Source organism: Thalia democratica, chromosome 6, assembly GCF_965202585.1.
Source record: "Thalia democratica chromosome 6, ktThaDemo2.hap1.1, whole genome shotgun sequence".
Taxonomy (NCBI): Eukaryota; Metazoa; Chordata; class Thaliacea; order Salpida; family Salpidae; genus Thalia; species Thalia democratica.
The window spans coordinates 28302623-28374711 of record NC_139170.1 but is presented as its reverse complement, the minus strand read 5'-3'; the positions used below and the strand labels follow the sequence as shown (position 1 = coordinate 28374711).

General features: G+C 25.8%; 2 protein-coding genes across 3 annotated transcripts; both read right to left on the bottom strand.

The window, feature by feature from the left end:
- Positions 1–19683: 19683 nt before the first annotated feature.
- LOC145838555 (uncharacterized) lies at positions 19684–21143 on the bottom strand. Of its 2 annotated transcripts, none has more exons than XM_082946170.1 (6): positions 21022–21143; positions 20634–20742; positions 20514–20564; positions 20402–20451; positions 20273–20338; positions 19684–20207 (listed from the first exon to the last, which is right to left on the bottom strand). In XM_082946170.1, exons 1-6 carry the CDS (start codon positions 21128–21130, stop codon positions 19792–19794), a joined length of 801 nt encoding a protein of 266 aa, XP_082802296.1. In that variant the 5' UTR covers positions 21131–21143; the 3' UTR covers positions 19684–19791. The 2 variants fall into 2 exon arrangements, with proteins under 2 accessions (XP_082802296.1, XP_082802298.1); XM_082946172.1 differs by having other exon boundaries at positions 20282–20338.
- Positions 21144–21537: 394 nt separating this feature from the next.
- Positions 21538–36679, bottom strand: LOC145838925 (tenascin-N-like). The gene is made up of 15 exons (XM_082946544.1): positions 36601–36679; positions 35973–36120; positions 35530–35678; positions 35162–35302; positions 34746–34955; positions 34216–34506; positions 33904–34094; positions 31969–32083; positions 31576–31705; positions 30183–30376; positions 28341–28502; positions 23851–23991; positions 22810–22989; positions 21968–22216; positions 21538–21866 (listed from the first exon to the last, which is right to left on the bottom strand). Exons 1-15 carry the CDS (start codon positions 36677–36679, stop codon positions 21538–21540), a joined length of 2709 nt encoding a protein of 902 aa, XP_082802670.1.
- Positions 36680–72089: the final 35410 nt, after the last annotated feature.

Sequence of the window (72089 nt, the reverse complement as noted above, 5' to 3'; positions counted from 1 at the left end):
ATATTCCAATAAAATTTTTTCACTAGGATCTCATTAGCAAACAATTAACTTTTAATTTTGAATACTTATAACTGTTTTATAAACTTTGAAGTTGCTAGATTTTGACATGATGTTTTTAAATTAAAATTTTTATAATCATAACCCTGGTTATAACCCATGGTTTGTATTTTAGTCAGAGATTTTTGTATTTAGTACCGGTATAAATGCGTATTTACTAAAAGTCTATTATTCTTAGAAACTAACAAAAATAATTCACACATAAAACATAACAAATATATAATCACCGTTATTTAGAACAACTTTTTTTTTACTTCTCATTTATATTCCAATTGTTGACAAGGTTAATTACATTTTATTCTATATAAAAAATTTTTTTTTATTTTAATAATATGAATTGGAATGTTTGATATTTCTTTATATTAAAAAAAACACACAAAATAGTTTATCACAAGTTTAATAAAACAACACAAAATAACCGCAAATAAGCATTTTATTGATTTTCAAACACCTAAGCTACTTTCCTGTGTTTAAAAGAAAAGTTTAATCCATTTTATCATTTGTCATAACTATACTTTACTCACAACTAAGTTTTCTACTTTGTATGTAGATCATAAAGAGTTCATTTTAATGATGTTAGCTTCGTTATTGCTCGAACTCAAACTCTCGCTAACTGCATCATTGCTACTCTCGCTATCGTAATCACTTTCACTGTCTCTCTCCTCATTAAAAAATTGTAACTCATTATTGCTGTGGACTTCATCAACATAGGTTTTTTCGGCGTATCTTTAAATTTCTATTTCATGAACAGATTTTCCGTTACAGCTTTCCAATTCACTTTGTTTTTCTTGCTCAGCAATTAATTTCTTCACATAAATTAAGCTCAAATTAACTTCATATTCTTCAGCGTCAACATCTGAGGTGTTTTCTTTTTTCATTGTCACTGATATTATCTTAAACTTTGTCAACATCATTATAATCATTGATATCATTTCCTTCATCTGAGATTTTTTTTTAGTCTTCACTACTCTCTTCCTCTGAAGTTGATTAAAAACTGTCCGTTTAATTGATTGTTTTATTATTAAAGATTTAAGTTTTTAAATGATAAACAAAACTATGTGTAAAAGCCCGTAAGAAACTTTATAAGCATGTGGTGTACGACTCGATAACCGAAAGGTTCCTTTGTACACCAAGTCCTTAGACAAAACTTTTTGAGCGCTTTTTTTATCGTTCAATAAACAATATTATTAAAAGATACTAACAGCTTGAATATAAATATTCTTCATATTAAATTTTTCCTTCTTATATTTCGTAAAAAAACTTGTCATGATATTTTTTTCTATTTAGAATTTTTAGACATAGCTGTAGTAATTAAAGTTAGAAGTTAAACTTTTAAAACATTTAGATATCTTTACTTAACAATATAATTTCAACTCAAAGGTGAAGTATTATTTTAATTGATAGATTTGAAAAGTCTTTATAATAAATAATAATAACTTTTTTAGTGTTAAAATGTTTTAAAGTAATAATGCAACGTTGATTAGATTTAAGACAAGTTTAAAGTTTATTTTGAAAAACGCTTTAGTAATGTCATGGTAGAATAGCTAAAATGACATAAAAGGTTTATTGTGAAATAAAACAATGAGAACTATCTTTTTAATCATATTATGAAACAAAAATTCGCACTAAAATGTGTGCAGGAAATTGCTTTAATACAACTAGATTTTTGATTGAAAAATTTATGAAACAAGTAGGAGTTTGCTGAACGTAATTCTATTTTTTACAAGTAAAAAAGAATAGTCTGATGTTAATAACGTGGCAATAAGTACTTTTCAAGTAAAACTGTAGCTTCTAGTTGAAAGAAAAAACTTATACTAGGAATTTTTATTGAAAAACTTAAAAAATAACTGCAGGTGTTATCAGGCTCTCCCTAATAATAAAAAGGCTCTCTTTATTGTGTTGTCATAATAAATACACTACTTAAAAATAGCTGAAGCTCACTTTTTGTTCATATTACTTCCTACCAAATGTTTGTTTTCTGCAAATCAATTTGTAGATTCGAAATTTAACATTTTGAAATAGTTTAGAAAGAAGAAAATACTCTACAATCAATAAGTAAAGCATTTGATTAAAAAAATCAATTAAGTACCTATAGTTATTTTTTTCCTTTACCTTTTAGAACATTTTAATGACAGCAAAAGTTCTAAGAAACCACCATATAGTGACCCTTGGTTGTAAGTGCTAACAAATTTTTATATAAGTGATTAATAAAAGATATTTGTTTTAACTAGCGATTTTTATTTTAGCAACCCACAAATAGTAATAAAATTTGTAATACAATTTAGTTTACAAAAGTGTTTGTTTGTTTTTAAAGTTTTTTAAACGCTAGACTTAAGTAAGATAAATACCTCAAGGATCTATTTAACAATAAAGTCACATTTATAAACATTTTTATAAACTTTCTTTGGTATTAATGATAACTTTTGCTATATAAGATAAAAAGCATAGATGTAACATAAGATTGAAAAATTACATACATATATGAAACATATACTGTATAAATATTACAATTTATATTTGAGGTTCTAAATTGAACAAAAATAGTTCTCAACTTATTTAAAAATAAGGAGAAAAATAAACGAGATTAATTATTCAAAATTTTTATTTGCAAAACTAAGTTTCACCCTATAAGGGATCTTCAGTTACAAATTGTAAATTATGTTAATTAGAAAATTTATATAGTATTTTATTCACATCCTTGATTAATTTTCTAACTAACATAATTTACAATTTATAACTTACTTGTTTTGCTTTATAGTATTTTCCATGTTTTATTTATCTTATATATTTCAGATTTAATTTGTAACTGAAGATCCCTTAAATTTAAGAGTGAAACTTAGTTTTGCAAATAAAAGTCTTGAATAATTAATGTTGTATAAGTATCATAAGGTAAAATATTCAAAAAATATTAAACTGTTCTTAAAATTTTGTTTACTTAATTATTTTAATTACCACCACTGATAATAATTGCTTTAATGACATGGAAGTATTTAAAATCAAGTAAAAACATCATAATGTTATAGTAAACACGGTTTATTTTAACATTTTAAGTAATAGATTCTAAAGTTTATGTAACCAGTTTCAAAAAAAATATTAGTTTTTGTTTTAAGCTAAAATATCAAATTAAGTATAAAACAGTTTTAATAAATATTGATGTATCTTTAAAAAAGATACTAAAACTTAAAAGCATGGCTCTTGGGTCAAAATTAGTCATGGAAAACATAAATTTTATATAGTAAGGCACCAGCTGTCTTTAAATCTAATCTAAAGAATAAATTTATTTAATTTTTTTTTCTTTTCAACACCAAATATCCAATAAAGAACTTAATTTAATTATAAAGACAAAAGTTCACCATTGTTACCCAAAATGAACGTAAATTTATCATTTATGTAGTATTAAAAGCTAATATTAGCAAACTAAAAGCGTTATGTTTACATGAAGCAACCTTTTTTGAAAATAAGTTGTAGTTTCAAAATAGAACATAATAATGTTCTCATCATATAACTAGCTGAAATTTTATTTTTTGCTTTTTTAATTAAAGTAAACTACTAAAAAGAAAGTGACTTTTTGTGCTTTATTGTTTCATAAAAACAATTTAAGTGTTAGAGAAATACAAAATTTTTCTTATTTTTTTTTCATTTATAATTTTTTGTTCAGGTAAAGATAAAACCAAGTTAGTCGGGAAATGATTGAAAACTTTAATCGTGTTTATTAACTTTTTAAAGTATAATTTTTTTGTTTGCTTCTTATTAGTTATAACACTTTTTAAGTCAAGTCAATTACAACAGAACTCAAGTATGGAAAATAATTACAAATTAAGTAGACTAAGTTCATTATTAATATTTTGATTTAAAAAATAAATGAATATAAATGTCGAGTTTATACGGCAGATTCGAAAATTTTAAGAAAAACTGTATAACATTAAATGAAAGTTTATGTGAATAGGATATTAAACATGCTTTTGTTTAACTCTACTGTACTTTTGTTTAACTCTAACTGCTACTACTATTACGCTTTATTATATTTACATTATTATTATTGATGTTTAAAAACATACTTGTTTTGAAGTATTAAAAATTGATTTTAAAAACACTTGTAATAAATTACAAAACCTTTAAAACTTATTCTTACATTAAAATAATTCTATCCATACTGTTCTTCACAATTTCGTCTGCATTATAGGACGTAATTAACTTTTTGTAAACAACTAAAAATTAGAAAAAACTTTACCATTATAAAACATTTTACAAGCGAGTTTGTTTACAATTCAATAAATTTGTGTATCGGACTTTTCACGATTTGAACAACGCTATGAACTATGATGTCATATAGATGATATAACTTTTCATAAAACTTAAAATTTTCTACAACTCTCAAATACGTCAATAAGTAATTTAAGCCAGAAAATTTGTTTGTATTTAAAAGTCATCTCGCATATCAAGCAATTGCCTCAAAGTAGTTTATGTTCTAAAAAAGAAAAAAAAGTAAGATTTTTAATAAATTTGTGTAATCTATTTAAAATCAGTTATTTACTATTATGACTTTAATTTGAAACTTTTTACATTAACACTAAGTACAGCAAACAATAAAAAGCAATGGAAAGTAATTTAGAAGTTATTCTAAGTGTATAGTAAAATTTTCTTGGTTTTGAACTCAACTTAGAGTGACTTAACTTCAATTATACTATGAAATGCTATAAAGAGTTACTTTTTAAACAATATTTTATATTTTAAGGTTTATGCAACAATTTTTTCTTTAATTTAATTTACTATTGTAAATATAAACCAGAACCCAAAGATTATAAAATTTGTTTATTGAAAAACAAAAAAAAAAACGCTCAAAATACTTGGTCCTAGGACCTGGTGCACGAAAAAACCTTTCGTTTATCGACTCAAATAAAATGAAATCGAGTCAAATAATTCTTTTTATGAATAGATAAAGACTTATTTATAACAATAACAAAGTAAACATACTTAACCGAATTGTTAAACATTTTGGATTGTTTCTAATGCTACCTTTATAATTCTATAACTCCTAAACTTGTTTCTGTTAAAAATTTACCTGTACTGTTTGACTTCTTTGCAGAAAATAATGTTTACAATACTTAAAAAAGTATTAACTAGTTTTCTCAATTTACAAACAAAGTGTATTAACAACTTGTTTAAAAAGTTCACTTTTTTAGAAAACAAAATAATGACTGACGGAGCCCCTATCGACTCGGTACTTTTTGATCCACGATTGGACCCAGAAAACCCAAAAAGTCGTAAAATAATTTATGATATTACGAAAAACATGAACAAACTTACATTAGCAGGTTGCTACTACACTTATTTTTGACAAAAATAAAGATATTTTTTTGTAGTTTGTTACTGTATTTTGTTTTATGTTATAAATTTTGTCAACAAATTTAATTAAACTGTTTTAGTTCTAAAACATTTATATATTCTTTATCATTAGTTATTTTTTCCATTAACAACCCAGTTGAAGTGTGTTGATTCGTTAACACACAGAAACATATGTTGGTACAATAAAGGAAGATTATTGTACAATTTGTTTTTATTTATATTCCAGTTAAGTTATTTCACTAGGATCTTTTATTAGCAAACGATTAAACCTATAATTTTGACCAGTTATACTCTTTATCGTAATAGTTATTAGAAAAGATGTGCTTTTCTAAAGAATATCTATTTTTAAAAGTTAGCCCAATAATGTTCTCCGCTGTTTAAACTGTCATTTAGAAAAACAAATCAATAAGTACATACTACTTTCCACAAACTTATCTTTGAAGTGGCATAGCTTTACTTCTGCTTGGTTCCAATATTTTCACATAATACGACTCTGTTTGAGTATCAACACTGGGCATACACAAGCTTTATATGCATTTATTTCGCAAATATTTTGTTGTTTATTAGTTTTTATTTCAAAATAATTCTAATAGTACTTAAGGCCATAGGGAGGTAAACCTCAAATTGTTTTGTTGACACTCTATCAGTTTCTAACTTTTTATTGCTTTTTAAAACTTAACCAAAAATAGTTTCTAATAGATAAGTACTCCGCTGCTGCCAAGCTAAAAAAGAGAACCTCGCTGGAATACCACGACAAACAAATAAAAAACTCGAGACATGAAAACCACGTTCTAAACCTCAACATCGACCGAGCTAAAAATATTCCGTTGATAGAGGCCTATCGCGGCTATGAAAGCTTGTGCAACAAAGGACCAAACTGCAAACAGAGGATAAAAAAAGATGATTTAATAGTTAGCTTTTTAGAATTTAATAATAATAGTATCAATCACAGCTAAGTTATGTATGTTTAAAGACTGAGCAAAAAGTCTCGAGGAAACAAGCTAGGAAGTATGCGCTTGAGTACAATAATTTGTTACACCGAAAAAGGTCTAAAGAAAGTAAAATACAACAACTGAACTCCAAGCTCCGCCTGATCAGGAGTACATTTAGTTCCGAGAAAGAAGAAGACCAGCAAAAAGTAGTTTTCAAGCTTATTATTGTACACAGTTTTTGAAATTAAAAATAGCTTTTGAGCTTGTGCAGCTCTATTTTCTATTAAATAGTTGTTAAAATATTGTATGGTAATAAATGAGTTTTTGTTATTAAAAATAATCACTTTCATTCATTCAGAAATCATATCAAAAGTATAATAAACATTATAGTTAAAGATTTTATGAATTTAAATTAATTTATTAAAAATCAAAGCTATGTGGTGCTTTACTTTAAATAAAACTTATTATAGTTAAATTGTTTAAACGTGTTACACTTATAAACGCTTGTTTGAAAATTTTCGTAAATCAGTTTTAATTAGTTTCAATACTGTAAAGCTGTGTTACTAGTTTAGCACAGAGAAACTTCATTCAGTTCACTAAACCAAGTACTTTCCTAACTGTTGTTATTGTTATATTCCAACGAACTTGTTTCTTTCAAATCTTGATTAACAAACATTACTAGTAATTTATAGTTTTTTTTCGTTCAAACTTTTGAAAATTATTTTCACATACTTAGATTTAAATTTTTTTAAACAAATGCTAATATCAATATAACTACAACATTTTAAATAAATATTAAGACTTGTATACTTTTAAATAGACCTACCATTTATACACATATATATTTGCTGCTTCATAGTGCATTTTTATTTTACAAAGCTGAAAAAAAGTTGTGTAAAGTTTCAAAAAACAGGTGACTGACTATATTTTATTGTTTCAGCGTTCAAGACAACTGGTAAACTCTACTTGTAAGATGCAAACCAAGCTTACGACTGCAAAAACTTTATGTTTCACATACAGCAAAATTTATAATAAAATGAAGGTTTGATATTTTCGTATTAAAATGTTTAAACTGGTTACAAACGTGATTTGCTTGAGCTACTTTACTAAGTTTTCAAACGCAATATACATAAACTATATAACATTTATTATAAGTAAGTTATTTATATCGTACAAGCACAGTTGGAATAATTCAGAGCGTTTTCGTAAATAAGCATCTAATTTACATAAGCGCAAACATAAAGCTCTAAATTATTGCAACTGTGGGTTCTAGATTAAAAACACAATAGAATCGTAATTAATTACTTGTACTTTTTACTATTCAGTGATCGCTAGACTGTACGTACCACCATCAGCAATTGTTTCCGAGACAATCTACAACCGGTGTTTATATATTTAGCAAACCACCAGCTATCTAACTAAACTATAATGAAAGGGTGCACGACTATTAAAATTCCGACGACTCAAATTCTTTAAAAATGTTCAAAGGGCCACAACTCAAAATAAATACATATTGAAAAAATAAATCTACTTCGACATTTAATGAATACCTACAAACACTTTTCGTTTGCAAAATTGAAAAATTTTAGAGATATAGCTAAAATAAGTTTAAGAGTATAATGATTCTTAGTAATTTTCTTTTCTTTTTTTAAATTTCTATTATAGTCTTAACTATTAGACTTATAACTATATATTTAGTTTATTAAAAAATATTTTACTCTGTAATTGTGACCTTTAAAAGGTTTTTAAAGAATTTCAACTGTCGGAATTTGAATTTCATGTTTCAACTTACTCTAGTTTCAACATTGTCTGAAAGTGTTATAGTTATTTAGATGATTATAAACTGAAAACAACTTTCAACGTTTTGCGTGAATTTAATCTCTTTTCCTACTTTAGGTGTGTGAAAAAATTTAAAACAGCACGAGTTAAGGTACATACAACAGCAATAATAGTTAATTATTTAAATTAAACAATAGCTATAAATTTTATTAGGTTTTAGTGTAAAATTAATAACAAAGTAGCTGTATGAACGGGGTTTAAAAGTTCAATTGTTCATTTCAGGCTCAAAAGTTTTTGAAAAAGCTCATCTTTATCTTTTTCATAACTTCCTAATTTTTAGTTTTGTTTTTGTTTTAGTTTGCACATATGTAACTCGTTGTTTTTTTATTTTCAATTAAATTATAATAGTAGCTATATGAGTTTTAAGTGTAAGCTTTCTTTTATTTTTATTTTCTTTGTATGTGTATACAAAAACACTTTTTTGTGACCACTATAGTTTTTATTTTAACATAGCTATATATAACACTAATAACAATATATTTATAACTACAAAGATAAGAAAGTTAAAATTGCTTAGTAAGTGAACTAAACTAAAGATGTGTAAGGTTTTACTTTAGTTTATAAAAATAAATGTAGTTAAATTTGTTTAACTAATATTTAGTTTTTGGAACTTTTCAAAATCTGTATAGAACATGCCTGCATGAGGGAAGGTTACGAATCCAGGTGTCACATATGCACAACAGAGTGTAACTTTTGCAAGGGTAACACTTTTGCACGGGTGAACTGGTAAATGGTGGGAGTAGTCGGCTGATTGCAGTCAGCTTTGTTTCAACACTGCAAATATATTTGGGCGGACTAGAAACGTGTTCAGGCTCTAGTTTTTGGGAGCCGCTTCTTCATTTAGAAGTTTAGACTCTAACTCAGAAGTTCCAGACTGGACAAAGAAAAGGGTCAGAGGGTAAAGGTAGGAATGGGGTAAAAGCTCACAGCTTTAAAATAAGCGTTTAAGTACATAAAAAGTAACAAGTTTTTAAGAATCAATTTAAATAAATGAAATTATTTAGAGTGAAAACGTTCTATTTCCAAAAAAGATAAGAGAGATAAACGAGGAAATTTCTGATATAAAAAAAGAGATTAACACTCTTAAAGCAGCTAAAGTAGAGGCTAATGAAGAGCTCGAACATCTTCACGTATGTGAAAAATACAACACAATTATAAAAAGTTCTTAAATAATTATAAAAGTGGTAAAAAATATTTCTTTTTTATTTTTTTTCTCGACTACATCAATAAAATATTCATATAGTGTAAAAGTATGACTTTTAAAAATAACAGGTTTATTTTTGAAACTGTTTACAAACTTATTTAATTAAATTAATTAAAATTTTAAGCTTTGTTGATCCAGAATATACTTGGTATTTTTATTTTATGATAAAAGTAAGTTTGAAGAAGAATTGTAACAACAAAGGTTTTTACCCGTTTATATACTTTTAAACTTAAAGTTTTTAACTTTTCATCTACAAAGGTTTGACCTTGTTTAGACATATTGATTATACTCAATGCAAGTTGTCAAAAATAATATAAGCTTACGATACAACACACGTATATTAAATGATTCATTTAAAGTTTAGTAAAAGCAAAGTTTTAAAGACATAATAGAAAATGTAAAGATATTTACAATAAAAAGAACACACATTACATTAAATAGTTTTCGATATTTTATGTAAAATTTAATTAATGAGTTAATGAACTTTCGCAGGAAGAATGCGCAGATTTATCTCATTCAATGACTGAACGTTTTAAAGCAGAAAACAAAATTCTTTATAAACTGAAAACTAATTTAGACCCTATGTTAAGACCACACTTAATATCGTTAGATGAGGCAAAAACTGCAATGGTGAAAGGTAAATTATAGTTTTAAGGCATCAGTCAAAACCATAAAGTTTTAAAATTGATCACAAAAAAAATAAAAACTCTTGAACTTGTATTCATAATAGGACATTTTTAAACTTATTAAGTATAAACTAAAGTATGTAAAAGTAATAGAACACCTTTTAGAATTTTAGATAAAACTCAAAATTATTAGAAACACTTAGCTCAAAATAAAAATATAATAATTTGATAGGTTAAAAAAAATGTTGCTTTCGCTAGATTTGAAACAAAAGTTTTTTCCCTTAATATGTTATTACCAAAAACATCTAAAATTTGTTGTCACTTTAATGAGTCTTAAAATGTTAAGAGAAGCTATGTATACTTATTTACTGGTCAAAAAAAAGTAGCCTTTATTAAATAATTTTTTTTTCAAAGTTTGTAATTTATAATTTTTTAATTTACAAACTTTTAGAAAAATAAGTTGTTTTGATTATTTATGATATTTAGAAATTTAAATCATTCTTATTTACATGAGTAACAAAAAATATTTTATTGTGTGATCATTTGCACCTTTTAAAATATGACTGAAGCATCATTGTTTGTTAACGATAGTTTTTTTTAAGTTTTGATAAAATAACCTCGATCAGAACCTGATTAGAGCTTTTTTAAATAAAATAATTTAAATAAATAATCCTTTATAAAAAAAAAATAGTCAAATAAGCTAGAAAAATGAAAAAAAAAAGTTATAAAGCTAACAAAGCATTTCTTTGAAATTAAGATTAAGTTAAACATCAACATAGAGACTTATATATACAAATTACATATGAAATTAAATATTTATCTAAAACTTGTTTACGTTGTTAGTTTTTATTTTTTAACCTTTTATGTTCATTTTACTTATACTGTGAAAATTAAATTATTTTTTAACTCTTTTAATCTTAAATTTGTATTGTGATTCTAGCTTTTTAATTTACAACTAAGTCGATAGTTATTTCGTGAACTTGAGCAAAGTTGCAAACTAAAACTATTTTCAGCTTTTATTAAAAGTGTTAAATAAATGAAATTTATTGTTTTTCACAAAATTAAGAGTATTTTTTTTAACAGTTATTTTAAAACTACTATTTTGAGATATACTTATGAACCCGAAAAGTCTTTTTTTAAACTTTTTTATAAACAATGATATTAATTCAATATTAATATCATTATTATTTAACGCATTTTGATAATATTTTGTTAACTAAATTGTAGTTTTGAAACATCTTTAACCAAAAAGCATGTAGAAAAGGCCATTTATTTTATGTTTTAGTATATAGTAAGAATAACTTAGTAGTATCGTAAAGAAAGTTTGCGATATGCATTTGGTACTATAATACGCGAAAATTGTATCGAAGTTTCCATATCTATGAGAAATTACAATTATTTGTTATTAGAACTAATTTAAAAAAGTTGAGTTAAATATATATTATATCAAAAGTTTTGTATAAAAATTCAAGAAAAGTACTTACTGTGTTACTAATTTCTTTGTAAAGCTTTTAAAATATTGTAGTTGTTTTTAAAACATAAGATTCAGTAAAACGTTACTTTATTTCAATAAATTTCTTTTTTGCAAGTTTCACGTTAGAGTCTCTAGTGTAGGGGTAGATAACGACTTTAGTCTGGGGCATTAAATTTTATTTAATGAAAAAAAGTTACTTAATTATCCAATTTATTTTGACGAGTTTATAATTTTATGTGACACGCATTTTTTTACTATAAAAGTTTCAAGTTCCCGTAAATTGTACCTAAGACCTTTTTTGCTCTCTTTATTTGAAACCCAATAATAATATCTTGTGTTTATCAACTTAGTTTAAGATGCCCGAACTACATGCTCGCGGACAGCAGTTTTACTTTTCGCGGGCCTGAATCAATTTAAATTTTGTAAAACTGACGGGCCGGGCTATTCTAGTGTTTTCCATTTGTTGAACAAGTATAGTATATACAGTTATACATATTAGACTATAATTTCTAATTATTCTACTAAGCTATACACTAGTCATTTACATTTGGTACAATTTTTCTGTGTTAGTAGTTTTACTGTAAGACCATTTACTTAACAGACCAAAAGAAAAGATTCAACTCTCTTGTTCTTTTTGAAAACGCGATTTCAGTCGACGAACAAAAGAAAAACCTTATGAACCTGCTTGTTGAGCTTGAAAAACTGGAGAAGGACGCATCTTTAATCGCAAAACTAACAAACATATCTTTCGACGATCCAACTGTGAGTTTAAAAGTATTTTTTCTGCAAAATAATTTTCAAGCTACGTAAAAATTACTGTCAATATGAAAACTAGCATGGTGTTAAGACATCATATGGTTTGTCATTGAAATAAGGTAATTAGTTCAAGAATTTATGTAAAACTTTATTTATATAATACAATTTCTATCAAAGTGGTTATCGTGCACTGCAGTGTGCATATAAACTAATTATATGTTCCTAAATATTTTAACAAGTAACAAATTATTTCTAAAAAAGGAGTATTTTCTACCTTATGTTATATATCAAGTTAAATTGAAAGCATTTTTTTTTGATATATTCTGAAAAGTTTTAAGGTTTTACATTAAATATATACTATAGCAATACTTATTCTTAATTTTTTTACTTAATAATCAAGCGTGAACAGGATTTTTAACAGTTACCTTTTGTCTACAGTTTTTAAAAACTTAAGAGCTACTGATCAGTGATCATGCTAAGTTATACATAGAAGTTCAAAACATAATATTTGAAATATTACAATCATAGTTTTTTAACTTTTAAAAACCGAATGTTTTGAAATAATCTAGATCATGTTTCAACTTGACCATTTTTTAATAAGAGAGACAAGACCTCAAATGCCTTTAGGACAACTAGTTGCATAGAAAATATACACGATTCAATTTTTATTGCTTTTACAGAGTATATAAAAACCATTTGAATATAATAATAAATCCAAAGAGTGAATGTGTGACATATTTAAAGTTTTTTTTTAAAGTGGAAAAGTACACAAGAGTTAGCCTACTAATATAATACAATAACGTTTCGTCAGTTATCACAAAAAAAGCAAAATATTTTAGTAAATTATTTTAATTCACTTTTTTTAAATAAAGTTGCCTTCTTTATAATGACTAATTGCAAGTGTAATAAATAGTTATTATATTTTAACTTTATATAGTATTTTTTTATAAAATCATACATACAATAAAACTAAACTTTACATACTTAAGTTTTATGAAAAAAAAAACTAAGAAGACCATAGATACATTCTGATCTTCTACTTTTATCACTTTCATATTGTTGCTTTTGACGTAATAAAAAAACTAAAGTTTGTTTTCTATTGTTTTTTTACTAAAAACAATAGTTTATGTAAATATTACTTAGCTAATATTACAGTTTTTCATGGATATAATGTTTTAATAAATCAAGATTCTTATGCTTTGTAAGGACATCAAATAAGATCTTATCGGTTTTGGTTTTACTGTGCTTTTGATAAAAATATTTATAACTTGAGATAATTGATTACAATGAACAGTAGATTATAAAATAAACTGGTATCGTTTAACAAATTTTGTCCACACCTTTAATAATATAGCAAAAATTACAGAGTATAGGAAATTGGTACAAAGACATTGCAGACGCATCCCACAGAGTTCTTATGCTCAGTAAGAGACTTGAGAAAAAGCATGAAAAAAAGACTAGGCTATATAAACAAGCGAAAAGAAATCTTGAACAAGTGCAATACCAAAACAAAAACATGTAATTTTTAAAAGTTTTTAGCTAAAGCGTAAGTTTTGTTTCGGCTAGAAAATTTATAAAGGTTATTATTTTCTTTGATCGGATCTCAATAAATAAGTTAGTTGGCTAAAAAGTTCTTTAGCCGGCCGGACTTCTTAAAAAAATTTTCGGATTGCATAATAAAAAAACCTTTAAAAGTAAAGTTTAAATGTATTGATATTTTAATAAGCACAATATATACAGAAAATAAAATTAAAAGTACATCACAAAATATTATTTATAAAAAGCTATAGTTTTGGTTAAATATTTGTTTTATAATCTCTAAAATTTTTGTTAGTAATTTCTTATTTTTTGTTTATAAAAAAACTAAAATTTAAGTTTAATTTCCTCTATATATATTCCTCCTAAAATTATAGTACATAGTACTTTGTAATACATTAGGAAAATAACTTCTTGTGTTGTACATGAAAATTTCAAAAAACCGTAAATACCTTGAATAATAGGTTATTAGGATAAGTAAAAAAACAAAAAATATCTATCAATCAACTTATTTAGGAATTTAATATTTTATTTAAAATAAAATTTTAAAAAGCTTTGTAGCAATATATATATTATTATAACCACTGTTTATAACCACGGTAAATGTTTGTATTTTTCTTTAATGTATGATTAAAAAAATAACTTTATAGATATAAACTTATAACCTACAAATAAGGACAATCAAAATTGTCAAAAATTTTGTAATGTTAATGGCGATAAAAAAACAAAAAAGTTATAACAAAATAAATAAAACGCACCAGTTTAATTACTTGTTTAAAACTTTATTTTGTACAGAATGACAAAAAAAGTTAAGGAAACTAAAATAATGCTAAACGGTAAGCAAGTGCTAGTAACCAATTTAAAAGAAGTTACCAGTAAGAAAAAAATACTGGCTGAAGAAATCAGTTCTATATGTGTTAGGTGGCTAGAGAAGTTTACAAATTATCTTGATATGCCCTTATCACCGCAGATTGCTGAAAGTTTTTTTCTTAAAGGTGAAATTTTGAAGAAAATTTTACATAAGTTTATCTTTGAGATTTTCAAGATATGTGAGATACGGATTAATTTAAAAATTTTTAGAACTGTATCATTAAGTTATAACAGCGACTTGACGTAATTTTAACAACTAAAAGTATTTAAATGTATGTTGTAAAGTATAAAAAAACTTATTCTTCATATCATAAAATCATTATAAAAAATGTCTTTGCACATCGCAAAATTTTCTTTAAAAGAAGAATGCTTTAAAAAACTTTCGTCTTTAAAAAGTCTACTAGAAGAAAATAACTTGTGAACTAAAAATAAAGGAAGAATAGAATTAACGATGAAAGCGTTCATCAACTCCATAAAGATTGCAAACGAAATTGCGAGAAGAAACATCTATCAAGCAATACAAAAGTCAGACGAGCTTTTAGATCTTCCCTTAGGTAGACCAATTCATCACCTTTTGTTAAACCTGATTCCACCTCATTTTTAAACCTGAACTTTTCTACTAGCTATCACGACCCTTTCGAAGAAAGACCAGCGTCAGTTCGCCAACATCTTGCGGGAAGTGTCCGACTGCATGAGGACTGAGCAGCTGAAGGAGACGTCCCACTTGTTCCTCGACAACTACGTGCACATGCAGATCTCCTGCCTCGATTTACCGACATCCGCAGTGCTGTACAAGCTGCACGACCCGAGGGTTTGCGCCAAGTGGTTGAACGAGCTCAACGACAGCGAGAAGCTGAAGGTCATGCAGGGAATATTCACGCTCGTGACGGAGGTCTTATTTTGTGCATTGATTAATAGTTTAGAAACATGAAGGTTTTTGAGTAACGCACTGAAGTTTTATACATGCTGCTTGTATGCATACAACAACGTTTTGTCATCTGCTTTCGCTTCTATACAGCTAACTTTTAAGTTTTTTATAAATCTTTAAAATGTTTAGTGTTAATGAAAATAAATAGTTAGTTTTTAAAACAAAATAAGTAATATTATATAATGTCACTAAAAGTTTAATTATAGTAAAAATATTTGTAAATAGCAATTTATATATACTATTTTTTTGTGTTTAAATAAAAAAATCTTTTTTTTAATAAGTAACTATGAAGTATAGAAGCTCTTCAAAATTATTGTAGATTGCAGTATACAGTTTATATAAAAAACTATGGTTTATCTGATACAAATGTTAACTGGCTTTTAAAAGTAGGCTTGATCTTCAATCAGTTTATTAAAAAAAAAGCATTTGTGAAAATATACACTTTAAACAAAAGATTTACAATTCTCGACACGTTTTTAATACGTTAAACTGTATCCAAAAGGTGTGCAACTCGATAACCGAAAGGTTCTTCGTGCACCAGGTCCTAGGACCAAACACTTTGAGCGTTTTTTTGTCGTTCTATAAACTATAACTTTTATATACTTTTGAATAACCAAAATCGTTTAAAAAAAAGTGTTTAAGATAAACATTAGAAAAATACTTGAAACTGTTAAACTTATTTCTTTTTTAATTTAACGCCAGATTTACATATAGATTTGCATATCTGTAAAAGTAAAACTGTGTTTTAAGTATGTTTTTTATTTTACTCAAGCTAAAATTTTGCAGCATCATGTTTAAATTAATCTATTATCTTTTGATTCCCAAACACTTAACATTCTTTTTATTTATAACATCATTTCTTGACAAGGAATTTAATTAAAAACTTTCATATTTTTACAAAAACTTAATAATGTTGTATGTTGTAAACTTTATAAAAGAATTAATTTAAAGTTTTAAATAGTAGTCCTAATAATTGGTTTTATAACTTTCATAGTCTGAATTTATAAAATATTCTAAATACTTTTTTAAGTTTTTTGTTACGTTAACTAGTAGTTAATTTTAATTATGTCAATTTAACCAAGCTCAAAAGTTATATTTAAATTAGTTTTAAGAAGTCATGTTTTTTTTTGTATAAAAATGGAATAAAAACAACAGACCAACATGATAAAACTGAATGAGAACAATGCAAGGGTGTTTGACAACCTTTATCGAAAAGAAATAGACGGTAAGATAGTTGCAAAGTTTAAAATAAAAAATTGGTAAAACTTGTAGAGAAGCTATATCTACACAGTAAATTTATAAAGTACAAAATTTTTCAACTTTCTAAGGAAGTATGAATAACGAACGAACTCTATCTAATCAATTAAACTTTAACGAAACAATTCGTGTATTATTAGTTAGAATTTTAATTTTTCTATTTCAAATTTGTAGTTACGTATCCAAAGTAGTTTTATCAAAATAATATTTTGAGCTTATTTCTTATAGTAAAAGCATTACTTTTTTTAAGACTTTAAATGTTCAGTGTGTTTGAGTTTAAAGTATTAAAGTGATGTCTTTTTTGTTTTAATCTTTCATGATTTTACTGTACTTGTTTTTTTTTTCTACAACAAAACCTTTAAACTCATAATTACTTTTATTTTGATTAAAGTAAGTTTAATTTAAGTTCATTTAAACATTTAAAAAAATAAAATTACCTAAGTTTACAAATATTATGAATTTTCTTTCTATATATGTATCAAGCACATATTTAAATTTGTTTAAATTAAAAGATTGTATAGGTATCAGTTTGCAGAATGAAGTTACATTGTTGACGTTTTAAAAACTTTTTGTTTATTTTTCTTGTTAAAATTTTTGTTGGTGTTACCATTGCAAAGTTTTAATTTTTATAAAGTCTTACCGTAAGATGTAAATAAGTTTATTATAAAGATATTTTATTCCTAAAATTATTTTAGTGTGAAAAAAAAAAAATATCATATTTAAGTAGATTAAAAAATTAAAAATAATTTTTAAACACTAGTCTACTTTTGTACTTGATTGGAAACAAACAGGGTCTTTTTTCAACAGAAATATACTTTAACAAACTTTTATCAGTGTGATACAATTGTAACAAAATAAAGAAAACTTTAAACTTATATATACTTATAGTTGCATCAGATATTAGTTAATCAATCAGAAAACAACAAAACATAAAAATATTTAAAGTTCTAAATATGTATAATTAAATATAACTTAAGGGCACTAATCAACTAAACAAGGATAATGAACATTGAACAATCAAAATCTTTCTGCTTACATAACTTTGGTCTATTCAAATGAATGTATATGACTTCAATTTTGACCTAGTCAAAAATATTGTTACAACTTCTTAATATTTTAAGTTTCGTTTTATTATAACTTGTTCCACAAATTGGACTTTTAACTAAATATTTTGATATTGAGTATATATTCAATGCATTTGAAGTTGCTATACTAGTTTTTTTTTCGGCTGATTTTTGTTATGTTTTCTTACACTTTTTAGAATGTGCTCTTTAACTCTGGTTTCAAGGTGCCTAGAGGTTTGACCATTATAACTGTTTGAGCAACAGTGTTCAAACGTGTAAACCAGGCAACTTTTATGTTTGTTAGATATGAGACTCAAAATAGAACTTTATTTAAAAATAACTCTAGGTTTAGCAGCACGATATACTTTTTCCGTTAAATTCTTAATGTTTCTTTCAATCTGAGTGGATTTTTCACCTGCATAAGGCAAAACTAAAAGAACTGGATATTTCTCTGGACCATATATTTTATATAATCTAATCTGTTAATTACACTTTTAAAACCTCTATCAATCAAAGGATTAGGATATTCATTCTTTGTTAGCATTTCTTCTATAGCTTTAAGTTCAACCACAAAAACTTCTGGAGAACGTATTTTTTCAGCTGTGTGAAATAAGGTGTTAATTAAACCGATTTTTCTTCGCTTGCTACAAAAAGATTAGAGATTTAGATATTGACCCGCAACGAAGGTTTTCTGAATACCGACGTAATAAGTTTATTATTTTTCTTTTGATCTAAACATCTAAGAACGATATCTGATTAATTACCTCAGTTTTTTGGTGATTTTAACATAAAGTTCTGTTTTGAGTCCTACAAGTAAATACTTCACATCGAACAAACATAAAAGTTGCCTGGTTTACACGTTTGATTACTGTTACTCAAACAGTTATAATGGTCAAAACTCTAGGCACCTTGGAACTAGAATTAACGAGCATATTCTAAAAAGTGTAAGAGAACATATTTAAAATTTGTCAAAAAAATTAGTATATCAACTTTAAATGCAAAGAATGGATATTTTTTATCAGAACCTAGTTAAAATTGAAGCCATGTACATTCATTTGAATAGACCAAAGTTATGTAAGCAGAAAGATCTTGAATGTTCAATGTTCATTATCCTTGTTTAGTTAATTAGTGCTCTTATGTTATATTTGATTATGTTTATTTAAAAAATTTATTATTTTTATGTTTAGTTGGTTTCTGCCTTAGTAACTAAAATCTAATGCAATTATAAGGCTATATAAGTTTAAAATTTTCTTTATTTTGTTAAAATTGTTTCACACTAATGAAAGTTTGTTAAATTTTTTGGCGTTAAACAAAAAACCTTGTTTGATTTTAAAAAATATATTTTTTATTTTTTAAATTAAACTAGCTTGCATTAAATTAATAAAGTATATACTATTGTGTGGTCTATTTAAGTAGTTGGGAATTTTAATATAATTTTTTTTTTGATTTAGATATTGAAGAGTCGTTGTATACTGAGAATGATCCGAATTACAAAACAGCCAAAAAACTTAAGGAGCCTCACGTCAGGTCTCAGAAGGCCAAGAAATAAGTAAACTGTAAATCGTTTTTGTGTGTAATAAAAAAATAAAGTCAATGCTTACAGTATAAATAATTAAACAATAATATTTAGTGCTACTTTTAGATATTTAAAGCTTTTAAAACTTTAATTAATTTTAGAAAGTAATTTTTATATTAGCTTAGTATTCAAAAGTTTGCTTTGAGGGAATTAAAAAAAAAAATTATAATAGATTTTAATCCTCTAAACAATATATTTATATACTAAGGATTAAAATTTGTTTACAACTTTAAGTTCTGTCTTAGGCGCCAAAAGTATTTAAACTTATTAAAAAATATGTACTATAAGTGTTGTAAGTTTAAGAAAATACTAAAACAAAACAAAACTTAAGTCATACTTTTAAACATATTAAGTCGCTTTTCAAATGCTTCTTTTTGAGCTTTCGCTAATGTTTCTTTCTCAGAATTATCTGTAATCACATTTGATTTTTTACGGTCTGAAGCTATTGAAGAAGTTGAAATGAAAGACGAATTGTCGCTTGCTAATATTTTGTCGTAGTCATCCATCGAAGAAAAGGAAGAAGCAGTTGAAGTGTCGTCTATTCGAACTTCACTTTCATGAATGTCACTCACATCGTCGTCTGTGATGTCATAAACGTGGAGTTTGTTGTTCAGGGTGGTTGAGTTGACGACACTCATTGTTTGCGATACTGAGTAGACTTTTGTTTCTGATAAATCGCGTTTGCTCAGTGTTTTATCCTTTAAATCTGTTGCATTTGATCTCGAAGTATCACCTCCTACATCTGTTTAAGTTTACATCATTCATTTTAATTTAAACAAAGATAAAAACTATTGTTGATTTATGAACCAAGTTTACTTTGAGTTGAATTGTTTATACCTTCTGAACTTGTACTTGAAGTATCATCTAATACTCCTGTTAAAAATTTGCAAAACTGATTAAATATAAATATAAAACAATTATCTATACAAAGAATACCTTTATAGCTCGTTAGTTCGGTTGTAGGTTTTGTGATGTTTAAGTTCTTTCTGGAAAATGTTTTAAGTGACTGACTTGTTTTCATTAATCAATGCAAAAACTTTCAACTAACGTAACGTAGTATGTTTTGTTCTTATCTGCCACCATAGAGTTATCAGTCAGCCTTGTTTAAGTTCAAAGAATTAGACTTAAGAGTTTAATAGTTAAAACAAACCTAGCTATACGAAAATACCTTATTATGCAGATTCCTAAAGCGTAGAAAAGTAAGGTAAATACCATACCAGAAACAAAACCAATCAGTAGGTATGGATACAGCGGCTGAGAATTCTTCTTATGGAGGCCTAAGATTAAACACAATAATTGTATGAAAATGTTAATATGTAAACAAGTTTACAAAAAATATTTAAAATGTACTGAAAAAAAAGTAGTTGTAAAAATAAATACTTTAAGACAAGATAAAATCAAGTTTGTTAAAAGGTGATAGTACAACGACTGTTCAAAAATTTGATGTAAAGTTTTTAGAATACTCAAAGTGTATAAAACGAAATTCAACAAAATTTTTATTATTTCGTATTCAGCTTAAAGTTAATAAAAAAAACATCGCTATCTCAAAAACATACCGACAAGTTTTATGACGATGTATCCGTTCTTGTCATTGGTCACTTCCGCCATCTGTTCCGCTCCGGTAAACCTCACATACGACCCTCCTCCCCCCGAGTACCCGTCCATCGGGCCGCCTCCGCCCCCGCAGTACCCTCCACCTCCTCCGGCGCCTGAAAAGTATCCGGCCCCTGCTCCTCCAAACCCACCCTCCGAAATACTCCCGTCTTGCCGCTCGTATCTTAAAGAAAAACGAGTTTAAACAAACAAAAAAATACTAAAGTATTTTTTGATACCAGTGATCTAGTAGAACATACCTAAATATAAGCTGTTCATTTTGCTTAGGCAGTTTTACGATTTGTTGTTCTAATTTAAGGCAAGATTGTAAATCATTAATAATTTTATTCCATTTGTTTGTTAACTTACATGACTTTTAGAGAAGTCTTTTTAAAACAACTACTTTTTTTATTTATTTAACATACTAATTAAATCCAAAGTTTATGTCCAAACAACACAATAACAAAACACATGAAAAACTACCTTCCTCCTACTAGCGGTTGAAATTCATCTAATTGCATAGGAATTGCTCGCTTATTAAAGTTGGAAAACGGAAGATACCCAGACGCTGACCAGCTTTTGTCATTTCCATCTGGAAGCAGCGTCGTGTCCGCGTACCCGTAAAAAGCAGCGCCTCCCCCGGTCCCCTTCTGACCGTGGAGTCCTGGTTTTGGAATTTCGTTCAGCACAAAACCCCCGAACCCGTAACCGTTGCCTGTTTTAGACGCGTTCAGCCCCCGCTGAAAGATGTTGGCGTTTCCCTCGTCGAATTTCTGCCTCGTGCCTACTTTCGCTGTTCCCGCACCTCCTAAAGTTTTTTGTTTATAGTTTATAAAACTGTTCTACTGACTAAAAAAATTTAAAAGTTATAGTATCCAAAATATAACTTGAAAAAATAGTTTTTCACACCTGCTGCCAGCATCAACTCGGTTTGATCCGCGTCTCCGATTACGTCATCGCCAACAACTGGATCGCTCTCGACGACAAACGACCCGCCGGCACCGCCCACCGTCATTTTTGATCCTCGGGAAATCCCCAGCTGAGCAACCGCCAGCTTGAGGAGGCTGCCCTCCTGCAGCGAGAAAAGGGTGGAGACCACCGAGCCCTTGCCACCTGCACCCATGTAACCCCCGCCCGCCGCAATTATTTGGTACAAACCTGTGGTTGGTATATTTAATTTAGTGTTAGAAATAAAGCGAAGTATTTAATTAAAAGTTCGCAATGAATGAAAATGTACATAATAATGATAAGTAAAGTGTTTATACAAAAATAAGAATATAAATTTAAGCACTTTTTCTTTTTTTTTTGTATAGTCTTAATTAGCTTGTTCAAAACTTATAACTTGTTTTATCTTGTAAAATATAATAATTATTAGATAACACTAATTAATTCAAAATGCAGCATAGTCTACAAAAATATATTAATTTATAATTTAAGTTTTAATAAAATTCTAAAAACTTCTTTAAGTTTGATAACAAATCTGTAAATACTATAAATAAGTCATTTAACTAAACAATATACCATAGTCTTAACCCTTTATTAACTTGTACGTAGTTAAAAACAAACGTGCTTGCGATTTAAAAAAATCAAAACTCAAAATTTTTTAAATTACATAAGTAGTCTTAACTATACTTAACAAACTCATTTCTTGTACAATGAAACTACTTGTTTTAATCAAGTTAAAACAATGAATGAATTATTTTAGTAAAATTTCCTTAAATTATAAATTTTATATAAGTATTGAAATTAACCTGATACTGGAGCGCGCCAATGTTGTAAACCATCGTGCACCGTAACAAGATCTTCTAAACTTGTGTGTTTGTAAAAGTTGTCACATAACAACTGGTTTGGTCCGTACCTACCCGACCTTCCACAAGGTTCGAACTTCCATGACAGAGTTTTAAAGGGAAAGTGCTCATTAAATGGATGCCCTAGCAATTGAGTTTTAAGTAGATACTGACTGTTAATTTAAAATCTACAAATAGTGCTTATTTAAAACTAGCAGATGTATATACAAGTGTCTAATTCATAAAAAATAAATCATAACAAGTACAATGAAAATACTGCTAGACAATCTTTAACAGCTAAATGTTTTTTTACTGCTTTTAAACTTTATATAAGTATTTGAGATTTTGTTATACAAAATTAAATTACCTAGTTTAAAAAAGTAGTGTTTATTTGTACAAAATTGACTTTAAAAACTGTTTAAATGAAAGTAAATTTAAAAGTAATAACTTTATCAATGTAGTATTTTTAAAGTTACTTAACATTTCGGTGAAACATAACAGAGATTAGAATAAAAACCATAAAATTTACTAAATCATAACTCTTATAATTTTTTTTTCTATATTCAACATAAATTTTTGTCAAACACTTTAGTATATATTTACCAAGTCCTATAAAAGTAAATGTATAACCTAATTTATGAGGTTAGTAATAATAAGTATGAAATAATATGAAATTGACAGAATTACGTTTTTTGTTGATTATAAGAATAATTGCTAAACAGTTAATGTTTTATGCTCAAATTAAAATGATATACTCTATTAAATACATAGGTTGTAAGAGTTAGTAAAGTTTAGTAGATTTATAAATACGAACTTAAAACATTAACCGCATACGACCTAACTGTTTAAAAAAAGTAAGTTCTAATTTATAAAAAGTTTAGGTAAAGATCCTCTTCAAGTAAACTCTGTTTGTACTAAAAAAATGTAAAACTTGTTCTGAAATGTGATGTATGTTTTTGAAAATAACTCTACTAATACTTTAAGATTAAGAAAATAAATGCTTACATGTATGAAGTTCTATAGAGTTAACTCCTGGAATAACATTGCTAACTTTTTCATCTTCTTTTGTGTTTCCAGCAACCGAAACAATCTGAACTCTATAAGTTGATCCTTCAGATAGATCTTCCACAATATGAGTAGTTGTCTCTATGAGTGTATATAATAAAATAAATCATCAAACAGGATTCATTACTACTTTGATGTGTAGCTTTTTTATAGAGCAGTAAAAAATATATGTTATCTGCATCAAAAAATATATATTTCAGTTTAATTATTATATGAAATTAACATAAATTAATACTATGAAAACAAATTCAAAAACTATTAAGGCAGATATAAAAATTTACATCAGATTTGTATCACTTCGTATATTAAAGAAAAAAAGACGAAAAGAGTGTTGCAGTAAAAAACGCAATAAAAAAATATGCGATAGCAGAAAACCTTGTGAATAATCCAAGTTGTGGAAAGAAGTTTGCATTATCTAATTTCAGTGTAATGCGACAATGTTCAAATATATTGGAATTAATTAGAATTGAAGCCATTTTAATACATTTAAATAAACCAAATTTATGTAAAAAGAAAGAATTTGATTACACCTTAGCCTTATTTAGTTAAGACCATTTTGTGTTGATTTCTAAAGTTTTTGTTGAGTACATTTTGTTGATTACATTTTACAAATTAATCAATTAGTTAATTAATTTGTAAAACTTTTGTACATATACTTGTTGTGTTTTATCGTATTGTTTCAACTGTAATTTCCCTGAAGAGAATTAATGTGTAATGATATTAACATCTCATTTTCGTATTTTAAAGCGGATGTTGTAAACTGTTTTACGCAGATTTCGTGACGTGCTTCCAGTATTAAAAACAAACATTTTTATTATTTTAAGGAGTTAATTTCATTCCGACGAGTATATATCGGCGTTTTGTCTTTCAAATACGCGTTAAAGTTAGTTGTTTTACTTACGAAAAGACGTTTCATTAACTTGTTTCGAGAAAACGTCTACATCGCGGAGTTTATGTAAGTATTTTATATAACTTTACGATTGTTAATACTTTTTATAGATTTTATTTGTGTCGTGATTTAATAGTTTCTTTCTTCAGAACTAAGAATTATTATTGAAAATAAAGTAAATTGCATTTATTCAAAGTGTGTTTTATTCATAACTTAGGAATAAGTTTGTAACTATATTAAACTATCTCGAAAGTAAATCCAGTTGTTTAAAGTGGAAACCACGCAGTGTCTTTTAAGAACCTTGAATCTTCTGGTTACAAATCTTTAAGCAGTCAACAGAATAAATGCACACAAACAACAATGACGATATCAATCTTAATAATTCTCATCAAGCAGAGATGATGAATGATAATGCTGAATTTTATCCGTCAAACAGCATTCAACAACAATTTAGAAAATCAAGCGAAGTTAAGCAGCTAACAAATGAAGAAGAGTTAAGAGTTTTGCAAATGCAAATAAAAAAGTTAAATAATAGATTAAAGCAGTCTAGATCACCACATTACGAACGTGCGATGCTAGAAAAACGCGAACCTTTTTACGATGATTACGAAAATAGTAATCAAAATAATTTAAACATTTTTAGCGACACATTTAAGGCGCAAAGACTAAGTAAAAAGTTTAAAAGGTTAGACTTTGTAAGAAACCCTCGTGATATTATTAGTTTTTTCGAGGAGGAAATGTTAAATGAAAATATTTCTAGTAATACAGAAAAGTATAAATTTTTAACTGGTTTTTGGCCGAGAGAAGAGTTGTCAGACTATTATAAAATGACAGAACGAGGTGAAAGAAATTACAGTTCTTTAAGAAACTTTTTTATTAATAGGGACAATCAGTTAGCTGAAATTTTAGATAAAATTCCAATTTGGGATGATTGTACAAACTTTAATAAAATATTTGCTACAGCCGTGAGTTGGGCCAAATGTCCAGAGCAGGACAGAATTAAGTTTTTTCTTGCATACTTAATGCCCTTTTCGATCAAAGATAAGATTAGGGAACATTTTGATGAAAGCTTAGAACTTTTTAAAAGAAAAGGACAAGCCATATGGAATGCTTATAAAGAAAACGCATTAATACCTAAGCAAGTTAATTACAATAGACTACAGCAGTATGAGCAAAGTCAGCATAGGGCTAAAATAAATTACCATAAGCGAGTTCGTCCTAATTATCAAAAAAATTTTCATTTTAGAGATAATGGTATTAATCATAATTACAATTATCGTCAACATAACCAAGATAGAAATAGTTTTAAACCAAGAAAATCATACAATGGGAATATTAGTAATAATGTTAACATAGCACAGTGTTTGTCATGTCATCAAAACTTACCTACAAAAACATCTAATACAACCAAAGAGTTTCAAACAGTTAAAGAAAAAGCTCAGGTAATAAAAAAAACAATAGCGATTGGAGTAACTGGTCAAGTAGTATGGTTTAATGTTCGCAAAGGTTACGGTTTTATTCATCGTGATGATCAGAACAGCGATATTTTTGTTCATTATACAGCTATCATCAAAAACAACCCGAACAAATTCTTAAGGTCTCTTGCACAAGGAGAAAAAGTCCAGTTTGATATTGTTGTAGGTAAAAATAACATGTCAGAAGCAGCAAACGTGACAGGTCCTAATGGTAAAACAGTTCAAGGGTCTAAGTATGCTGTAGATAAGAATTCAAACTACAACCAAAAATTTCAACAAAATATATTTAACACAAACCATCATTCTAGTAACCTCGAACATCAGAAAAGAAAAGCTAGTAGAGCTTATAAGCAAGCTTTTGCTTTTACAGCAAAACAAGGTAAACTAAGGAAAGAAAAACATCGAAACCAACAGCAGAAAAATAGCAGTTACAATAAAAAATATGATAGCGAACCAAAAAATAAAGTGCCAAAATTGCAGCTTAAAAGTTATAAACAAGACTCAGGCTATTACAATTCTTCAAAAACAAAATCAGAAACTAGTGTATCAAGCAACATATTAGCTAAAGAAAAAAAACAATTTGGCACTACTTAATTCCTTTGACAAAAAAGAAATTAAAACACAGAACAAAAAAAGTCAGAATTATCAATAGCAGGTCTAAAACTTTTAACATTTATCATAAAGCATTTTGAAGAGAAAATATAAATATTTTCACAAAACTAACAAAATAGACTTTAATAAAGGTAAAAAATTGTAATTTTTTATTAACATGAACACCTATTTTAATATTTTTTAAACTCAGGTAATTTTTTTAAGAAGTTAAAATGAAAGAAACTATTAAGTGTATTTATTTTGTATTCTTTTCTGATACAATTTCTGAATTGTAAAGTTTATTGCTTTTTTACTTTTAATTATGTGTTATGAAGTTTTTTATATTATAAATTAAAGTTTAGCAATTGAACTAATTATTAAAAGCTATCAAATAGCATAGCTTTAAACGTTAAAATTGAAAATTTAAAAAGAAACAATGTAATGATATTAACATCTCATTTTCGTATTTTAAAGCGGATGTTGTAAAATGTTTTACGCAGATTTCGTGACGTGCTTCCAGTATTAAAAACAAACATTTTTATTATTTTAAGGAGTTAATTTCATTCCGACGAGTATATATCGGCGTTTTGTCTTTCAAATACGCGTTAAAGTTAGTTGTTTTACTTACGAAAAGACGTTTCATTAACTTGTTTCGAGAAAACGTCTACATCGCGGAGTTTATGTAAGTATTTTATATAACTTTACGATTGTTAATACTTTTTATAGATTTTATTTGTGTCGTGATTTAATAGTTTCTTTCTTCAGAACTAAGAATTATTATTGAAAATAAAGTAAATTGCATTTATTCAAAGTGTGTTTTATTCATAACTTAGGAAATAGTTTTGTAACTTATAATTGTAGCTACTTGTAACTAAAGTTGTCAGTTAGTAAGTTACTGGAGACCACGTAGTTAAGACAAAAAACATAAAAACCAATAAAATAACCCATTTGGTTAAAAATGAAATATATTGGAAAGAAAAATTTGAGTGTTCATCTATTCATTAAAAGTTATAAAAATTTACATACTTAACGTAAAAAGCTATCTATTTTGTATAGCTTAATAAAATCCAGATTATTTTATATTAGACCAAGTCTAGATATTGTCTTTTGAAAATATGCGAGAAGTTTTTAATAATTTATGTTTAGACAGTTGTTGTACACTCTTAACCTTGTATTTAAGTTATGATTCGAAAATAATTCGATAATAACTATTTAAACGGTTAAAATTTAGACAAAGTCTGGGAAAAAAACTAAGAAAAAGGATAAAAAGTAAATTAACAAAAATACAAGTGCTTTCTTATAAAAAATGTTTACAACATTTTACAATAAGATTAAAATTGTTAACTTTTTAAATTTTTTTAACGAATTTTTACAATTTTCTTTATAAATAAAACTTAGGTACGTTTTTGAAAATATCTATAATCTAGATCTTTATATACCTATAAATAGTTCACTTGTAAAATAATTCTTTTAACCTTTTTGTACGTTTATTGTTTTATCTTCATCAGCCGTGTGAACTCTTTTTAAGGTAATTCTATAAAAGTCAAACTTTTCGTTTATAGTTAAAGCCTCCCACCTTAACATAACTTTGGTAAGGGTAACCTGAGATGCGACTAAACTTCTTGGGTTATCAGGTTCTGTTAAAAAAGATTTATTAACTTACAAAGCTTGTTTAAATAAGTTAAATTAAAAGCTATTTGTTCTTTTTATAAGTTGGAACTTTCATTAAAATTAAGGAAAGCATTGTTGTATATGGCAAATTTTAAAAACTAATATTAGATAAGAATCGTAAAGTTTACACTTTTTATTTGTAAAAGTAGCAATTATTTTTTTTGTCTTCCAAAGATCAAATTTGTAATTTAATTTAGAAAGTAGTATATTAATACCCTTTTTAATAAATAAAAGTTATTTAAATTTATAAAGTTATTGAGTGTTAATGTTTGCTAATAATAGATCTGAACGAAACAAGTTAGTTAAAGTATAAAAACAATAAGTTAAAAAGTACTAGCACAAAAAACGACGTTAGCTTTAATTAAACTGAGTAATAAAAAATTATTATTATAAATATTACTTATAAATGGAAAAAAAATTTGCTTAACTTTTGAGAGAACTAGATTTTGCAAATGAATACTTTTTCATTTAGTAGTTTTTATATGTCTGAGTTTAGCAGTTTAGTCAAACTATTAAAAATTTAGAAGTTTATATAAGTTTATTTATCTATTTTGTGTTGCACAATTAAAGACTTAAATTTAGTTACTGGGTATTATTTTTTTTCTATTTCTAAATAGCATTGTAATGCGTTGGTAATGCATTCCTGATATTAAGTTTTGAATATCAAAATGAAGCTTTACACCAATCATAATCAGCACAGTGCTAATTGGCAAATCACTTATTATTATGCACAAATCTTGATTGATGATGCAATAATAACACATTTTTTATTACTAGCTTACAGCTAATTCTGTGTTGGTGGGTCACAGTTTTATATTTGGATTCGAGTGTTGGTATCAGTCCATTTACAGCTTATTCGATTTGGATTTGTTACTTGTTTGGACACAAACTCTATATTTGGTTTTGAACAATTGAATTTCAACTCAGCAGTTAGTTCAGTATAAAATAACATTTTTAACTGCCTATTTGTACAAGTTTATTAGGGGCTTATACTATTACATTGCTAGGCTCTTTATACTTGACTTATTTGATAGTTTATACAATCTTGTTAGCACTAATACTTATTTAAACTATTTTTTTATAATTGACTAAAATGCCAATTTTGTAAATTTGCATTTTTTACTAAATTTAAAGCTTAATAAATTCATTATCTTCCATTGACTCTATTTATTAAATTAAATTATCTAAGTCTCAATTATACCTAACAAGGACCCTAACTATAAACCCCTTCTAGTCTAGATGTAGCAAAGCTACCCTCTAGAAAACCTTCCCCACGATTTAGGATGGCCACTAACGTGTCCACCACCCCGGGGCACTCCCTTCATAAATCACAGCAAAAAATGTTCTGTTTGAAAAACCACATTATTAATACAAGTACTCTTATGCAGAGAATTTTTGTTATTAAAAGCGTTATTGTGATCAAGTTTGTTATATGATTAATTGTTGCTTTAAAACTCATAAACAGTTTCAAAACTTTAATGTGATACTTTAACATTTGGTTTGTCTTGTGACAACGCTACCAACGGAATTCTGTTTTGGTCATTATTTAAATATACTTTTTAAACTAAAAAACTGTTATATTCAAAATATAAACAAGACACGTCAGCAAATAATTCATTTAGTTTTAAACAATTCTAAACACTAACGTGTATAGACAACCACCGGATTAGAAAACGGACTGGACGTTTCATAACGATCACTTTCCTTTTCAGAACACGTAGAACCTGCGACTGTCCTGACGCGAAACTCGTATCCCGTTCCCGACAACAAATTGCCAAATCTCAGCTCGTATTTCTGCTGACCCAGACTGGTCAGACAGTCGGTAGTGGATGTTGTGTACCTATAGATAAACAGTTGTGTTCTATATTGTTATGCATTAAGTTGTGCATCTGGATACTGTTTTGATACTGGTAGTTATATAAACTAACTACTTTAATTTGTTTTAAAACAGTAAAAATAATCTATATTGTTTCTTATAATTTGTTTCATATAAACTAAATATTTGTACAAGTTACGATAAAAAGGATGGTTAATAGTTAGACTTGAATTCTTAATTATATAGTTAAGTTTTTAATACTACTGTAGTAAATGTATTGTAGGTTTTGAATACATAAAATTAAATTTTAAGGACTATAGGCCTTTGTAAAATTTTAAAATTTCAATGCTGTAGAAAAAATGAAAACAGTTGTTTCGAAATTACGAAATTAACAAAATTTAAAGAAATTAAATCTTAGCACTTAATTATAACTTTTTGACTTAACTTAACTTAACACTTTTTGAAATTAACAAATTAGCATACAGTTTAATTTAACGTTATTGCTAGTAAAAGCGTTATTTGAAAGTAGTTAGTTTTAAACGTAAAAGTTAAGCATTTTCTTTAAAACTAAGAACTATCAAATTTTTTACTTTTTATTTTAATTGCTGCTGTAAATAACTACTATATCAATTTCTTATAAATAACAAGATTTGTATAATAAAACTTATCTTTTACAACTTTCACCTAAACAATTTATTATTATGTATTTTTCAACTTGTCCACAGTGTGAACAAAGAGTATAAAAGCTTTGCTTTGAACGAAAGTTCAAAAATTTTAGGTTTATTTTAATTTAATTTAGTAAAAAGCGACTTAGTTGTCTTGAAGTTACTTTTTATAATTGTTGAAGATATTTTGAATACATATATATATTTTCTAAATATAAGCTTAAAAATTAATAGGTGATAACAATAAGACAACAAATGAATTAAAGTAAGTTGAAATTTCATTTAGTTTACACTGTCTGATAGTTTGTTTTAACAGAAAATCTGTTTTTAACATTAAATCTTTTTTTTTGTGCTGTAAACCTAAACACTAAACAAAACTTTTACAAGTTTTTTTTTGTTATAAGTTTTTCTTTTAACAACTTTTATTTCTAGTATTGTGCAATAAATTATTATTATCTTTAACAATTTGAAATAAAGAAACAACATTTTTTCGATTGTTTTTAATAAATTTTAAAGTTTACCAGTACTTTATATAACTTTTTTTATAGAAAAGCTAACCTTTTTTCTTTTTCATAGCGCTCCACATAGTACTTTAATTTTTGTGGTGCAATTGTGAAGGGTCTGTTCCAACTCAAAAAAACTGCACCTTGCGTTGCAAACACTTCTATCCCAGTTGGTACTAGAGGAACTGTAAAAAAACTAATACAATTGTATTTTGTAATTGTATTTTAAAAATAAAAGAAGTTAAATTTTAAGAAAAACCTTAATGTGTTAATATAAGCCTTTGAAAAAGTACCGGTTGCCTTGTTATATGCAGTCTGAAAGTACTTAAATTTTATTTATACAAAGATAAACTTTAGACTTATGTAAAATGAAAATTGAGTTATAGAGGTTGTGTTAAGTTTGCATAACTACTTCATAGATAAAGTAACTAAACAAACTTAAACTTACCCGTTCTGCTAATAATATTACTTGGATCTTCAGTAATTTCAACATAGTTCTTTCCACTTGTTAAATAGACTTCAATTCTGTACAAAAACCCAGAAAGGAGACCTTCTAGTAAAACCTAGATTTCAAAATTACTTTAGATTATGTTTACTCCTATTCACACTTGTAAAATATACAAAACTTTTACCATAAATAATGTTTTAATTTGTTAAAGCTTTTGCCATACAAAAAAAAACAATTCTGAGTTTTCAAAAAAGTGTATTGACTTATTTACCTAAATTTAAGCTATTGAAACTTGAAAATACTTAATTAAAAGCAATTTTAAGTAGTAATCACACACTCTGAGTGAAAAAAACAATTTTTGTCGTGCATAGAATCTGTTTAGTTAAGAATAAAAAAATTTCTTTCATTTAGATACAACTTATTATATATTTGTATTTAATCGTTTATAGAACAAAAACGAATAAAATAACTTTTAACTATTCAAAACAGACGAATGCGAAAAACACACTGTATGTGAAAAGTTTAGTGATTTTAATAAATAAATTACTAGTATAAGACAAGTCATCTAAATGTATCCCTGGTGTATGACTCAATTACAAAAGACTTTGTTTAGACCAGGGTTTCCCAAACTTTTTGTCAAAAAGCCCCCGTTATGCTATGTTAAGCTATGTCCCCCTCAAACAAGATTTCTCAAAAAACCACCTAAGACCTTTATTTTTTTGCTCTTCATCATTAAATCCAGAATATATAGTATAATTTTTAAACTATGGCCTTGTGGCTCCCCCTTTTACGGCTTGTGGCCCCCTAGATTTCCCCCTTTTTTCCATAAAATCTAATATAATTTTTAAAACTACGACTAAAACGCCTAAGATCCTTTTTTTCACTTCATTATTAACTCCAGAATATCTAGTAAGTTTTTATGAAATCATGGTCCCTTTGCTGCTAATGGCCCCCTAAATTTCTATAATGGCCCCAAAAAGGCCATTTGGCCCAGTTTCGGAAACTCTGGTTTAGAACATACTCTTTAGGGCTTATTTTTTTATTTGCTCAATAAACAAAAATGTATAGAATAATTTAAATCTAATTAAAAACAGAACTTTAATGAAAAAATAAATTGTTTTTTTCTATTGACACTGCCAAAAATGCTACTTAGTTTTTATTTACAACTCAGTTTAATAACACTTAAAGTAAGCTATTACACAACAAAAGTAGTTTACTTAATTTGTATAGAACATATATATCTAAACTTTTTTATTGGCAACCTACGAAAGTTTTAAATAGTTAGTTGGGTCGCTAAAAATTCATATACTTTAATTTATCGGGACTTTACAATAAAGAACAAAACCACAAAAATGCAGGTTTATCTCCTTTACTTTTAGATTTCTTAACCCTTATTTGTAGATTAATTAAAAGACATTCAAACCAAGACAAATAAAATTGGTTAAGCTAAAACAAAAGCTGAATCTAATGTTGATTAATTCACTTTTAATTAAAAGTATTTCTACTAATCTGAACTATTTATTTATCTAAGTAAATTTTTGTTCTTATATGCAATAATTATCTTTTTATTTACTTTGATATTTATTGTACAGCTAAACATTTGAAAACATTTATGTTTTCTTTAATAATTTTTTTGTGAATTTAATGTTTTAAAAATAGTTAATTTTTCAGATGTTATTTATAAAATTTTGTCTAAATAACGTTCTCTCAAAGACTATAGAAGCAAAGTAATTAATTAGTTCAGAATTTCCCTAAGGCAGTTACTGTGTTGAACTAACTTATTTATTGTTTAACTAACTATATTAGTACTAATGATGACAGTTAACTTTCTTTTTTTGAATTTAAGACCATCTATGCTGATAAATGTTTTTTTATTTTGTTTGTTGTCATAAAGCTTATAAGTTAGAGCTTATTTTCTAAATATTGTTGACTAACTATTTCCATTTTTGAAGATTTCAAATGTTTCGGTTCAGTTATAATTGGGTCTTCATTTTTATCCTGTTGCTCTAAACTCCAATATTTTAAATAAAAGTTATTTATATCCCCCTCAACCGGCGGCATAAATGATATTTTTATATGTGTTGTTCCTTTTTCAACCACATTCATGTTCATCGCTTTTCCTGGTTCTGTAGTTTAAATTAAACAAAGTTTTTCTGAAAAATAGCTTTATGATTAAATTTTTATTAGTATATAAATCACTAACTAAAATAAAAACGAAAGGTAAATTTTAATAAATAAAACAATTACTTGTTCTAAAAAAGTCAAATTTTTTTTCAGTATTTTTTTCAAATCGACTGATATTTCTTGTTCCTTGCACTTCAACTCTGTACAAAGTCCCGCTTTCTAAATTTTCACCAGAATAAGCTACTGTTACTCCTCTTGCGGTAGAAACAGCAGCTTCAGTGACCAAGGTCTTAGTATTTATCCATTTGACCCAATAACTGTCCACCCCTTCAACTTGCTTGTTGGGTTGCCAAGAAATTTCAATCGAAAAAGGCTTGCTTTTTACCTTTTCTATTTTTGAAGGTCCCGGCAGTCCTGTTGATATTAATGCAAAACTTAATGTTTTTTATAAAATATATAAATATAATTTCAACTTAATCGTTTATTAATAAAGACTCTAGCAAAACAATTTCGCTGGAATATTAAAAAACTACACAATACTTTTTCATTGTTGAACTGACAAGTTAAAACAGAGAAACATTTGTAAGTTTAATTAAGATAAAACTGTTTCCACATAAAGTGTTTAAATTTTTCAGTTTAGTTTGGCAACTTACTAATGTTGTAGTGGGCAACAACCGCGTCACTGACTGTCATGTCTTCCCCGTCACTGATGGTGGTAACTTCAAAAACGTAGCTAGCGCCCGGGATCAGCCCTTTTATTTCCTTCGATATGAAGGGTATTCTGTTGTTCGTCAGCCCGGTAAACTTGTACGATACTTCGATTGAGCTGTGCGGATATTCGAGTTTTTCATCTTCGGTTAGATCTGTTTTGGGAAATAACTTTTTTATTACTGATGAATACTATTTAAAATTTTTGGTACCTGTATGACTAGACATGGAAAAAAGTTAAACGAAGAAAAGTAAACTGTTTGCAAAAACATGACTTTACCAGTTGTATCACTTACTTATAAAACATTATAAACAGCTCTTGCTAATAAACACTTTTAACTTATAACAAGTTATTTCTAACCTTTTATATTGTACTTAAGGACTGAACGGTCATATTTTCTATTTAGGTCTCCCTGAAATTTACCTTTCCATGACACAGTTACATCAGTAAAATTCTGTTGTTCAGTTTGGTCTACTTTGAGGTCAGTAACTACGGGTGGCACTAAAATAATTTTACTTCTATTAGATAATAGTATTAAATTGTCTGTGAAAACTTAAACTTTCAAATATTTAAATTAAATTCTTCAGTAAAGTTTTTATACTTTTTATTTTTGTTATTTTCTATCAAAATCACCATAACTAACTCTTAAAATACTAACTTTATAACAATTTTGTCTAAATAAACTTTAAGCTTTTTTTTTTAAACTTAATCATATTAATACTTCTAACATGTTCGTGCATTTATTGTAGACTTAGACTTTGATCGTTGAACTTGCAAATATTGTGCATAAATTTCAAAAGTGTAAAGAAATCCTGGGTGTAGACCACGAATTAGTACATTGTTAAAGTCATCGGACTTTAACCTTTGTATTTCCTTCCTTAAAAATGCAAAGTTAAAAAAAACGAATATTTATTCATGTTAGCAATAGTTAATTTAGTTTACTATTTTGTTTACATTGAATTAAACACTTATATATACAACAAGTAATTGACATAAACCTAGTATACTATAACCTAGCAATTTTTTTTTTGAATAACTACATTGAAGTAAAGCTTAGTATAAATCTTGTACTTAATACCTGTATCAAAATAATAAACTTATCTAAATTAAAAACTTTTACATATCTCTTATACTTATAATAAACTACTTGAACCATTATAAATTAACTAACCAGTTTCTTTCGTAAGATAATTTTCGGTAGCGGATAATAAAATGAGTATACCGTTTATCTGTCAGGTAGTCTTTAGGAGGATTGTAAGTGAGACTTAGACTTGTATAAAACGAAGTTATTTTTCGTAAACTCTTTGGAGAAGGCAGTCCTAAAAAAGTTAATTTTGTATCTAAACATTCAAAATGCATAACAAGTTACTTTAAATTTAAGGTTATAATAATGGTTTATCGTTGTTTAACCAGTTAAATATCCACTATAAATTTAAACTGGTTTTTGTGTATTTGATAAATTTGTTAAACAATTATGTACTAAACTTGTTAAAAAAAAATAATCGTAATTTATTATGCTAGTTTGTAAAACTACTTTTTTATTATAGTACTACTGGTTTGAATATAGTTACTTGTTTATTTCAAATATTTTTACATTTAAACATTTTAGTTCAACCACTTTAAAGTTACGTTTCTTATTCTATTTGATTGCTAAACTCTAGAAAAAAACCAAAAAAAACATACTTATAAATAAAACTAATAAACATAAAAACTAAAATTTAATCAATCTTAAAACTTAAAAGAAACATTTTTAAGCTTTTTTACTTCAATTGTTTAAACAGTTACTTTAATTAAAAAACCTTTTTCAACAACAACTGTTTTTCCAATAGACAATATGCTAAAAATATAAATAAAATTTCTACATAATGAACTTTTCATCATCAAATTTTAGTAAAACATTACAACAAACTTGCCTTGAACTTACGAAAACGCTGTAGGGCATTTAAGTTAAAATGATTTTGCTTTTTAAATAGTTGTTGTTATCAAAAAACTGTCGATTCCAATGTTGTAGTGTTACTTTCTGTTAAACACAAATTAAGTTCAAAATTTTTTAGGCTTTTTAAAAACTTTTAATTTATCTTAGATAATATTAAACATGTTTCAAAAAGTTAGAATATTTTATTTAACTATATGCTAATTTCTAAATAGAAAAGTTTAAATTAAGCAACTGAGAAATTTTTAATCTAAAACAAATTCCAATACATCCAAAATTGTACAAGTTATTATTTTATAAAAGTTTTATACTAAAAAAACTACGAAGCTTATTAAGGATCTTTATTATCTGTATAAAACTAAAGATCCTACAATAGAAATCTCAGAAATTTTCAAAAGTTAGATATGAGTTCGCCTATTACTGGTTTCGAACACTAATTTTCATTTCGAACTAAAACTTTTCGAAATTATTTATTAGCTTTAGTGTTTTAAATTGCAATAAAAACTTTAATTGAAATTTTTTAGTAAAATAACACTTAAAATGTTATTTATAAACAATTGAAATAAAGTTTAAGTCAGAGGAGTGTACGACCCGAATACCGAACCCGACCATTAAAGTTTCTAAATTGCAGCATTTTTAACTTGGAAGCAGTTTGTGCAAAAAGAGTGAGCTTTTTTATAAGAATCATTTTAAGTGTACTCGAATTTTAACTTTAAATTACTTCAGTGATTTTTGAATAATTACTTCATTACAGCTTTATTTTTATTAACATATTTTTCAGTCAAAAATGTCGCGACTTGAAAATGATTTTTCTCACAGTTCAAACCGCAAAAGAACTTTACTAGATAATCTGGGACTCCAACTATTATCTTTTAAACGCAGTCTGAGTTGAACTTGATAAATCTGTAATTTAATATGTACAAGGTGCAAAGAAGACGTAAGAAAAATATCTAAGTTCATCTGTAAATTGTACCTAAACGTTTTTTGCTTTTGATTTAAAAGTTAAGAATATTTAGTGTAAATTTCTAATTTGGTTTAGCGGGCCAGATTTATATGCTCGCGGGCTGAAGTTTTAGCTTTCGCAGACTTAACGTTGCGCACCCCTGTTTCACACCTGTCCTTAGTTTAGATAGTAAAATGTTAAGTTTTATTGATTTTTCTTCAGAAGTTTATGAATCTTCAAATAAAATAGCAAAGCATGCCAAAAAAATTACATCATAGGTTATATTAATTTTGTATGTTGTTACAATAAAATTTTACACTACCATATAAGAATAGGTAAAAACTTGAAGTTCATTTAAATTTTCGTCAACAAAACTTGCATTTCAAACTTTTGTCACTAAGATACTTCTAACAACAACAAAATTTTAAAAGACACAACCTAAGTTTCTAAAACGGTATTTGGTGCTTTTAACTACTTTAAAAAGCAAAACTTAAAAAAAAAATATTGAAAAAGTTACTGCAAGTTTTGTCCAGCTTAATAATTGTAAAAAGTAATACATTTGATAGATTAGACTTTTCGATATCATTTTGGACTAATTACTCAAAGTTTTTAGATAAATGAACTGATTTATTTAAACTTCAGCTAAAAGCTGTTCTTAAACTAAAAACATGAGGATAGTTTTGTAAAACTTATTTTAAATTCGAAAATGTTAACGGTCGAAATTATATAAATAATTGCATTAAAACCATGACTAACATGAAACCAATAGAGTTTCTATTGCAAATTTACTTTTAAAACAAGCAAATAGTAAAACTTATTAAGGGATAACAAACACATATAAACTTTAACACATTCAAATTGAAATTGGATTAATAAACTGTATTGATAATCTAACAAAAGACTATTGATCAGTTATAGTATAAATTTTGAAAATACTACTAACTACCTAAAAAGACACATCAGTATTGATAAAAAAATCATTAGCATTAGAAAATAGTATTTCAGCAGTCTGGACTCCAGTTTACACGGATCAGATCTCTACTCCTCGAATGCGACGAGCAAGCCGTAAATCTTTCGGCATGATTGTCGCCCTTTTTGCATGGATGTCGCACGAATTCGCATCTTTGAAAAGCCTCACCAAGTAAGCTTCGGCAGCTTCTTGAATTGCACCGATTGCAGCTCTCTTGAAACGCAGATCCGCCTTGAAATTCCATGATATTTCGCGAACGAAGCGCTGGAAGGGCAGCTTGCGGATGAAAAGTTCAGTGGATTTCTGGTATGTGCGATCTCGCGAAGAGCTTTGGTTTTGGTCTACTTTGTTCTTGTCATTTTCACTTAGTTTGAATACTGAAGAACTATTATGTTGAACTTAATCGAAGAGTTAAATTTAAGAAATTTATTTTTTTATTTTTTAAGAAATAGATGTCATTAAGTAATACTGTTAATTGTGTTTCAAACTTTATTTTTAGCTAATATGAAAAAAAAAAGTCTTATTTTAAAAGAAATACAACAGTTTAATGGCACTTAAACAATGTTTTAAGTAATTATGAGATAGCCTATGAAAAAACAGCAATATTCAATACATATCAACTTTAATTTAAAAAAAAATCATAATTTTTAAGTAAGATGTCAGAAGTAAATTATCCCTTTAAGTTTTTATATTGAAATATTTATTCTATTTGTAACTTATCAATCAAAACATTTACCACAGTTTAACGAAAATTGTAAGTATCATTAACCTATTTAATAATTCATTATATATGTATACCAAACTACAAATTTATAATGGCCTTATAAAAACTCTATTTGTTTAAGTGGTTTATTTTTAAACATCTACAAGAAATACTAACAAAATTATTGATCAATTTTAACGTAAAATCAGTAGTTAGCTAATTTAAACAAAATTTAATATAACATTCTATCATTAAAACAAACTGGATTATTTATCTTTATTATCAACAAACTTTTTTTTACTAAATAATTTTTTTAAGCAAGCTCGATTAGAGTCCTATTTTTTATGTATACTTTTATATACCTTCAATCATACATTCTGTAAAACCACTTAAAAAAAAGTGTCGATGTACAACTATTTAATTGTCAAAGAAATAATATGATTTGAATTGTTACTATTTAGTTCTGATGAGAAATGACTTTTGTAAAACTAAAGTGGTTTTTTACAAACTTTTCAATATAAAAGCTAAAATTTTGTAATCAGAATAAATTAAACATATTTAATCTCAAAAACATTTAATTGAAAGCTAACAAAACTGAAACTTTATATAAAAAGCTTTTAGAAACTAACTTTTTCAGTATGAAGTAGTGCTTGTTAAATAATTATTTCATTACACTTTTACTCAAAAACTTTTTTTGGAAATTATTAGATAACAAAATTTTTGTTAAAATGTGGTTTTTGAAGAGTTTTTAACAAATTCGGCCCGCTAAAGACTTAATGTAGTAAATCTTTCTCGCTGTCTAGTAATATTACTCACTCATAGTCTAACTAATGTAATGTTTTTCAAAAATAAATTAAACATTTTAAAATAAAAATAAATGTTTAAGTTTTTCGTTTTTTAGTTAATGCTTTATAAAACACTTAACTAGTTTTAAATTAACTTTACACACTTAAAAGCTTTAGTTAGGAATTTGTAAAATAAACAAGTAATACTTTTTGTAAAACTTTAGATTAGTTTCAGCGCTCAAAGTAAACAAAAAACGTGTAAATTGCATCATTTGTACGAATTACTTAATACACACTAGCGTGGGAAAAATTTTTAGTCAGAGGCCAGATGTGGAATAATTTAGTCCTTGGCGAGCCTGAGCATTTTTATTTCATTTATTACACGGAACTACTCTATTCATTTCGACAAAATACTAGTACAAAGTGACCGTTTTTAACTGCTATATCTAGTGTAAGTTTCAAAATTAGGATTCGGGCCAATTTTTAATGCTTGCTGGCCGCAGTTATACCTTTCGCGGGCCGGTCATTTTTTCTCAGCGGGCCATACGCTGCCCAATATTATGCTGGACAATTTCTTTTATATACATTTTGAAAAAGATTAACAAGAAATCCTTTCAAATTATTTTTGACTTAATTAAGCGAGCTAAGGTCAACTAAACGCAGTTATCAAAAAATTATATCATTTAATTAAGATTATATTTCGAAACATTTTTATATTAAACTTATGTTATGTAACAAAAAACTTTTAGAAATATACATCTTTTGTCAATTTTCGACTTTAGCTAAACGTTTAGCCGAGATAACTACAAACAAAACATATGCATAGTTTTACTTAATTCTGTATTTTTATTAAAGTTCTACTTTGTAAGATTATTTTCATACGAAATCCCACCTACCAAAAAATCGATGTCTAAAAATGAAAATTACTTTACGGCATCTATTCTAGTAGAAACATTTCTCATCACTTAAAATATGTTAAAATTGTGATCGAATTGGCATGATCAACTCTGTTAAACTTGATCTTGTCTCACGGCAAACGAAAGTCAAGGCTTCTGTTCCAGGCTTTCGCCGATGTTTTTTGTTGATGTTAAAATATGCTAAGATATATAAGTTCGTCATTATTTTGATTTATTACTGAAACTAAGTTGAATATAAATATAAACATTTACAAAAATAAAATTAATAAACGCCGATTTTTAGTCGTATTGAATAAGTATTTAAATCTGTAATACGAATGGAGCTCGACTATCTGATATATCACACACTTGGTTTACGAAAAGTTGTTGCTACTAAAATAGAACATAGCAGAACAAGCTCACATAAGAAACTCGGATACCACTTAAAAATTTCAAAATGAACTATGTATGCTTTTATCTATAACTAAAAATGTTACCCTTTTTATCTTGTTTCATTGATTAATTTTTTTTTTAATGTGTACATGTGTAATGTACACAGTAGTGTAAAAGGTGTTAATACTACGCTGGAAGAGTTTAATGCTAACGGAGTAATTCTTACTAAAATAGTTGTGTATTTTAACTTAAATTTATTAAAACTATACTTTTTCTTATTTCTTAAAAACACTGGCCCCAGGTGTAGTTTTTTAAAAGAGTATAGAGAAAAAATAAAGCGTGCACAGACTTATCAGCTGTGCAGTGTGCATGTGCACTAACTAAATAGCTAAAAAATACTTAAGCAGTATAACTTTTGCTTTAAAAAATAATTATTACTCAAATTACAGTCTTTTTTATCTATATAAAGAAGTATTTAAACTTTTAGTTGATAATCTTTTATGCGTATGCCTAAAAGTAAATTTGAAAACCTATTTTCAATAAATAATAAATAAAAATTACATTTAAAATCAATTACTGTTGGTAGTTTTAAAACTAATGAGTAATAAAACGAAAAATTAATGACAATAGAACTTCAAGTAACAAAACCTCATTAATTTGTTATTAAATTAAGTTCCAGCCTTCAACTTACACACTAAGTTTTACCTTTTAAATTGGTCTATAGCTTTTTCTCAAAAATTTAACGACTTAACTACATAAATTTAATTAATATGTATTTATATTTATTACTATAAATAAATTCAACATTAAAATTTTAAATATTCGATTGAATAGAATAAAAAGTTTTAAAAAATCATAAAACCATAAAACTTTAATTAGACTTCAAAAATATAATTCAACTTTTTATAAATTTCTATTAAAATTAGTTTCTTTTTAGATAACAAAATTCACTTATATTTTTTTATGTCTACTGTTCCAAATACTTTTCTTACTTAGTATTTTAGGTATAAATTAGTTTAATCGTGAAATTATGATTGATCTTGTTTATATATTTTTACAAAAAGTATGCACATGTTAAGACAATTAATTATGCATAAGGTGAACTTTTAATAAGTTTAAAAAGCAGCTGTGTGCAATGCGCGATCTTTAAATTTAACAAATAAGCTTATTCGGCAACAAATTTATTCATATTGCTACATTCAAGAAATATAAGTAGTTTATCAATACATAATGAAATGGCATTTTTAAGTGTTTTCTTAATATAGTACATGTTATACTTTATTTGATAGAAACATAAAAATTGACATTTTTGTTTATTATTTTTTTCACAAATTAATCAGTTTTTATAACAATTTTAAACATTAGAAACTACTTAATACAACAAAAACTATTTATAGTTGAACAAATGATCATGTGTTATTTACCACACTTTTGTATTAAAAATAAAAGCAAGTATAAATTAATTGTGTTTTGAATGAATGTTATGTAAACAAAAAATAAACCAAGTATATCCATTTTAAAATAAACAATAAACCAATAACAAATAAAGTTTTAAGTACTCTAAACGCTTTCTGAAATACCAAAAAAGTGACAACAAACTAACTAAAACAAAACTTTTGATTAGTGTTAAGTTATTCAAAAAAGTTCAAAAACAGCTCTCTGGATAGTTTAATTTGTTTAAGTTAAAGTTTTGGTTAAGTTTAATTCGTATTTAAAATAAAAGGTTCTTTTAAGCTTGAAAGTTTATATTCAAACATTGCAATAAAATGAGCAAAAAAAAAACAATCAAAAAAAATCAAGTTATGTATGTTTTTTTTTTATATAGTCCTATCATAGAATAAGAATTAACTAGTACCTAAATATATTACCAGTTTGTAAATCTACTGTTGGATAACAGTTTATACAAACAAGAAAAACTTAACCACTGATCGAAAGTTAGCAAAGCAACACTTTTGAAACATAAGGTATTATAAATTTATGTTATAAACTTTTAATTGGTAATATTAAACGCCACAATCAAACAATCTTGACTAAAATCTAAAATTAGGTCTTTTTACTATTGTCAAAATTAAAATTAAGATTATTTACAAGTTTTTTTTTTTAATTTCATTTTTGCGCATCATATGAGTTCATATACATTTTTTCAAGTTTGGAGCTGTTTGTGATAAACATTATATGAATACTATTTAAAATAGCAAAACGTTTTTTTTAACACTTTTAATTTTTGCTTAAGTAAAATCTTTGATTGTAGTTGTAATTACCAGCTTAGTTTTTAGCTATTTCAAATGACAATTTACTTTGTCTATTTTAGTATTTTAATTTAAATATAATTTTCTATTTGTAGAAATTTTCTTAGATTCGATTTTATTTGAACTAAATGTTTATTAAGACAAAACTACAGCAATTAGTAAGAAAAGCTCAAAATTATTAATTTTAATCACCTACTAAGTATTTAGAACACTTTATTTTTACTTTTAAATATGAAAAATCTTAATTAGTAATTCTTATTTTCATATTTAGTAAAGTTTAAACAAACGTTTAATTTATTGTTTTAAGCGAGCATATATTTTGTTAAAATGATTAAAATCAAGTTTTTGGCAGTAATTTAATCGCTTAGCAATACTTTGTTAAACCAATCAATATAATAGTTTCATTTCTTTTTAAGAAAAAACTAAATAAAAACTACCTATTTTCTACCCTTTAAAGTTTAAAAAACATTATTAGGATTAAATTACAAAAATAGCTTGATAATTATTATAAATAAATGTTATAAGAAATATTTATAACATGCTAGGACTTAAAATTTCTAATGCGTATTTTGTACTAAGCACAAATTATTTGATCTTTATCGTCACCATCAGTAAATTCTATTTCATTTTAAACTATTGTTATTTTTTAGTTGAAAAAGTTTAAAGCTATAATACGATTGTATGTAAATATTTTTTCATGAAATTATTAACCAAAGTTTTGAACTCAAAATTCCGTGAAATAAATTATATATATGTACATTTTAATATTTTATATATTTATATTGATTATTTTGCGTTATTGTGTAGTCTCTAAATGAAATAAACCATTTGTCGTTCCAAAAATCTTTCATTTGCTATCATACTATTTTTATTATACTTTGCGTGAAATCGATGCGAATTGTTACCTAAAAAGTATTTTTCAACCTCAACAGTTTGATTGTTTGAACACAATTTTCAACTCTTAACTGAATTTAATCACAATTACTGTCTTAGTATTTTAAAGTTTATTTCATTCACAGACAAGCTAATAAAAATTTTAAGTGCTAATTAGCTAATGTTACAACTATTAAGTTGAAAAAGTTAAGTGAGTAGTTTAACATTTTTTATAAACTTATACTCAACATAAATCATTTAAATTTTGGGTAAATAAACATTAATTTTTTTATATTCCTTTCTAAGTATTCCTTTTAGAAATAATGCTTAATTTATATGTAAGTTTTATGTTCTTTTGTTATAGTCATTGAAATTTAAATAAATTTCTTAATTGCACATCTTCAAGAAGGTTAAAACTTTCTCAATGTAACTTTTTTTTTTAATAATTATCAAAAAAAATGTATTGCAAATATCTTAAGCACACTATTTTATAAGTTTATGCATTAAAAGCCGAGAAAAATAATGATATCTATAGTTTTTTTTAATAGTACTTCAAGTATGATCCGAAAATGTATGTTACTTTTTTTTGAATACGTTTTTTTTCTGTTTGTACAAAAATTAGTTAAATACCAAAACAAGTCTTTATTTCTAAGTTAAGCTTTCTAAACTAGCAAGTTTTTTAAAATCGAACTAATATAATTTTAACAAGCTTAATTTAGGCTAGACCAGTGGTTATTAATATTTTTATATAAATTATCCTTTCAAAGGATATAATTACCAAATTTACCCCAATATACAAGGTACTGTTAAAAGATTAGAAGATTGTTAAAAGATTTTCAACCTTAGGCTTACTAAATATAAAAACTGCAAAAATTTAAAGAGTTAGTTTAACTAGTACAAATTACTGTTAAACACTAACTTATAAATGAAAAGACAACTTATTATCTTCTTATCAAGAATATTTACCCCAGGTTAAGAATACCAAGGTTAGACCGTCAAATTTTAACGTAAATTTATAGCAGTTTAAAATCATTGCTTATGCTAAAACTATTAAATATCTTATTTTGAGTAAAAAAAAATGTTAAAAATCATGAAATTTAATTTCTTTAAAATTTTTGATACACTACTAAAAAATTTAAAAACGTTACTTTATAAGCGTAAACTTATATTTTAGCTTTAGTTATTAGTAAACATGTTACTCAAAAAAATCATTTTGATGCAATACTTGTTCGAAGTCTGTTTATAAAGGAGCTTCAATTTATTAAAAAAAAAAGTTATTTTCAGTTTTAATAAAATAATTTTAGTTCACCAAAGTACAAAATTTTAAATTCAGTCTTTAATGAGCACAAAATGAGAAAATACATTAAAAATTAAAATTGCTGAGCTCTGTAAAGACACTTTAGGCGTAAAATTGCTTTCCATCACAAAATGATTAATTATTTTTGACTTGTCGTCAAAATATTTTAAAAATTTAGCTGTTTGCTGAATACCTTGCTTTGAAGTTTTTTCAAGAAAGTTTTTTCAACAAAATATTTACGTTAGTAAAAATCTGTTAAAGTTCAAGTAGTTCAAATTAAACTAATTCACATTGATTTTTTTAGCAATCTAAAGTTTTTACAAAATTTATTTTTATATGTGTTTTTTAAACGTTTATTTTTCCTATAATGTTTTACCTTCTTTTAAAGCTTTATGTTGCTTAATCTAAAACACTGTTTTCAAATCATAGCATACATTTTCATTTTCTTTTTTATAAATAATTTTGTTTACTTATACTGCTTATTAATTATTCAATAAGATAGCGAACAACAGATTATTTTACCAGCATAAAATTTTGCGTTTTTCTTTTACCATTGTAGCAGCTTTCAAACAGGATTCGAAAGTACAAATGCTTAAAACTTAACATAAAAGATAAACAATCGAATCTTGATTTTAAGAATTGTACCGCCGAGGGGCGCCACACAACCTGTAAAAACTTTTACTTTTTTCTTCCCTTTCATCAAACCGTAAGCCTTTACATCCAGCATTGAGTTTAACACAAGGCTCTTTAGTTGATCGATGAGTTTTGACGTTGTGAGGTGAAAATGAAGTTCAAATTTGAGCGGGTAGTGGTAAGCTACTGCATCATGATAATCAACACGAGCTGCATCTTTCACATCGTGCTGGCCAAGTCGTTCCATCAGAAGCGGAGCAAGCTTCATGAGAGCGTTAGAGTGAGTTGAATCAGCTATGTTTAAATGTGATTAAAATGTTCAGCATGATAATTTAAACTTCTCAAAGGTTATACTTTTATATTTAATATTAGTTAAAAATAAGGTTTGACAAATACTGTTGTAGTCTTTTTTTAAGTTGTTAGAAAATCCAGACAAATAATTTTTTCTACAACTATTAGTAAAAAAAATTCCTTAGCAAATGTAACTTTTCTTCTAGCACTTATATCTTTATTTCTCAGATAAGTTTCTTATTATAAGCTTTAATTATTAAACAACTTGTTTTTGTAATTTCATTAAGCGTAGCGCTGACTCTATTGTCCTTTTGTCAAGAAAAATAACACTATTTTATTTAAAAAGTAGAAAATAAACAACTGTATACAAAAACAAACATCTAAATTGTAAAGTAAATTAAACATTATTTATACTCCAACATAAAGAAGTACCGTACAGGAATATTAAACATTTAATACTTTTTAATGAACTTTAAAACTTAATAAGAAATATTTTTTTGTCCACAGTTCTAATTTTTTTATCAATTGATTAAGATAAAATACTTTAAGGAAAAAATTTTCAATTAAAAAACTTTTCATAACAAAAAGATTGGAATAATTTATAACATTGTACTCCTTAGTACTAAAAAAATAAAGATATTTTTTCGTAAAATCTTAAAGATTTTACTTTGTTTTGTTTAAACATGGTTTATTTTTATTGACTTTCAGTTTTTAAGTCAAACTAAATGTTAATATTTTATACAATAAGATTATTTTTATTAAAAAAAGTAAAAATAGTATAATTTAAAAATGATAAAATGCATATTATATTTTGATTATATTTTGTTAGATTTTTTGTTAGAATCGGTGATACTTAGTTTTTAAAACATCTTCTGATGTTTTTAATTATCGTTTTTGTTTTTCATGTTTTTTTTTGTAAATATTTAGCTTTTACTTAGTAAAAAAAATACTGGAGTTTTACTAAATTACTAATAAGTTAGCTTAACAATTTGTTTATTTATCAAACCTTAAAGCTTATTTTTTAACTAAATCTTAATTTTATTATGTTTAACAACTATTAAAATGTATACAATGACTAATGTAATTTCTCAAAATAAATAAAAAAACAGTTTTTTGAAATAAAAAGTTTGAAATATATCATATTGATACACAAAATTGAATTAACAGAAACAGTAGTTTTTTAAAATAGTTTAATAGAATGATAAAAGTTTTGATTAAAATGTTTTTATTATTATTATTGTAAGCTTATGTTTTTCATTGCATAGAACGTTAACTTCAACGCATTGTTTAATTAAGCTCTAAATGTTAATCAAAAAAAACTTTTTAAAACCATATAGCGTTAAAGTGTTTTAGTTTTATTAAATGGCGAAAATAAATTAATTTTAACAACTTTTAAAAATTCAAGAAAAGATATCTAAATTACTGTAAAATTGTTTTGCATATGATGAATTATTTGAAATATATAACATGTTTCTCAATCGTAAGGAAACTTGTTTGAAGTTATAACAAGTTTTCTGTTTATGTAAGACTCCTACCTAAAAAGATATTTTTGTTATTATTTTACTTTGGGTACTATGAAACGTTAGTTTTTAGTTAGCATTGAAAATGCTTAACGAGAAAAAAAAGTAATTTTGTAATAATGAATAAAGTGATAGGTACCTTATGTAAAGTTTGTTTAGTTTGTTTATTTTACATAATAAAATAAGTTTTCATTGATGTTTTTCTGTTTAGCCAAAATAAATTATGTTCAATATTCAATATTTCGACTACTATTTTTATACTAACAACGCTTTTTAAATAACAACAGTATTTATACAATAATTCTAAGGATACACAGTATCGTTTTTTTTCATCTGCTTAAAGTCAAAGCTTTATACCAGCTTATAAACAACAATTAGTCAATAAGAGATTTCTGAACATTTTCAGTCACAAAACTACAAAGTTTTGTGTCTTTCTAATATAACAAAAAAATACATGTTATTGTTTTTACTGAAATAAAATTACAAAACAATACTTTTTTAAAAAGATATTGACAAGAATTTGAGTTTAACTTTGATTCAACAATCAATAGTTTTCCCTCAACTTCACCTGTAAAACTGTTTTGCTTTCTCTGATTTCATATTTTAAATAATATTTTAAGTTCAACAAAAATCTAATATACAGTCTTTTTTAGTGAATAACAAAACAAGTTATGTATATTGTTGTTTAGTAGAATTTACTTAAGCAGCATATTTGTTATAAACTGGTCCTTTTTTATTAGATACTTTTTGCTTAACTTTTTGTGTTTCATTTTAGCTTTTCTTTAAAACTGTTTTTATACACAGCATAGCTTTTGTTTAATCTACTTTAACGTTTATTAATTTTAAAATATGAGTTGAAAAGTTTTCAAACAGTTTAATAAGGCTTTTTTGTTCACAGCCTTATACACCACTTTAATACAGTAAGTTTTGACTTTACTTTATTCATTGATGTGCTTAGCTTTTTATTTAAGTTAATACACTAAGGCGCAAAGAGTAAAAGTTCACAGCTTTTCGATTACTTTTATTCAACTTTTTACTTTAGAACTTTATTTTGCTTTTAGTATGGTTTTTATACACTGTATAACTTAAAAGTTTTGGGTTGTATTTAACTTACAAAAAAAAACTTAAATAACTTCATGTTTTTATTTAAACATTTCGTGATGGCAATGTTAATTAATAGAATAGTTGAGGCTTTTATTTCTTGTAGCTAGAATGGATAGAAAATGTTTTAATATAAGAAAAATTCAGATTTATCAAAAATATTTCTATTCAAAAACCTAAAAACATTTTATACCCAAGTTCTGAACAATTTCAAGGCTTCGTAAAGCAACGTAAGTGCTTGGCAAAACATAACTTTTTAATCGATAACTACGACTTGCTTTTCAAAACGCAGCACAATGCTTTTTTGTTCCCATGGCAACGCTACTTCATCGTTTTTCTGAACCTTTGACAGTGAAGAAATTTTAATATAAAAATTTCAATTTATAAATTAAGTTTTGTTAAACTTGTTTTAAAAGCTAAAAGATAAAGTTTTTTGAAGTACAACTTTATTAAAATATAGAAAATTAAACTATTTTGAAAGTTTTTTTAGTTAACTCGTTTTTTTACACAAAAAATTATTACTACAGTGACATAGTAAATATACAGTTTAACGTGGTTTTATAGAACTCTATTGTTAAACACTAAGTAATATTCAAAGTTTTAAATTATGGTGTATTACGTTGCATATGTAATTTTGATGTAATGTGTTTTATACCTGTTCATACTTTCACCTTTGCAAGTTCGTTTTAGTACACTATCGACCAGCTCCGTATTTGTGTAATCTGCATTATTCTAATTGTTTTTCAACCTTTTATTTCAGCTGTTCACGACTTTTAACCGCTTTAAATTCTTATCAGGCTGACTTTTCACGCGAATGTTTTCGTCAAGCCTCGACATTTGCTAACTCGTTTAAGTGAACTAAAACAGTTTCGGATAAATTCTAAACCAGTGCAATATTGGTTTCCACAGAAGCGAGCATCCGCAGCAGTAGGAATCTACCAGCGATTTTGATTGAAATAGGGCTCAACCGCGCGTCGAGTTAAAGTTAATTTCTCAGATCGCTGCCAGAACTTGTGCTCCGCGCTCGAACAATACTTGTTTGAAAGCGCATTAGTGTCATATTACATGCTTGATTGAATGCTTGCGCGCTTCTGTTTCAAAGTATCAATATCACGTTGTCCATTCAAAATGCGGTATGTTGTGTATATGAGGTTTGCGTTGAATGTGGAGCGAAAATGACAAATATTGCAAAATTAGAAAGGGTTGTTGTTTAATAACCATTTTCATTATATTTACCACAATGTTTTTGATACAGCATAAACTTCTAAGGGTAATATACTTTATACAAAAAAAATTATACTAACAATTTGTCTGAGGTCTTTTATGTAAAGCATAAAAACTATCTTTTAACAAGTTTTGGGTACCGAAAAATAACTGTAAATATTAAAACCTGCTTTGATTATTTATTTTATTCTTTTTAGTAAAATTATAGAACACATTGATTTTTTCTATAAAATTTCATTAATTTTACATCTTAAATATTTTTGCATATGGTTTGAATAAAAAAAAGTTTAATTTTTAATGAAAAACATTTCATGACAAAAAATCCGATAAATAATTGTTCATACTTACAGTTCGCTAGATAATTTTGTGCACCGCGTTGATAATAAACAAAATGTACAAACTGATCAATTATAATATTCTGTTACAAAACTTTTTGCAGCCAGTTTTTATGTTAAGGGTTTTTGTTTTCTTTTAAACTTTAAAAGTATAATTTTTTTTTATCTATTTCAATTTTTTTATTTAAATGACCACAACTTTTAGTTATTTAGTAAAATAACTAAATCGTAACAATTTTGTAAAAAAAAAAGTTGTATTTTCCTACTAATTTTTAGTAAGTTACAACTGAATAAAACTCTTCAGTATTTTAAATTCTGTTTACCTTATCGTTTAATTATCTATTTATGTATAAACAAATTTCAATCGTCTTCTAACTTTTTTTTAACTAATTATAAGTTTTAAAGTATTTAGTAGTCTTATTTTTCAAGTTCTTTAATTTAAGCTTATGTACGTCAAACATACATAAATATGCGATGTTTTTGTGCAATTTTGACCCGTTCCCCTAAAATGTAGAGTCAACTTATTAAGTTTTGCACACATTGTGTAAAACATTTTTTATGTCTTTTTTAATTTAGAGTATATGTTTTAAAAGGAACAAACTAGCCATTCTGTTATGTAATCTTTTTAAAACTATTATGTTTTTCTTTTTAATTAACAAGTATAAAAATTTTCGGTTAGTGCAATTGTATTAGGAAAATTAATTTTCTCATTTAATTTATACTACTTCTCTATAGTTTTTGCTAGTAAAAAAGTATGCCTGTTTTTACTTTTTTAAAATTAAACAAAACTAGTTACTTTTTAAATATTTTAGGTTCTTAAATTAAGAAAGACTGTATTTAAGAACTTGATGCCTAAAAGTAAATGAGAGTTGTAAAATAACTAAGAAAAAAATACAACTAAGTTATAATAATCAATTTATGAATTAATAAATTAAAAATTGACCAAAAGTTCTTCATTTGTGCATTAGTTTATTTTCTAAAATTTTGAGTTAAGTTACTAATACTGGTAAAAACATGCCTAATGCTAAGCTAAAGTATATTAAACTTACATAGAACAACGTCAAAAACAGCAAAAAACTGTTTGAATTTTATCTCATTCAGATAATTATTATTTTAACTTATATAACTCTGTAATGCAATTACATTTCACGACTGACATGTAAAACCAAACAAAATTAACTGAATGCTTTTAAGAAAACTTTTAGTGTAAAATCTGTTTTAATGAAAACTTAAAACAGATTTTACTTAATAAATTGCATATATCGAACTAATTTAAACAGTTAGTTTAAGATCTTTGATAGTTTGAATGCAATTTTTACAAGTTTGTTCGTGTAACAATAAATACTTCTTTTGCTTTTTAGGATTTATGTAAGAAAACTGAGTTTAGAGAAATTCAACTGATTAACGTTGCACTAAACTTTTAATTAGCAAAATTTTTTAATGAAGTAATTTTATAGAATTAGACAATTTTTAATGCAGACGTTAATAGTTTAAATAATAAAAGAAAAACTAAATACTGCTTTGATTTTTAAAATTTGTTTTTTTTTATTTAACTTATTAAAATTTACTTTACTAATGCATTTTTCAGTGCAAAACTAGTAAGTTCGTTCTTTAAAACTTTATATATATAGAAACTTTTATATAACCCTTCATTTTAAAGTGTTTTTGTTTTAAAAAGTACAAAAAAAGTATTAAAACTTAAAGCAGCAGAATTTAGAGTTATTTGATAACTGGATGCATATTACATACTTTGTGACATTCATATTAAACTATACCAAATATTTGATTTTTTTTACCATACCAAATAGTCGGTTTTAAGAAAATATTTTTTGACATTGACTTTAATCTAGCTTATTTTGTCACAGAAAAACCCAAACATGCTGTTACAAGGTGAAGAACAAACACACGAAAACTTCAAGTATTATGAAAAAAATCATAAAAGTAAAACCAGCTATAATATTTTTAAAACTTTAGAAACGTAATGTAAACCCTTAATTTTTGTGTATAGCCCTTGTGAAAGTTTTGAAACTTTATAAGTTGATATGAAAAAATACTTTAATACTTCTGGTTCAAATTTACTTTGAACTTTTTTTTCCAGAGCTAGATGAAAACTTGAACAAACTCGTTAGCAACCTTGTTAGCAGCCAGCCAGCTTCTGAAGTCAGTGTTTTTATATTTTTCTTTTATGTTTAAAGCAAAATTAGGAAAGGGGTGAGCTACAATAAACTTTAAATTATAGTTATTGTACAAGGAAAAACTGTTTCTCTAGTTTAGATGACAAACTATTTTATCATGCTTAATTTACCTTTTGAACTCTAAATTTCTTTCTGAAGTAATTTAGTTCAATTTCAATAAATAAAACATAAGACATCATATTTGTTGTTGTTTAAGCCAGATGTTTTCGAATATATAAACACTTTGCTTAAAAAATTTTTGACAATTTTTTAATATTATTAATCTTTTTTTATGATTTAGTTGAAACCATATAACTACTATTTGTTTAAGTACTTACTAATCAAAAATAAAACTTGTTGCATTAATTTTACAGTGTATACAATAATTTATATTAAAATATTTTTTTTGCATATTTTAAGACTTCTTAATAATAAGTTTTGAAAACATCAGCATATTTAAAAGTCTGAGGTTCAAAAATTACCAGCCTAACAGTCAATAGGCTGTTAAAAATATAAGTTAAAACTACAAATTACTCTGAACCGATAAGTATGAACCACTTTTGTTAAGCTGTATGTATTGATCACTTCTAAATTTAAGTAGTAGCTTGTAATTAAACAATCTATCTATATATGAAATTTAGTTGTTTATTTTATTGTTTATTTGTTATTTAAGCTATACTTATACTATACACTTATTTTTTAAACTATTAAAGTCAATCAAAATATTTTTAGTTATGTTTAACCATTAAAATAAAATACCTTATGTAAGTTAAACTTAACACAAACAAAAAAAAAAAATTTAGACATCAAATACAAAAGTTCTTCGCTTCGACTCAAGGCTTTCAGGCGAAAGTTTTGCAATTAATGGCAGCTTAACCTTCACTATCGAGAAACCACAGTGCTCACAGAATTACGATTATTCTTGTCAATACGAATTTTATTACGTCAAGTTAGTTGTGATTTTTTTTCTGACATTTTGATTATAGGAAAAAAACGTAAAATATTTTATAAATATTTTTTTCAGTTTTCAGAAAAGCATAGAAGTTGCATTTTCGATATACCTAAAACACATTTATTTTTAGACTTTATCCTAAAAAAAAGTTTTTAAGTTTATTTTTAAATAAATTTAATCAAAAAAATCCTCAATTTTTCAGTTAGGCAGCGACAAAACTTTCAATTTTCAACTCTAAACTTTTTTTTTTAATTTCTTTACTTGAAGTTTTTGTTGGGTAACACAAATTTTAAACTAAATAACTTTAGTTTATAAAGCTTAAAAGCAATTTAGTTATATTTTCTTTAATTATATGTATTTATATTTGCTAAATTTTTACTAAATATTTTATAAATAAATTCTTAACTTTAAACTTTTAAGTTTTCAAAAACTTGAAAATCGTAAACACTATTGTAAATTATTTTCAGAAGAATTTAGAAAAAAAATATATATATTAATGTTATTCAAAACAGTTAGATTTTCTTATTAACCATAAGAATAATAAGGTGCATTACTTAAAATACGCAAATAGTATAAGTGCTTTAGAAAAACAAAAGGTTTTCCATAACATAAAATCTGCAAGAGAAACTCAAAATTAAAAAGTAATAACAAAAAACTAAAAATTTTCAATAAACTTATAACTTAGAATGTTTATACTAGAGTTGTATACTTTTGTTACTTAAAATCGTAGTTATTTAAAATCGTGGAAAGAGAAGTATTTTAGAAAGAGTAAAATCTTAAAGCAGAAAAGGTTATTTGTTTAAAAATTAAACATATAACTTTAAAAATTAAACATAACTTATTAAAAAAAAATTTTAACTAAAAAATAAGAACAATTAAGAAAAAACAACCTGTTTTTTGATTTAAAACACATTAAAGTTATTATACATTATTGTTATTGTTTTTTATTTAATATTTATTTATTTAAAAAAAATAATATACAAAGATCCTAACTTCTAGAGGATAACTAATATAGTTTACTCTTCCAAGTCTTTAATTAGTACACTAAGTTTCGGTCGAAGACCTCGTCAGTACTTATAATAAAATCTGGAAAGATGTGTTTAACAATTATGGAAAGTAGTATTTATATAAAACTGATAAATTAAACAAATAAATCTTTACTTAAACGGGTGGCACATTCAAAAAAGATGGTACAACTATATCAGTGATTTTAAAAACTAGAAAGAAATCCGCACAGAAATATAAAATACATCTGGAAACTTAAAAATAAAAATATTGGTTATAAAATATACTGAGAAATAATTCACCATATTGGTAAAGCCAAAAACCCACAAAGTATCTGCAGTACTTGAGAAAGTCGCAATTGTCAAAGCCGACAGAAGGGATAATTTAAATAAATGATACGAACTATTCAATTCTTGCCAGCACTTCAAAAAACTACACTTCAAAACTTATGTAATAGTTGTTATTAATATTGGTTCTATGTATGTTCTTGAAAAGTTTTTATGTATCTACTTTTTTCAGCAAACTAAAAGTTTTTATAAATAGCATGCAAGCAAAATTTCAAATTTTTATAGTTATTACAATCATATATTTCTTAAAATGTTCGACAGCTACGTCACGATTAAAATTAAGCACATTAGAATATTTTATAAGTTAGAGCTCTTTTATTACTAATAATTATAATTTCATTTAAAAAATGTTTGTTCTAAAAGTTTACAAGAAGAAAAAAAGAAGCCTACATCTAGGTTCTTATTATTACTTTTTTATTATTATTTTGATTTTGAGTATTATTCTAAGGTTTTTAGTTGTTAGTTACTAAACAGAAACTTAACTAAAACTTTAATTTGAACATACATTCAACCTTAAGATTAAATTTAACTTGTTTTGCTTTTTAAGTAAAGATTTGTTTTTGTTTAGTTTTTTAGTTTTGTTTAAATCCTACTTTCTATGGTTGTAAAACATATCTGTCTAAATTTTATTATAAATACTGACAAAGTCTTTGACCAAATTTAGTTTGCTAATTAAAGTCTTGAAAAAAAAAACTATATAAATATTTATTTAAAAATTGTTTTCAAATTGAATGTAGTCTTGCATACTATATTATGAATGGATATTTTGATTTACTATTTAAGTATCTTTTTAATATTTGAAACGTAAAAATGTTATAAGTATTTTACGATCAGCAAATAATTTAAACACATGACGTTAAGAATTAATATCTCTAAATTTTAAATTTTTAAGTGTCAAGTAGAAACACATACACTCAAGCAAACTACTTAAAAAATTATATTTTTATTGTTATTCAATATTTTTTCTTGTAAAATATTTGTTATTTAAAACTTGATAATTGATCTTCTTCATATTTACTTTTATATTGTCTTTTTTTCATTAATCCTGGGGTATAAAAATATAAGTAAACAGTTTGTAAAGTGTCTTAGCTACAAGCGTATTATTTTGTAAATATATATTTTAAAAGTCTTTTTTTTGAAAAACTAAAAAATCTTAAAACTTTTACAACGTAAATTTAATTATTGTAAATTTAAGCTAAAATTTTCAATGTTTAAGAGCTGTGAAATTTCTAATGATTTTTTTAATTAGAAAAAAGTAAACTATCTCTTATTTAGCTTCCCATTGTAATGCATTATCAGAAAATACAATAATTAATCTCGTAATTGGATTCTTTAAAATAACCCTAAGGTAGTCTACACAAAATAGAGTATGTAATTAAAATATTTTTAGCAGATATGTCTTGAAATCTGATAACTAAGTAACTTAATTTTCGTGAATATTTATCATTTTGAAAATGCGTAAAAGTAGTTATAAACATAAAACATTTATAAAAACTAAACTGTTTACAGTGTTGAAATGAATTACAGACTCTATGGAAACGCAAGTGCAACAGTAACTATTCAGTCAGTTTTTTTTTTCTTTTAAGCTGTTTGTGTTTTCATATAACTTTGTAAAATACTTATAAATAACAATTTTCTAAACTTTATGCTTTACTAAAATGCTTTAGTTTTTTGCTAAAACTAATTTTTAGTCGTACCATAGCAGCAAAACCAGTTTTTAATTTTTTTCTTACAAAACTGTTTTAGGGGGATGGATGCTAACGAAATATGTTTGATGACAAAAAATCTTACAAACGTCGTTTGCAATTTACAATACTCAAACAAAGATAATGCAGGTTTGTTTTATTGTAAATAAACATAATTGAGAACTATTTTACTACTTCAAAAATATTAAGTATTTAATAAAGAAAACGTACGTTAAATAAAACCAACAAGCTTTTGTTGTTTTCCATGACTCTGTTTTTACTTTTATTGTCTTTCTTAGATAAGACATAGGATTTAAGTTGATCTTCCAAATAGCTAAGCTTTAGTACATATGTTTGAAAAAGAAATCCCTTTTGATAAGTTATTGATATGTTAAATTATTTTATTTATTCTATAAAAAACAACTGCTTATAAATTTGCTTAGGTCTGTTTCAACGCTTAAATGCGTCTCTTCTGAGTAAATAAAGTTTTATTGACAAAGCTTAAAAAATTACAAAAATACACATCATGACATGTTAAATAAATTGAATAACCTGATTAACTATTTTTTTAAACACTTTTTGTTCAATTACAGCCATTTTTTTTGTTTTTTATTGTTTGTTTTTATTCTTAATTTTAGCTTTTCTCTATTTTTAGATATAGTTTGTTTTTGTTTTTTAGTTTTTTGAAGTACAACTTGTTATTGTTGTCTTTCTTTTCTTTAGTTTAGAGCTATTTTTTTTCTAATTTTCTCGATTTCGTATTTCTAAGCTACATAAATTACCCGTTTTGTAATTTTTTAGTTTTGTTTTTGTTCTGCAGAGTATCTTCTATTTTAAATTATAGTCTTTGTTTGTGACTTTTAGTTCCTATATTTAATTTGATAGTTCAGTGCTATTTCTTTTTTGTTTATTGTTAAAACTTGCTTTGTGGTTTGCATATCTGCTTTTAAATGTTGTACTAGTTGAGCTTACGTAAAACTTAATGAACTTGAAAGTAATTCCTTATTTCTAATTTCTAATTATTAACAAATTTAGATAAAATTACAACCAAAGTGTCTACAACAACTCAACAAACAGCAGGCGTTGTAAATGTAACAAAACTTCCAACGACGTCGGATTGTTTCTCCAGCACTAACAAATATGTAAACTCTTTCAGCTCGTGGATTTGTCCGCGAGTGAGTCAAACTCCTTGTGTTAATTTACAAGTGACAGGAGATCAGTACAAAATAGGGGAGAACATTTGTCCCTGACAAGAGAAGTTCTGAGTCTCAACTGTATTTTCTTAGAACAATTTTTATAAAGTTTTGATTATGATTATTTCATAATTTCAATAACTTTTTCAGCTTAATAAAAATTAGAATATAACTAAAATATATAACAAGAACATATAAAATTATGAAATAGTTTTTTTTAAGTTAGTACTTAAAATAAAAAGTTTGCTTCTATCACAATCGGTTAAAAATTTTTCTTAGTTTTATTACTTTGTCGCTTTATTAAATATTCTTTTTATGATTTTATAAATTGTATTAGTTCAAAGTTACTGTTTAAAAAAAAAAAGTAATGACATTATTCGAAGTTAAGATTCTTTAAACTAGTTTGTGCAATTATTACCAAAATAACTAAAAAAGCTGCTCTATTCTTCTTTAATGTTTTTGTTTAAACACTTTATTTGTTGATTTTTTTTAATTTTTTTTCTAATTTTTTTAAGGTCTTTGTAATAAGCATTATCTTATATTGTTCATTTCTTATATGGTTCATAACAATGCAGTAATAATAATTTGAAAAAATTTTTAACGAATATTTTTGAACTATCTAGACATCAAAAATAAAATTTGATTTTTATAATTAAAATAGTTTGAAACTTTTTGTCAAACTTAACACTTTATAAGTGCTTAACATTTTTTTCTTGTTTTAACAAAACAAGTAAACAATTATTCGACTTTTGCAAGTTTACTTGACTTGTTTTTTTTTTCAATTGGTCGCTAACAGTTTGTAAAGAATTAGTTCACACTGTAAATTAATACAACCAAGAACTTGCATACTAATGAAAAGATTTTGCGGTTTTTAATACTAAACAGTATTTTTATATATTTTAAATAATTTATATATATAAAAGTATGAGAGAATGGATATAAAAACTTTAAGTAAATTTTAATAATCACTGAATTTCATAGAATAATTACAAACATGTTTAAGTTAGTCATAGTGGTAAACTCATGAATAAAAGATACTTTTGTGAGCAGGTATTTTGCAAAAAAAAGATTAGATGTATGTTTATGTAACGTATATAAAGACCAAAAAGTTTTTTTTTAAGACCTAAATAGCTTGAATGTTTATAATCTTAACAATAGCTGTTATCAAACCCTAAGTTATCAGTTTCATCTATAATGGAAAATAAAATTTAATAACTTTTATTAAAATTGTATAGTGTTTTTTTTACAGGTTTCTATATTTTGTGCTATAAATAATTTACAGTGTACAAAATAAAAAAATTAGAGTTAGTTTTAGTACAATGACCAAAAGATTTTTTTTTACATAAGGACTGTTGACCATACTTGATCGTTTTTGTTTGTAATATTTATTTATATTTATTTTTGTTTCGTTATCAATACTTTTTAAACCAGATTACTTCTTCTAATTCCAAAACGATTTAAATAAAACTCACAACATCGCAGGCATAAAAAAGGTTTTTGCTAAACTATGACAATTTTGTTACTTTTTAATGGGTTAAATGATCATTTCTTTCAATGGTAGCATCTAAATCGAAAATTATATGTATTTTATACAAATTTACAATAACAACTCAGTATAAAAACACTAGTTTTTTTATAAACGTTTTTTGATTATTCAACCTAAGTTGTAGTTAATTATATTAGAAAAATTAAAATAAAAAACTGAGTTGGTTAATTACACATTTAAGTTTTATTTATCTAAAGTGGTTGTTATGTTATATATATTTTATAAATAGTGTAAGATGCACTTTGTCTTTTTTTTAAGTAGTAACTTCTAAAAACAGGTTTTTTATTATTTATCAAGATGATTTTTAAAAATTTTTATGCAAAATACTTTATTGACTTACGGCGTTTCGCTGCTCATAAAGTATAAACAGCTCTAAGGAGTCCGTAAAAGATTAACGTACAATTAAAAAGCATACAAAACTGTTTATTAATGTGTTAGATTTATTTATGATAAACATATTTACAGAATCTGTAGATTTGCTCATATTTTATAAGCTGCGAAGTACCGTAAGTCAATAAAGTATTTCGTACAACAACAATTATTTGAATTTTCAAAAAGCTTTGCTTACTTGGATCTTTAGAATTTGACGCCTTATTACAGTTATATCCTGTATTTGAATGCAAAAATAAAACTATGTAAAAGTCTGCATACTTGGTAATTTGTAGACTCTGTAGAGCTGTTCAGATTTTACGCCGTCAGTCTAATTCTAATAAAGTATTTTTGCACGATTTTTTTTATTCTACCTAAATATCAAAAAACATATTTTACCATTGACTCAAAACAGAGGCTGGCAGCTTTTTATGTGTAACGGGCCAGATTTACTGAAAAAAGAAAAAAAACTCTTAGCAGGCTAGATTTTCAAAAGACGGTTTTTCCCTGGCGATATTATTTATTCTTTAAAGTCATAAGTAAAATCGAACAAGATATAAATTTGAACCGTTATCATAACTAACCAAGCCCATTCTAGGCTGCTACAATTGAGTTTGAATTTTGAATTAAGCTAGCTTTTGTTATTTTCATAGTAGTAAAAAGTTATACTTATTGTTTTTTTAAGTGTTTTAGTTTACTTTGTACTCTAATAAAAGGTATTTAGTTTAACAAACGACTGCTTTGCTAGTATTTTTAAATCTCTTGTCTCTAATTGCCATCTTCAACCATATTTAAATAGTCAGCCTAACAGGATGAAAGTTCAGACCGCGACCTCCACTGACCGCGACCCCCGAAAACACCTAAATCCGCTTGTTGTCTCCTTTCGAGCTGCACGTTTTGTGGTTCGAAACGAGAGCTTTTTGTCAAACACTTGCATCTTATGATGTAAATGCTCACGATTCAGTGGTGTTGGCGGGGATCTACCGCCACGTCGGCCCAACACTTGGTGGCTAGCGAGAATTTTTCACACGTCATGACCTCATTTTCATAAAATAGTTTTGTGCTACAGTACATACTTTTTGTTATCTTCCTAAATCTTAAAATCTTAAATCTTCCATCAATTTTCCCTCAAACAGCTTTTTATTCTTTATTACAAACCGCAAAAAGTTTAAATTAAGTTACTTGAACATCTGTTTATGTTTACCTCATTATTAGTTAAGGGTTTCATAAAGACAGTAAACTAAAATTAGTGAAATAGCAAGCTTAGAAAATAGTAATCTATAATTGCAGAAAACAATCAAGATCGACCACCAATTTGCTAAAGTCGCCCAAAAGAGGGCGACATCTATTTAGGAAACCCTGCGTTATATCATAGTAGAGCAACATATACTTGATATAAAAAATGAAAATACTATCAGTGTGTTTCGGCCTTAATGCTTTATGCACCGAATTCTTCTCAGAGTAGTGTTTGTAAAGGAATTAGTGTTTTACAAAAAAATCACAGTAGCCCTTAAAATTTAACACAAAACCAAGCCGTAGTAGAAAAAGCATATTTTAATAAGTTTTGTTATTAACTTTTTCAATAAGATTTTAGTAAAATAATTTTGAAAAGTGGAGTGTGCTATGAAGCTTAATTCATTGAACTTTAAGTCACATTACTTAACTATTTTTTATAAATTCCAATTTTGCGCCAAAATATCATTATTCTGAGGAAAGCTTGAAACATCAAGCCCGAAGCACATGTAAACTGTCCATGGAGTCTTCTGCGCGATTTTGTCTGTCTCTGTCTCTCATCGGCGTCTTCCACGGCTGCTGCTGCAAGATAACGAAGAAAGAAAAGCAGCAGAAGAAGTCAGTCAGTTCCGAGGAGGAGAGCAGCTCAGATAGCTTCAGCAGCGAGATCGCGCAATTCGTATCCATGGAGCTGGATCAGCACAAGGTGATGTCGGAAAATGCGCAGCGGAGTGTGGCCGACGTTCGACGCAGGAACAATTTGGAATAAAGATAAAATATCTAACTGTTCGAAATATATATTTAATCGTTTGCTAACAAAAGATCCTAGTGAAACAAGTTCATTGGAATATAATTAAATAAAAACAAATTATACAGTAATATTCCTTTATTGTACCAACATATGTTTCTCTGTGTTAACTAATCAACACACTTCAACTGGGTTCTGTAAAAAAATAATTACTGTAATGAGAGAATAGAAGCATTGAATAAAGTAGGTGTATACATGTTTTCATTAAAATTAAAATTAAATAAAATAATTTACAACAAATTTTTACAGTTTATTATATATACTATTATTATAAATATTGTATTAGTTTATTACTATAAATATTATATAGTTTTATAACAGTCGGATTTAACATTAATCATTTTACCTTTAATTAACCATTAACCTAGAGGTCGGCAGGCTATTGGTGCTCGCGGGCCAAATTTGAAATTTCAAAATCTTTTCGAGCCGCATTTTTAGTTTTAGTCACATTTTAATAATCTTTAGGTTTTAGTTTTAGTCACACACAATAGTACATTGTTTTAGTTTTATTCTAGGATTTACTTTTATTCACTTAATTAATTAAAATGTCTTTTAGCTATATATAGAACGCTTTTTAAGTTTTACACATTTTTGAACTAAAACTTACATTTACTAATATACTTAAGTCTTAATAAATTATTTATTATTTTAAAAACTTAACTCGTTTAATACTAGGTGGCGACCCTATGACAAAATACTATTGCTATATAAAGTAAAGAAAGACAAAAGAATGATTCTTTTCTCAAACTTCGAATAACTAATCAGTTGAAAACTGATTTTGTTAAATTAATTTAAGTAAAAATAATAAGACAGCCTGAATCTTTCAAAAAAAGCTTCAAACTAGTATGAGTTAGCCTATTTTTTACAAATTTTAAGACAAGCCTGAGAATGTCTAAGTGTATACCAACACTAAAAAGTATGAATTTTATAAAATACTAAATCGTTTTTACATTACAATAGAGAAAATAAATCTTTAAAATTGTTTTAGTTTTGGCCATAGAAATAAGTAGCTTACTTTTAATAGGTTAAATTTTTTTTTACTCTTTTATTTTGTAAACGATCGTTTTTCCTCTGTGATAACCATGAAATATGTAAAATAAAGGAAGTTATTTTTTGTGTGTGCTGTTTTAAACTCTTAGAATGAATTTAGAAACAAAAGCAGGCCATTAACACTGTGTTATAATATTATATTTTCTTAGTAAAATTAGTTTTGTATGCTTTTATTACAAAGCAAGTCAATGAAAGTACAGCGTTGTTCTATAAAATAAAGTTTAAATGTAGAATAATATGTTTAAATTGCTTTTCAATTTTAAGAGGATTAGGATTTACACTCTTTAGAGGTAAATGAAAATTAGTTTTAGTGACTAAAACTTAGCTTGAATCAGCCTGGGTTTTTTAAACAGAGTTACCAAACATTTTTAGCAAATTTTCTCCAGGTTTTTAAAGTTTCTTCAAAGTATATTAAAATTACACGTTTTAGGGTCTATTTTTAGTTTTGTATTAAGTTTAAGGTAAAAATTTTGTTTAAATAGTATAACGACATTGTAAAGATATCGTTAAGCTCTTTAAATGTGTTTTTTAGTAAAAAATTTTTTGATAATGACAATTTTTTTTTGTCTATATGATTTTTTATGTCAAATCGAAATTTTTCTATTTAATATGTAAAAGTTGTTCAAAATTCTAGGTTTTTTAGTGATTATTATTCAAAATTCCAGGTTTTCTAGTGATTTTTGTTCAGAATTATTTTCAAATTTAAAAAATTTCAGGTTTTTTCTAGATTTCAGGGTTTTTGGGGCAACTCTGATTTAAATACTTAAGAAAAGGTTTTCAGGCTTAAATGATAGTTTGCATTGTTTATACTTATATGTCTACAATTAATACAAACATTATTTTAATTTACAGCTTATTCAGGGCTCAAAGTTTTACATAAAATTAAAACTAAAACTGTAAATAGAAAATGACATACTCAACATAATCAAAACAAAACAGCAAGAAAATAAAATAATAAAAAATAAACTATAAAAAATCGAGAAAAATAAAATAAGGTCCGAGGCTAAGGCTTAGGGGTAATAGTGATTGTTAAAATTTTAATAAAAACCTAAGTAAAACATAAAGAATTTTTTTTTCAACCCGTGCAAAAGTGTCTTCGTGCAAAATTAATCCTTCGTGCAATAGTGTCTTTGTGCAAAAGTGACCACTCCCGCAAAATTGACACCGTACAAAACTGTCTTCGTGCACATTTGACCCTTCGTGCAAATGTGTCTCTTCGTGCATACTAGACTCCTACTTAGTTTATAAATTCTTACTAATGTTATTTTTTAGGTTTTTACCAACTCTAAGATGCAGATTATTAAAGGATATGGTGTATGTTTAAGAAAGTATACGCGTCTTAAATAACAGATGTATACAAGTACTCCTCACTTAAGTTCTGAAAATACACCCAAAAATTTTTGTCTTTACTCATAATTTCTAAAAATAAAAATCAAAAAACTTAAAACGCTTTTGAATTAAAAAAAATAAAATAAAGCGAGTAATACTAATCTTTTATTAGTTTTTTATTAGAAATAAAATTGTAAAAAAGAATAGTAAAGCTTAGCGTAGAACAGGAGTAAGCAACACGTGACCCGCAGGCCAATTGCGGCCCTCGAAGAGTAAAGCTGCGGACCGCGAGTATGTTTTATATTTTATAAGATGCGGACCGCGAAAGGTAATTCTGTGGCCCGCGAGCATGTTGGTGTAATAGACTAAAAATTATATTTAGAGTTGATTTTTTGGGTTAAATTTCTGTAATTTAGCTTATTCTATTTTATGTCCTGGTAAAAAGTATTCTAATAATTTTACCGCTTGACCTTAAAAAGTTGTAAAGACAGATTGCCTGTTTACAACTATTTCTTCACAGTAAAAACATCAGGTTTCTTTTTACATCTGTAAGTGTTAACCAATTAAAAACTATGGAATGCTGTTCTAATTTTAGTTCTTCTTGGATTTTTTTTATCAATAAGTTTTTCTACCTCATAGCTTGCCTTTGCTAGTGACCATGTTAATATGTTTTAACAAAGTTGTTTTCTAGTCTATTAATAGTGTTTCAATAGAGTGCTTGTCTCTCAAAGAAATGCAATTTAAACTATGTTATTACATTTTTGTACTAGTTTTGTACTAGATAAGGTTGTCAAATATTTAGGTTAATTTAATATTTTTTAAGAAATAGAATACTTTAAGTTAATTTGTAAATTTTTTTTGAAAATAAATGTAGCTTAAGCTGTTTATATTTTAATTCTAAAGCTAGTTTAGATAAGTTCTTTTATTTTAAGTTTTATAAAACTTAATATCTTCTAGCTAAGTATTTAAGTACATTGTAATCATATTGTTAATAATGTTATTATTAATTTAATAGCATTATTCATTTTAATTAGACTTTAAGATTTTTTTTTTCATTTTTAAAGTATTCATGCTAGATCATTTAGACTAACTTTTTTGTCTCAAAATTTGGCTTACTTAAAAGTTTAATTATAAATATATGAAGTTAGCCTTAATTTCTTATTATACAAGTAAATACTTTTTAGTTTGTTCATCTATTTTTATTTATTGATTTGAATGAATGGATTTTTATCAGACATTGAAAGTTATTAAACATTAAGTAGGAAAGGATTATGTTCAAATTGTAAAAAGATTTATTAAAAAGAGATTGATAAGGAAAATTAAAAAAAAAGTAGCCTAAAATTACTTTTTAAACTCGTTTGTTTCGGTGCTAGATTATAGTTAAGTAATTAAACTACAAAGCATAAAAATATTAGTTTATAAAACATATAGTGAGATCATTAATGCAAAATTTCCAGTTTTATCTTTTAATAATAAGCCCTATATGTATGTTTACAACTCAAACTGACTCGTGTACCAGACTGATTAAAACTGAAACTATCTAACTTTAAATGTGTAAATTTTTTTTTTTTGTTAGGTTTTAGTAAAAGGTTATATTCTTTTTAATTTTCTATATACTTGCTTGCTTGAAAGCTTTTTTGGATAATAATATCGTTGTTATCATTATCATTATAATGTTTATTGTGCAACATTGGACTCAAGCATCAAAGCCCGCTTAAACAGAAACACGAGTAAATATCATACACTTCATTATACTAATAGCTCGAAATGACGTTAGTTTTTTGTTACTTTTTTAAGTATGAATTTAAGTTTTTGAAAATAGTTAGAACAAACACTTTAGTAAATAAGTGTTAAGTTACAACTTAAATAGCTTTTATTTTAGACTAGATTTATAAATACATTTTTATCTTATCAACAAAGTTAGAACAGACTTATTCTATTTTTATGTTTAACCAAATTTAATAAATAGTTTCACTAATTGAAGGTAGCTATGTGCATAGATGTGTTCAAAGTGTTCGAAATTTCATTTTATAAGGCAAAATTAAAATTGATAAAAAATCTTAAATGCTATTTAAAATTAGCATGTATTTTGTAATAAGTTTACAAACATCAATGTTAGCTTAATCACATAATAAAATATTTTCAGTTTATAAAAGTTTAAACACGTTTTACTATTTCATTTAGCATAGCTTTTAAGCCATTACTTTTATTTTAAAAACTAATTCAGCTTAATTGATAAGGAAATTTTTTTAATGTAAAGTGCACTTTTTTGTACTTTGAATTTTAAGCTGGTTATGATTAAGCTAAAGTATTTTTTTCTAATAAGTAACTTAACGCAGAGCTCGGCAGCCTTTTATTAGTATATTACAAAGTTTTCTTGAAAAAGTTGCATGCGGGATGCACTTTAATATAGGACCAAGTATTCCGCGGGCCGCAGTTGTTTAAGAAAAATATAAATATTCAACTAAACATTATGTTTACAACAAAATATTTAGTATAAAATGCATATAAAAAGCACAAGTAAATACTAATAACTAGATAAGTGCCCGATTGTAAGTTTTTGCTACAAACACCTATTTTTCATTAAAAAAACATATTTTAAGTTGAAAAATAAATGGCGGGACACAAGTATTTGCTTTGAAGGTATCAGTTTGCCGACTCCTGACTTGGATTTTTAATAGTACTAGCATAAAAGATAGCTAAAAAACTTTCTAGTTTTCCTTATATAATTTTTAATCAGTGACTATTTTAAAATTACAAACTGTTTTAATATGACCTCTCATAGCATGTTGACTATAATATGTTGCAATAAACCATTTCACCTACAAACAATAAAAACCTTTTATTTTTCTTTCAAATTAATGAGTTTGAAACTTTTAATATTTTTGAATTCTTTTTTCTTTTGAAATGTATTTAAGTCTATCTTTATAAATTAGTGTTAGTTGATAAGTTTAAAAATATTTTTAAAAACTGCATATGTGTATTCATATTTTACTCTAAGCTTCAAGTATAAATTAAATGAAGTTGTTATAAGAAATTTAGTATTAACGGTTTATTTTTATTTTTCCAACTTTAAATACTGTTATCATTGGAATTATTTTATAAAAGATTTAAGTTGAACCATGCATCTACAAAGTAAATCATTAGTTATTCAGTATTCCTATGCATAAAGATACTTTATATATATATTTAGTTTTTGCAAATTGATTTGAAACGTGATATATAAAATGAGAACGGGTTAAAATTACACGAAGACCAAATTGCACGAGGGGACTAAATTTCACGAAGATAAAATTGCATGAGGGCACAAATTGCACAAAGATACTTTTGCAGGAAGACAAGTTTGCACGAGGGAATAAAATTGTACTGAGGGTCATTTTTGCACGAGAGTTATAAAAAAATATATATATAAATTAATAATAAATTGATAAAAAAACAAAAATAGAAAAAGTTACTGACCGAGGGTAAGAGTTAGGGCTAACAGTGATAGTAAAAACAAAAATAACTAATAAAACTTATTATAAAAAATATATAATTAATTAAAAATTAAAAAAAAGCTGCCGACCGAGGATAAGGGTTAGGGGTAACAGTGATAGAAAAAAAATTAAAAAAAAAATTTTTTTAATTAAAAAATTAATGTAAAAAAGGAAAAAAAGTTACTGACCGAGGGTAAGGGGTAACAGTGATAATAAAATAAAATAAAATAATAAATAAATAAATATATATATATATATATAAAGGTTTATTTAAAGATGCAAAACTCAAAGGACTCGAGTTTCGTGACTATTCACTCATCAGCTTCAAAACAAGTTTAAAATAAAGCACAAAACAAAATCACTATTGAAAGTTAAAAATTTTTTGCATAAATAGATTATGACGTAATTTTGAAATTATCAATTTATTTTAAACTTGTTTTGAAGCTGATGAGTGAATAGTCACGAAACTCGAGTCCTTTGAGTTTTGCATCTTTAAATAAACCTTTTTAATAATAAAGCCCTCAAGGTGGGCTCAGTGTGAAAAATTTAATTTATTAAGTTAAGCAAATTAATCCTATATATATATATATATACTTATTAAATTAAAGTTAATAAAAAAGTTATAAAAAAAAAATTCAACCCGTGAAAAAATGTCTCCGTGCAAAATTGTCTGCTCGTGCAAAAGTGTCTTCGTGCAATGTTATCTTTGTGCAATTTTATCCCCTCGTGCAAAAGTTTATTCGTGAAACTTTGTGCACTCGTGCAACTTTGTCCCTTAATGCAATTTTGTACGCTCGAGCAAAATTGACAGCTACCCATATAAAATACATATAAATAATAATGGATTAAAAATGTAACCCATTACAATAAAACATGACAAATAATGCATGTTTGCTTGGTAATAATAGATCCATAAAACAAATTACCTACCAGGGGCGTGTTTTGACTGGTTTCCCGTTTCTTGTGAACCCTCTGAAAAAAAAAAGAAAAAGAAAGATTCTTAGAATATCACTAAAAACGCTGTTTTTTGACTTTGTTTTGGTTATTTGATAAACTTTGAATAATGATTGTGGAAATTATAACACTGAAAAATTATAAGTTTCCGTAACAAAAAATGCTCGTTTTTGCCCAGCTGAAGTAGATTTCAAATTAAATATTTGATTGTGACGTCATAATAGGTAAAAGTTTTAAAGTAACATTTTTTTTGGGAAACTTTTTACTAAGATGCTTTTAGTTTCCTTTACAAATTGTAACTTAATGTAAATACATATTAATTAAGTATTGTTCATCAACTAGTAAGTACAATTTTACTTAAAAAATGTCCAGTATAATCACTAAAGTTTTATTTTACTTAGTTAATTGTATATAATAATGTTGTGTGAAGTATTTTAACCTTGAAAAGTTCAATATTTTTTGAATTGAACTTTTCAAAGTTAAATAGCTTCACACAACATTGTTTTTAGAGTATTCAAAATCATCTTTATACCACTACACCATTTGGCGATTTATTCTTTTATCATTTAATGGTATTTTAATATTTTTATTTAATTTATTTTAGTTTAGTATATTTGTCGGCCACAAAGTTGATTCTTGATTTTTTGAAATTTTCAACTCAGAGAGATTTCAAAACCATCATTAGAATCCCTGTACCATTAGGAAAACATTTAATTATAATTTAAAGATAATTTAATTTTATTGTATAAGTCTAAACTTTTTTTTTTGTGAAATTTCTATTTTTGTAGATATAATTACTTGAAAAAGTATTTTTATTATAAATAGATATATAAATGTAAAGAGTTTTAAATTTGTAAGAAATCCGTCTACACTAAAATTTAAATCAAAATTTATAAGTTCATAGTTTTTTTCTGGTTCTTTTAGTTTTAATTTATCTAAATTTAATACAGTATAATAAACAAAAAAATATAATACTTTTTACTTATATATATTTTTTTTCTAAGCAGAAAAAGGCAAATTTAAACTCAGAGTTCTACGGCTAAGATTGCGTACTTAGCTGGCAGTGCATACCTAAGAAATGCGTACTTAAGCGGCAAATTAAGTACAAAAAAAAAAATTGGAACCCCCTTTGAAAAAAGTCTTAACACGCCCCTGTTACCTACACTTTTAGTTTTAACCCGAGGCTAGGAGATTCAAGAAACAAATTACTTAATATTCTAGTTTTAGCCAACCTATATATCGCATTTAACAAAACCATTTCGCAAGTATTAAGTGAAATTTCGACGTAAAACATTACTACTGAAAATTTTCTTTATCACCGACTATCACTACTTCTGCAAATCCCCAGATTATTATTAAATTTAAAAGAGAAAATCTAATTTGTAAAATTTCATTTTAAGTTGATAGTAACTCTAAAACACTTTTTATGTTTTTTATCTTGAAAGTTTAACCTTTGAAGACTCTTGCAAATCAAATGAGTTTTTTTACTCAAGGGGTCGTTAAAAGCGGCCCAAGATGTACTTTTCAGCTAAATACATACTTTTTAGAACTAAAAAGGAAGTTTCTTAGGTAAACAATTACAATTAGGTTTTAAATTTAAATACTTTATAATAATAATTAGCGCCTCTATTTAATATTTGTATTATCACAACTGTTTTAGATTTCGCGTTTCCTGAAGACTTTTTTCTTTTTACTATCGTCCCGCGAGTATTTCTTATATGGATATTGGCAGCTCACTTGTAAAAGCCTGCGGACTCGATGATCATTAAATTCTTTTTTTGATGTCTTTTCTTTATCTTATTAATTCATAAATTTTTTATCAAGTTTGTTTAGAAAACGTTGGTCTTAAAAAAAGAAGCGTATTCAAATTATAGTGCTTTTTTATGTTAAAGTAATTAAATGACGAAGGTGTTAAACTTTATAACTAAAATATAAAATTTGTTGTGCTTGTGTCGGATTTCTTAGCTTAACAAAAGTAGTTATTTAGCACCAAAAAACGTAAAAGGTTTAAAGTTTTAGCAACCTACTTATGCTTATGTTTTAAATGACTTACTAAAACACTGATTACTATGCATGATTTTTTTATTTTACGATATTTTGCAAACAAAATAACTTCGATTACTTAACTTTCTAAAATGTAGGCTAAGAAGAAGACACAAAAGTAACACAACGCATAAAGTTGAATGCAACATAGAAAATGATAAAAAAATGACAACGCACCAAAGACATAGACTTTTAAGGTAAAAATAACTTATTTAAAGAGCGCTTTGAGCACGATGGTTAATACATTAAAAATAAAAGTACTTTTTAATTGCAGTTTAAGTAGTAGTTGTGCTTATAATCTGTTTTATATATGTTGGTTTATATTAATGATGCACATTGTACATTGTAAATAGTAGCTAAATAAAAATTTACAAAACAGGAGTAAAATAAAAGTGCTTTTTGAAACGAAAGCGTTCGTTAATAAGTGGGATAACGTCAACAACAAATGGTTTACTGTTAAAAGAGATTTCAATAATGAAATATCCGGACATAATGTAATTTCTGAAGAGTTAATGGCCAGTGTTGCGATTTTTGGATATTGTGAAAAACAGCTTTACAGTATTTTTGCACAAAGAAATAATAAGGTTTAGAGATATTTGTTATTATTAATACTCTATTAGTTTTTATATTACTAAAGTTAACTTTAAAAAATCTTTAACTTAAATAGTTTAAAAGTTAGTTTAATAAGCCGTATCTTCCTTTATTTTTACCGGTGTATTAACATTGAAATTAAGTATAATAGCAGAATTTATTTTAAATTTTTCTGTTTTATTTAAATCAAAAAAGTTTACAAAATTTTCGATAATAAATAAGAAATTAACTAAAAAATTCATAAACTTGTAAAAGTAAGTTGATTGGTAGTAAACCAGTTAAAAGTTTTGTGAGACCAAATATTTTCTAAATAAATTATATTGTCTTTAAATAAAACTCTTATAAAAACAGCTTAGTATTTCATTCTTTGTTTTGACTCACAAAAGA

Coding starts and splice junctions, on each gene's coding strand:
- LOC145838555 (XM_082946170.1), bottom strand. CDS start 21,130: ATGGACGGGTACTCGGGGGGAGGAGGGTCGTATGTGAGGTTTACCGGA. Junction 20,743..21,021: donor CATCGTCATAAAACTTGTCG/GTATGTTTTTGA, acceptor GTTTAATCTTAG/GCCTCCATAAGAAGAATTCT. Junction 20,452..20,513: donor AACAAAACATACTACGTTAC/GTTAGTTGAAAG, acceptor AACATTTTCCAG/AAAGAACTTAAACATCACAA.
- LOC145838925 (XM_082946544.1), bottom strand. CDS start 36,679: ATGAAAAGTTCATTATGTAGAAATTTTATTTATATTTTTAGCATATTG. Junction 30,377..31,575: donor CGCTATGAAAAAGAAAAAAG/GTTAGCTTTTCT, acceptor GTTTATCTATAG/GTACACAACATCCACTACCG. Junction 28,503..30,182: donor TCCGGTGGTTGTCTATACAC/GTTAGTGTTTAG, acceptor CTTTTTTAACAG/AACCTGATAACCCAAGAAGT.